Source organism: Ylistrum balloti, unplaced genomic scaffold, assembly GCF_031769215.1.
Source record: "Ylistrum balloti isolate Yb309-2 unplaced genomic scaffold, AGI_CSIRO_Ybal_v1 Utg371064, whole genome shotgun sequence".
Taxonomy (NCBI): Eukaryota; Metazoa; Mollusca; class Bivalvia; order Pectinida; family Pectinidae; genus Ylistrum; species Ylistrum balloti.
The window spans coordinates 70,937-136,170 of record NW_026782588.1 but is presented as its reverse complement, the minus strand read 5'-3'; the positions used below and the strand labels follow the sequence as shown (position 1 = coordinate 136,170).

The window sequence follows — 65,234 nt, the reverse complement described above, 5'->3', positions numbered from 1 at the left end:
TCCTTAAACAGATTTCAACCAAATTTAGTCTAAAACATCATGGAGAGCAGAGAATCATTTGTTAAATTCAGAAAGTTGATTTCGAATGTTAATAGGAATAATGTTGATCTGCTTGAAAGATCGTAGGGGTCAAATGTGTAAAAATGCTTGAGCAACTTCCTTTTCATAAGGGAAAGACCCGGGATGGTGATATTAGGCCTGTAGCCTGCTAAGATATAGGGTTAACAACTTCGTAAATATGAATGACATTGACCCACTTTCAAGGTCACAGGTATTAAATGTGTTAAAACGGTCTAATGACTTCTTCTTAATAACTAAAAGGACCAATGTGCTGATATTGGACAACTTTAAGGGTCACAGGGGTTAAATGTGTCCAAGCAACTTCTCTTCAGTAACCAACAGGCCATGGGTCTTGATATTGGGCCTGTAGCTTGCTTTTTTCTGACAAGCAATGCTCCGGAATAATGGCTATTGTGTAGTGTATATATAAAGAATATAATTTCAAATTTGCAGAAATGTCTAGATATACCAACCAGTATCATCTATGTAAGATGTGGAGTAGTTGAACAATTAACTTTAGGCCTATTTGGCTTCTTTCATATAAGTCTTTACAGTCTGATGACCGTTGAGGCCCAAGGGCCTCCTGTTTTGTTCATAGTCTTTTTTAACCCGCCATTCAAATCGCTCTGCATCCATGGTCCATGGTCAGTCTGTAAACAATATATATTATCGGTATTTCTTGAGAAAAACTGGATGGATCATTCTCAAATTGCGCATGTAGGTTCCTATTGATCTCTTAGTTGTGCCTATTTGATGGCGACAGGTGGCCATCTTCCATTTTTTCAATGAAGTTTGTTATCGCTATTTCTTGAAAGTATTGGATGGATCTCTCTTGGATTTCAAATATATGTTCCCTTGGTCTCCAGTAGTGCTAATTTTGGGGCTGATCAGAAAAATAAAATAGTTGACAGGTGGCCATCTTTGATTTTTACTTTGAAAGATTGTTATCGCTTTTTCTTGAGAAGTACTGGATTGATCTCTCTCAAATTGCATATGTAGGTTCCGCTTGGTCTCTACTTGTGTCCATCTTATTTTAGGGCTGCTCAAAAAAGAAGTGGCCGATAAGCGGCCATCTCGCTTTTTTATGAAGTTATCGCAATGACTTCAGATGTAGTATATGGATATTTCTTTAATTTTTTATATATATTCCCCATGTGCCCATTTGATTTTGGGTCTGATGAGGAAAAACAAAATGGCCTAAAGACGACCATCTTGGATTTTGACTTTGAGAGTTTGTTATCACTATTTCTAAAGAGGTACTCACCGGGTATCTCTCAAATCGCACACATATGTACCCTTTGTCCCTATGTCTCATCTCCTCGTGTCCATGTGATTTTGGGACTGGTCAGAAGAAACAAAATGGTTTCCAGGCGGCCATTTAGGATTTTGCAGGTTTAGAGTATCATCGCAATTTCTGTAAAGGAATGTTCAAATGTCTTATCATTGAGAGCAATTGCAGAAGAAGGGAAAAGATTTAACAAAGTGCAAATAAAGATCAAACAATGTTGGCCGCCAAGATCCCTCTGGGATCTCTTGTTTTTTTATTTTGTTTTTATTTAGTGTGATAATTCTCACAGTTGTTATATTGTTCATGGTTCTGATTGTTCATGTTCGTTGTTTCTTTGATCGTTTTCATTGTTTTTGTTTGGTTTAACGCTGTTGTGATTGTTTATATTTTTTTCTTTTGTTTTTGTCGATGTTACAACACTCAAGTTTAGATGTGCAGCTAGTCTCTGTATTCTATTCTAATTTACATAATACATTCAGGAAATGATATGGACAGGAACCGAAATATAGCATATTGCCCAATAGGACAATCCTTGACTTACCACACAATCAGTTATCCCCCTTATTTTCAAGAACATATATTACGTGTTCGTAACATGATAGTCATCACTAAAGAAATACATAACTAAGATTTTATATTTAACCAATGATCGTGACCAAGATATCACGTGACTCCACAATTATTTAACGGTTAAGAGATAGAAAATTTGACCTTAACCTTGTTCTCTGACCTTCGACCTGACGACCTTGGCATGTAATCTGGTGTCTTGGCATTAAATTTTGGTCAAATAAGTTACATGCCAAGGAAATGTATTTTTTTAGTAACGACAGCTATCAAATGCATTGTGGTGATTTAGTTACATGAACAATGCGTAAACAGCATTGGTGAAATAGATCTTGGTTTTTTCACACTTTTGATGTCTGAAGGTTGCTGTTATCAGAGAATGTAGGGTACGTGTATAGATAAAGAATTCATATGCTCAGTACATACAATACGTTTCTATTAATAAATTCAGAGCATTTCGGAAGTGTAGTTATGGGACAAACCACCCTATAGGTGTTGTTTCTCCTACCTGGTCAGGTGTCTTCACTGTTGAGCTGATTCAATTTGATTTTAATTGTCTTGTTACGGGCTTGTTATGTAAGAATCAGTTTAAAATTGAAGAAAAATTACTTGATGAAAGTTTGTGTGAATATCAAATAAAGTAAAATGAAAATAAAATAAAAGAAAAATGGAAAGAAGGAATAATTAATCCTATTATCAAGCCTAACTCTACAGACCCTAGGAACCCTTAAACATGTCATGGAATAACTCTTTTGTCGATACCATGTAAAGTGTATTGTGATAAAATTAATACTAGGCTTACAAAGTGGCTAGAACGGGAGAACAAACTCGCCGACGCTCAAAATGGATTTCGTAAATCAAGAGGGTGTCAAGAACATATTTACACTTTATACAACATCATCAACAACAGGAAAACAAAGGGCCAATCTACATACGCTAGTTTCATTGACCTACAGAAAGCGTTCGATACTGTCGACAGGGATTGTCTTTGGTTTAAGTTGCAAGCGTCCGGCATAAAGGGGAAACTCTACAGAGCAATCTTTTCACTGTATGAAGACGTAAAATGTCGTGTACGGATAAACGGAACTCTCACTGACAGCTTCGATGTACGGAGGGGCCTAAAACAGGGATGTTTGTTATCGCCGGCAGCCTTTTCATTGTATATCAATGACCTAGTGGAAGAACTTAATAATTCAGAATGTGGCGTCACTATCGACACAATAAATGTAAGTGCTCTCTTCTACGCGGATGACATTGCCCTCATCTCTTCAACAGAAAGTAACCTTCAGAAATTGCTAAATATTGTGTCAAAATGGTGCTTCAAATGGAGAATCGCAATAAACACAGCAAAGTCAAAAGTAGTTCATTTTCGCTCCAAATCCAATACGCGAACAGCTTCCGTATTTACTTGCGGCTCTAACGAGTTGGAGATATGTAGTACCTACAAATGCCTAGGTCTATGGTTCGATGAACATTTGGATTTAAAACTGGCAGTAAAGGAACTTGCGAAAGCGGCCAGCAGAGCTTTAGGGATGTTGACGTCAAAGTTTATCGCCGCGGGTGGTATGAGTTATTCAGTTTATACAAAACTCTATAAAAGTTTGGTAGAACCTGTTTTATTTTATTGTTCAGCCATTTGGGGTCAGACCGAACATCGCGTCATCAACAACGTTCAGAACAGAGCGATCAGACTCCTTGGGAGTGTAAAAAATACGTCAAACTACGGCAAAAGAGGAGACATGGGGTGGATGTTATGCCTGGCCAAACAGCATATTGAGGTATTCCGACTGTGTCTTAAGTTAAAATCATTGTCGGCGGATAGATAGTTATTTACAGTATGTAAATGGTCTGAAAGGTATGGTAGATCCTGTTACTTTAAAGCGAAGAAACTTGCGAAGAAATATAATGTGTATGACGTCATTAATAATGCTACCCGTACAAGTACTGCAATACATACAATTAAGAAAGCTGTATTCATTCATGATGAACAGTCGTGGTTTACCCAATTTTTGGAACGATATTGGTAAAGAAAACGGCAACAAACTTCGGACTTATAGAACTTTCAAAATGGATCTGAAAACTGAAAATGATGTTACACGTATTATGCATAGAGGCCACCGTAGCGTTCTGGCTAAGCTGCGCTGTGGCAGTTTGCCTTTGAATATAGAGACTGGACGTTATAATAAGCCGCCTACGCCTCTATATGAGAGAACTTGTCCTTTTTAATGCTATTGAGTCAGAAATTCATTTTATTTGCAACTGTAAAGTATATTGTGATTTAAGGGAAAATTTAATTTTCGATAGGGCTAATGTTTTATGTGATAATTTTAAAGCCATGAGTGCAGAAAATTAATTTATCGTTTTAATGAATTGTGATGTTTTACAAATTAATCTTGGAAAATATGTATTCTTAGCGATGAGGAGAAGGCGGTCACTTTTAAATAATGGATAACCGTTCTAAGTATAACTGTATATTTTATGTATATAATCGTGTCTCATAAGCCAATTAATGGCTGGGCATCTTTACTATGATGGAATATATTTTAAAGAAACTGTATATATTGTGTAAAAATGTGTGAAACGGAAATAAAATAATAATAAAAAAAAGTAAAAAGTGTCGATGGATTGGAGAAATCAGTGAGCAGAAGATGGTTAGGAGTCCCACCAGGATTTACTTCAGTTAGACTGTACGGGAAGTCATCCCAACTTCAACTACCATTTTCATCGGTCGTTGAGGAATTGGCGAAGTGTCGACTCGTCATGACGTTGAGAGATTCGATAGATTCTGAAGTCAGTGGAGCAGGCATTCCGACAAGAACACGAAGGAAATGGTCAGCATCAACATCAGTAGACCAATCTGAAGGCATGCTTTATATACAGCACGTGGTTGGGAACAACTGGACCGAAAGACAAGGGTTGGGCATAGTGTACTTTCAGCAATGGAAGAATGCATTGCAACAACAGAGAGATAAAGAATGAGTCTGAATGAAGTATTTAGTCGGGTAGAAGAAGACCATGGAATAGCAAAGATAGTTGAACTAGGGAAGCAAAGTGTGTAAATGAAGTGGGAGCTACCAGAATGGAAACTGATGTGGTCAGAGCTATTGAGAAATGACCAATACAGGATAGCCTTTCTGCTGAGAGCAGTCTACGACACACTGCCGTCTCCCGCGAACCTTCATCAATGTAGACTAACTGGGGACAACGCTCCGGCCGACATAGTCCTCAAATCAACACAATCAAGAATACTAATATAAGTGGAGCTGACAGGGCCATGGAAGGAGAACTATGAGGTGGCGCATGAGAGAAAGAGTCTCAGGTATGCAGATTTAATAGCAGACTGCAGGGAAAAGGGATGGAGTGTAGTGCTGTTTCCGGTCTAGGTCGGCTGTGGAGGAGAGATGAAATTGACAGTCTTGCGAAAACTAAGTAAAGCAGCAGAAAGAACATCTTGCTGGATATGGCACCTTCAGAATGACATATACCGGGAGCCGGAATCATCGAGTAGTGGTTGACCACCACTACTGATCCACCAACTGGTGGATGTCGTGGTTCAGGATTGAAACATCCGTGGATAGTTTGAAACTACCTGTTGATGAAGGCAATCCAGCATCAAAGGGTGAAATTAACAAGGCATGTGCAGAGGATGCCTTGAATACAAGCAGAATAAAACTGTCTGTATGATAGCATTACAAATATGAGAGTATATTCCAGGGGATGTCCGAGAATACAAGTGAAACAGGTGGGAGAACAACACAAGTAAACAGGAGGGAGAAAAACACAAGTAAACAGGTGGGAGAACAACACAGGTAAACAGGTGGGAGAACAACACAGGTAAACAGGTCGGAGTACAACACAAGAAAAGAGGAAGAAGAACAACACAGGTAAACCGGCGGGAGAACAGCACAGGTAAATCGGCGGGAGAACAACACAAGAAAAACAGGTAGGAAAACAACACAAGTAAACTTGGAGGACGTCAGCAGCTGTCCAGAACCCCCATGATCAAGTTTTCCCAAGAACAAAAGGCAAAGGAGGTGGTGTGGTTATGTTTTGTAAACCTGAATTAATCTCAAACATTCACCTTGTTGAAAACATTCACGACTGTATATTCTGGTTAAAACTAAATGTTACATTAGAGCCCATGTTCCTACGCTTCTGTTACTTTCCCCCAGAAAATAGTGTGCTTTATCATAATCGTGAAATTGATCTTTTCCAGGATCTAAACAGGTCCCGAAAGGGAAATATGTTTGAATATGATAATGATGTAGAAATTCTTGAGCGTAGGAACATGGATAAAAATGTCAATACTTACGGAATGAAACTTTTAACTTCATGTAAATCAACCGGCATGCGCATTGTTAACGGGCGTCATTTTGGTGACAAAAAGGAAATTTTACTTTTTATAGTAATAACGGTACAAGTCTTATTGAGTATTTACTTGTAGATTCTGAATATTTTTCATGTGTGCAAACGTTTTTATCTGGTGTGTTTAATACGTTGTCTGATCATTCACCATTATCTTTTACTCTTGAATGATAATTGTGTTGATATGCCGTGCACAGGGAAACCGTGTTCAAATGTAAGATGGAATCTGGAAAATACTGATGAAATATTTAATATCTGAATACTGTATTAGAAAACCTTGCTTGTAACGTACCTTTTGATACTAAAGAAGATGTTTAAAATGCATCACCAATTTTGTTACCAAATTGCAATGCGAAAAAGGTGACAGATAATTTTAATTATAATACATCTAAGAATAAAACCAAAATAGACGACAAACCATGGTTCTCTGAACAGTGTAAACGTAGATATGTTGATTTTAGTAAATATCAGTCTGTTGAAAATTACACTATTCTCACCAGAAAACATCTTTGTATAAGAAACTAGAATCGAGATTTAAAAGGCAATACAACCATCGAGAAGATGACATGATAGAATATCTAAGAAAGTCTAATCCAAAAACATTTCATAAATATTTTTTAAAGGGTCGAAGCAGTGTACCGAAGTCAAATCTAAACTTGAAAGATTTTGTAGAACATTTCAAAAACTTGGGAGATTGTAATATTAATAATATTTACAATCCAAAAATGTTATTGGAAAACGTTGATTCTGCTGTATTCGAAGAACTAGATAAGCCATTCACAGTAGACGAAGTAAGCTGAAACGAGGTATAAGTTGTAGCGAAGATTGTATTTTTATTGAACTTTTTTTTGACTTTGAGGAAATTTTGCTTCATTGCATTACAATACTCTTTGGAAAATGTATTTGATTCTGGATTTTCCCCAGAAATGTGGTCACGTGGTTGTATAGTACCAACCTACAAAAATGGCGACGTTAACGACACTGGTAACTATAGAGGCATAGCTTTGGTTAGCTGCATGGGCAAATTGTTTACATCTGTCCTTAATAGAAGACTTCTTAAGTGGGACAAAGACAATAACATTATTTCTGACGCTCTTGTTCAACTGTAGATGCAATATTTGCACTCCAGTTATTGATCAATAAAACTTTAAAAAATAAACGAAGATTATATTGCTGTTTTGTAGGCTATAAGAAAAGCCTTTGACCTCATCGATAAAAGTAGTCTATGGTGTAAGCTAATAAAACAAGGAATTCAAGGGAAGTTATTAAATATCATAAAATCATTGTACGATAATGTCAAATCTTGTGTCAAATATAAAGGTCATATTTCAGATTATCATCCTAACAGAATCGGCCTCTTTCAAGGGGAAATTTTATCGCCAATTTGGTATAGTCTTTTTGTAAACGATTGTAAAATCAATTTTAATAACCAAAGTTGTCCATCTATTGAGTTAGGTATGATATCTATATTTTTATTGATGTATGCTGATGATTCGGTTTTCATAGCTGAATCACCAAGCGGGTTGCAATCAATGCTAGATGCACTGCTTATTTATAATGATAAATGGAAACTTAAACTTAATGTACTTAAAACAAAAATAGTAATTTTTCGAAATGGTGGGCGCATTAAAGATAATGAAAAATGGTTTTACAACGATGTTGAAATTGAAGTTGTGAACAAATTTAACTAACTGGATATGCTTTTCAATTTTAATGGTAAATTTAACAATACGCAGCAACATGCAGCGGAAAAGGGGAGAAAATCGTATTTTAGACTGATAAACAAAATGAAAAATCATAACTTCAATGTTGAAACGTTATGCTCAGTTTTTGATACTTATGTTAGTAGTGTATTAATATATGCAAGTGAAGTTTGGGGATTCCATAAAGCTACTGATGTTGAAAAAGTACATTCACATTTTTGTAAAAAGAGTTTAGGTGTTGCGAAATGTGTATAGTTTATTTAGGTAGATTACCAATGCATATTATCAGAAAATTGAAAATAATGAAATGCTGGACTCAAATCAAAGATACAGATAATTGAGTGCTGAAAGCATCCTATGAGCAAAGATTATTAGATAACGATGAGTGGATTGTAAATATTAAGTTAGAACTAGATAAATTAGGATAAGGTTACCTATGGAACAGCAGTCTTGACAGAAAACTAGTATACAAGTTAATTGAGAGTAAATTTCAAGAAATTCATATTCAAGAATTGTTGAGCAATATTCGAAATTCTGCGAAAGGTTATTTATATTAACATTTGATATTAATAGACAATTTTGGGCTGCATTATTATTTAAGGAAACTTATTGACTATCGATTCAAGAAATGTATATCAAAAATAAGATTGTCATCATATCAGCTCAATATTGAAAGGTGTAGATACAGGAATGTAGCCAGAGAAAATAGGGGCTGCACATTATGTAATAATAGAGATATTGAAAACAAATTTCATTTGATTTTAAAATGTCCCTTTTATGTTATCTCCGATCTAATTATTTGAAATCATATAATTTTCGCAGACCTAGTGTGTTCAAATTAATTCAGCTTCTGAGTATAAACAATATAAAGGAGTTAAATAACCTCGAAAAATTTATTCATTATGCATTTAAACGGCGATCTGAAATATTATAAGCAAAGCCTTATAAGATGGATTTGATTTGTAAAATGTTAACTTTTTCATACACAACATTTTTTACTTTCATTGATTGACTTAGTTGATAATTCTGAAAGATAAGGGTTTGCGCGGATTCGCACGTAAGCGAGTGAGTACTGGAGTGTTTTCTCTTAAGCATGTGTGCTTACAATATATGTGAACGTTCATGTAAGTGTGTGTGTGTATGAATGTGCTTTATGGTTTGGTTACATTCCAGATATGTATTTATGTGAAGTCGTACATGTTTATTATACATTATTAAGCATACTCGTCAAGGGAGATCACTCTCCATATATGTCAATTATAACATGTTTATGTATGTATGTATAATATTCATGTAAACCTATGGGCTGTAAGGCCCCTGGAATAAACTTGAACTAAGAAGTAAACTGGTAGGAGAACAGCAGTGTAAAACAGGACCGGTGTCATATCATATTTGTATCCCCCATCAGAAAAGGATCCGGATCACTTTTCCCTCATCAGAAATGGACACGGGGATCGCTTTTCCCCCATAAGAAAAGGATCCCCCTATAGTATTTTGATCTCCATTGTGAATTTTATTTTAAACTTTATAATTTTATAAATAAAACGAGATATGATTGATAACTGTGTCTGGGTCTTGGTCACTGATACCTGGGTTACCTGTACAAGTGTGATTACATAACACCTGTGAAGCCAAGGCTGAAGAGGTCAAGCTCCACTTATTAGTACATAACTTGGGAGACACTAAATAATATACATGTACATAATTATGAAACAAACAAAAGGTTTTATTTGTTGAATAATTGCATGTAGATAGAAAAAATTATGAGTTGATGGATGGAAATATTTAGAACTAAACAAAAAGAACCCAAATTGATGATTTAATTGTGTAATAAACATGACCAATTCTGAAGTTTTTCGAAACTTGAACAGAAAAAGGTAAAGAAATAACATAAGAGTTTTTTTTTTCATGTGTCGGATTCAAATATACCAAATAGTTGTTGGTAGTAGTTGTTTGTTCATTCTAATATACATGTTTCTTAATATTTTTATTATATGAATATCTTTTAATTGTATACATATTTAGTTATTTCAAATTACTATAAATTAAATACTGATAAAAGGCCTATGTTTGAGCAAATATGTTATTTTCTCATAAAAACAAGGGCGTTTTTTTACATAAAATTAAATCCCTAATGATCCAACACATTTACATGTATAGCATGCATTGCTTGTTTTGAATTAGATAACTGTTAAGCAATTTATCTGCAAGTTTTAATATTCATGCAAATATGAATCTATTAATTTTCAAGTGGAAAATGTATATTAAACATAGCTTTTATGTAAAATGAGGACCTCAATCAATCTGTAATGATATTTATCCACAGGTAACTTTAATTGATCACTCGGCATACCTGCCATGTGCACATGGGTGCTCACTCAGGTTTGACCCCTCTTCCCTTAATCCTCTTATGTAATTGACTTGTTGGCCAGGTGTAATTAACAACTTCACAGCTAACATAACACCTATCATCATATTTTCACTATCACCTTAGATATATGCATATAGGCATTGTTAATAAAACTTCTCTTAAGGGGGATCAAAATAATATAGGGGAATCATTTTCTGATGGCCAGAAAAATGATCCGGATCCTTTTCTGATGGGGGATCCAATTATGATATGAAACCGGCTATTATAATTGTCATTACATAACTGTATTCATGTTTCCTCTACAAGTGGCAGAACGCAGAACACACCGATATGGTGATCTTTCACTAACACACGTGTTTTATTGACAGTGATAGCATGGTTGACATAGTTTGTTTAGATCCACCTTACGCACCCTGAACAGTCTCAATTGCTTAGTGATAAGGAAGATTTCATTTCTTTAGATTTTTTTCGCTATTTGCATTTTCGTAAAAAAATTCTCAAAAAAATTTTAGAAATATGCGAGGATAAACTCGCACATCTATGACCATGTGTTAAACAGTCTTTAGCCGAATATATAATAATATAGATATAATATTCAATACCACAACATATACATAACATGACATCGTGATACATCGATAAATAATGAACATCATTTGATTAGTAGGACGTAAAAGTATTGAGTGTGACGTAATTTAAATAAAACCTATATTTGGCAACATTTAGCGCCACGACAATCATTTTACGGATGGATACACACTATCGTGGCCGGACAACAAAATGGAGTCTTCTTTTCATATCCGGCTGTTTCTTCTCGGGGTTCTTTTTCATGATGTTTCGATAGCAGGTTAGTGAAAATTCTTTATAATTATTTAATTAGAGATATCACTTTATGTCCGTGACTTCATCAATACGGAGATAATGCTTGTCAAACGATTGTGAACGATAAACCCCATCAGGGTGTGTCGGTAATGTACTCGGGCCACAACTACGATCAAGGAAGGTTTAACTTAAATACACAGTGAAGTTCTGACTCCGCAACGTGTTGTGGTGTTTCAGTATTATATCATTATGATGATGAGTAACTGTTCAGTTACTGAATTTCAACACTACCAGTTCCATGTAGTTTGACCAGTAACTGTTATCTTATTGTGTTAGAACAGGAACTGCTCTGTTATGTAGCTTGATCAGTATATGTTGTGTTATGTAGTTTCATCAGTAAATATTCTGAAACGTATCTTGAACAATAACTGTTCTGTAACGTATCTTGAACAATAACTGTTTTGTAACGTATCTTGAACAATAAGTGTTCTGTCATGTAGCCTAAACAGTAACTGTTCGGTAATGAAGTTTGTTCATAAACTGTTGTGTTATTACAGTGTATGTTTTATTAATTGATACTTGATCAGTGATTTTTTTTTCTTACTTCGTTTGATCAGTGAGAGGTTTGTTTCTATTATAATTAAGTTTCATCAGTGAGTGTTCTGGCATTACTTTTTAGTGTTTTTTCTTTTGTTTGTAATATTTGATCAGTGAGTATTGTCTAATTCTTTTATCAGTGAGTTTTGTGCTGACTTTTGATTAGTGTGTGTTTTATCATTACATTTGATTAGTGAGTGTTGAGATTTTGAAAGTGATAGGTACCTGTTTTGTATGATCAGTGAGTGTTAAGTTAATGAGAATTATATTTTGTATGATATCTGTTTTGTTATTTTGTGTGTTTTAACATTACATTTACTCAGAGTGTTGGTTGTTGAGAGTATAAGTGTCTGTTTTCTTATTTTGTTTGATGTTTTTTGTTTTTGTTTTTTTGTTTTGTTGGTTTGTTTAGTTTGGTGAGTAAATGCTTTAATATGTTGCATTTTAAAGATACACTACGTTTCTATTAATTTAGAGAGTTTCCGAAGTATAGTTATACTATAGTTACCTTAAAAAAGTGCAGTTGGCCATACCTAACCAGATGAAATTCTTCACTGTTAAACAGATTGAGTTTCATTTTAATTGCATTGTTACAGGCCTGTTACATGACACGGGGATCTCATATTAACAAACGTGTTTTATGCTAGTAATAGCATGGTTGACCTAGGGTGTATGTTTCTAGATCTACATTCCTTAACGCGGCGCATCCGCTGAACAGTGTGGTGTAGGTAACATAACATCATGATACATAGGTAAATTATTAAAAAACATTTGATAAGTAGGAAGTAAACGTATTGAGTGACTTCTTATAAATAAAACCCATATTTGGTAACATTTATCGACACGACAATCATTTTACGGATGGATACACACTATCGTGGCCGGACAACAAAATGGAGTCTTCTTTTCATATCCGGCTGCTTCTTCTCGGGGTTCTTTTTCATGATGTTTCGATAGCAGGTTAGTGAAAATTCTTTATAATTATTTATTGAGAGATATCACTTTATGTCCGTGACTTCATCAATACGGAGATAATGCTTGTCAAACGATTGTGAACGATAAACCCCATCAGGGTGTGTCGGTAATGTACTCGGGCCACAACTACGATCAAGGAAGGTTTAACTTAAATACACGGTGAAGTTCTGACTCCGCAACGTGTTGTGGTGTTTCAGTATTATATCATTATGATGATGAGTAACTGTTCAGTTACTGAATTTCAACACTACCAGTTCCATGTAGTTTGACCAGTAACTGTTATCTTATTGTGTTAGAACAGGAACTGCTCTGTGATGTAGCTTGATCAGTATATGTTGTGTTATGTAGTTTCATCAGTAAATATTCTGAAACGTATCTTGAACAATAACTGTTCTGTAACGTATCTTGAACAATAACTGTTCTGTCATGTAGCCTAAACAGTAACTGTTCGGTAATGAAGTTTGTTCATAAACTGTTGTGTTATTACAGTGTATGTTTTATTAATTGATACTTGATCAGTGATTTTTTTTCTTACTTCGTTTGATCAGTGAGAGGTTTGTTTCTATTATAATTAAGTTTCATCAGTGAGTGTTCTGGCATTACTTTTTAGTGTTTTTTCTTTTGTTTGTAATATTTGATCAGTGAGTATTGTCTAATTCTTTTATCAGTGAGTTTTGTGCTGACTTTTGATTAGTGTGTGTTTTATCATTACATTTGATTAGTGAGTGTTGAGATTTTGAAAGTGATAGGTACCTGTTTTGTATGATCAGTGAGTGTTAAGTTAATGAGAATTATAGGTATCTGTTTTGTTATTTTGTATGATCAGTGAGTGTTGAGTTAATGAGAATGATAAGTGTCTGTTTTGATATTTTGTATGGTCAGTGAGTGTTGAGTTAATGAGAATGATAAGTGTCTGTTTTGTTATTTTGTATTATTAGGGTGTGTTTTAACATTACATTTACTCAGTGAGTGTTGAGTTAATGAGAATGATAGGTTTCTGTTTTGTTATTTTGTATTATTAGGGTGTGTTTTAACATTACATTTGCTCAGTGAGTGTTGTGTTAATGAGAATGATAAGTGTCTGTTTTGATATTTTGTATGGTCAGTGAGTGTTGAGTTAATGAGAATGATAAGTGTCTGTTTTGTTATTTTGTATTATTAGGGTGTGTTTTAACATTACATTTACTCAGTGAGTGTTGAGTTAATGAGAATGATAGGTTTCTGTTTTGTTATTTTGTATTATTAGGGTGTGTTTTAACATTACATTTACTCAGTGAGTGTTGAGTTAATGAGAATGATAGGTTTCTGTTTTGTTATTTTGTATTATTAGGGTGTGTTTTAACATTACATTTGCTCAGTGAGTGTTGAGTTAATGAGAATGATAGTTTTGTTTTTATGTGTTTTGGAAACTAACAATATGATCAGTGAGTGTTGAGTTAATGAGAATGATAAATGTCTGTTTTGATATTTTGTATTATTAGGGTGTGTTTTAACATTACATTTGCTCAGTGAGTGTTGAGTTAAAGAGAATGATAGCTTTCTGTTTTGTTATTTTGTATTATTAGGGTGTGTTTTAACATTACATTTGCTCAGTGAGTGTTGAGTTAATGAGAATGATAGGTTTCTGTTTTGTTATTTTGTATGATCAGTGAGTGTTGAGTTAATGAGAATGATAAATGTCTGTTTTGATATTTTGTATGGTCAGTGAGTGTTGAGTTAATGAGAATGATAAGTATCTGTTTTGTTATTTTGTATTATTAGGGTGTGTTTTAACATTACATTTGCTCAGTGAGTGTTGAGTTAATGAGAATGATAGGTTTCTGTTTTGTTATTTTGTATTATTAGGGTGTGTTTTAACATTACATTTACTCAGTGAGTGTTGAGTTGTTGAGAGTAATAAGTGTCTGTTTTCTTATTTTGTTTGATGAGTTAGGGTTGAGGTATTAGGGTTTTTTGTTTTTGTTTTTTTGTTTTGTTGGTTTGTTTAGTTTGGTGAGTAAATGCTTTAATATGTTGCATTTTAAAGATACACTACGTTTCTATTAATTTAGAGAGTTTCCGAAGTATAGTTAGACTATAGTTACCTTAAAAAAGTGCAGTTGCCCATACCTAACCAGATGAAATTCTTCACTGTTAAACAGATTGAGTTTCATTTTAATTGCATTGTTACAGGCCTGTTACATGACACGTGAATCTCACATTAACAAATGTGTTTTATGTTCGTAATAGATCTACATTACTTTCCGCGGTGCATCCCGTAAAGAATTTGGTGTAGGTAATCCAAACTTCTTAGTGACCATAACGTTTTTCTTTCATTTAATATTGTGATTGTTTGCATTATCGTAAAAAATGTCTCAATCAGGTCTTATTTAAAAATTATTCGAGGATAGACTCTGGCACATCTTTGACAGATGGCATAACCCTGGTATATTTAATCATAAAAAAACATAGCTTTAGTATATTTAATCGTCAAATGGTATAGCTCTGGTAGTTTTTTTTATCTAATATCTCATCTAGGTTGAGTAATTTCATTCATCAGATAAATTTAACCTAGCTTCAGTAAATTTACTCGTGAGATATTTTAGTCCAGCTCTGGTATACTTATGATTATATTCGGCCCGTCAACACATAAATGTCATTAGAACCATCAATGGATGAAAGACACAGCCATCCAAATGGAAATAACATCAAACGAACTAACAGGTAAAAGACAAATGTTGAAAATCTTAAATTATTATATTATCACAAATATTCAAATGGTAAGTCATATTGTATCAGATAGACCACCATCTTTCTGATAACCAAGGCTTTTATCAATCTCAACGGTTTCAAAAAGTGTCTGGTAACGTGACGATAAAAAAGTTATAGAGTAGGCTGAAGGTCAATGCAGAATTAGAATGCTTAACGGTGAATGGCTTATCACATCCCTTACCAATGATTGTCTTCGCCTTTTAATATATATGAATGTGTAAAGTAAGTATGGCCCATCCGAAGACGAACAAGGACAACTTCGTCTCGGTGGTTGTCTCTATAGCATGGAGACCATTAATTGATGATCGGTTTTACGGAACGCAATTTATAATCGGTATATTGATGCAATTCCTCCTGCCACTGAACTGCTAAAAATTGTTTGATGAATAGTTTTAAATCAATAAAATGAAGTACAGGTGTTAGCGATAAAGCTTCCTTTGCAGCACGATCATTGCATGGTATATCCATGTACCAAAGAACCCAGCAAAACAATATGAAAGTTAAAGGCAAGTTCATAATATAGTATTAATGTGTGACGAATCAAACTATTGCTGATGTTTCTATTGCTTAGCCTTTGTAGTATAGAAAGAGTCTGAATAGATAACAGCTTTCAGTACTTGGTTTGAATATGTTCAAAACGCTGTAGATAGCTCGCGCTTCCGCCGAGAATATTGAGGCGTTGTTTGGTATCCGGCATCCAAAATAAAATAGTAAATGACTATCGTGATAACAAGTGATGAAGTTAATGACTATCGTGATGACAAGTGATGAAGTAAATGACTATCGTGATGACAAGTGATGAAGTAAATGACTATCGTGATGACAAGTGATGAAGTAAATGACTATCGTGATGACAAGTGATGAAGTAAATGACTATCGTGATGACAAGTGATGAAGTTAATGACTATCGTGATGACAGATGATGAAGTTAATGACTAACTTGATTACAAGTGATGACGTTAATGACTATCGTGATGACAAGTGATGAAGTAAATGACTATCGTGATGACAAGTGATGAAGTAAATGACTATCGTGATGACAAGTGATGAAGTAAATGACTATCGGGATGACAAGTGATGAAGTAAATGACTATCGTGATTACAAGTGATGAAGTTAATGACTTTCATGATAACAAGTAAATGTCTATATATTCGTATTTTCCTTGATGAAGATGGACAAACAGTTCAACTATTGGGAGGTTTTTCTGAAAGTTCCGGTCGCGTGCAGGTGTTATATTCCGGACAGTGGGGGACTGTTTGTGACGACTACTGGGATAACAAGGACGCCAAAGTGGTCTGTCGCATGCTTGGATACAGGTAAAATAGATGTAGAATAACGGTGAAATGAAGATAAATATAGGAAAATACAAGTAAAATGTAGATAAAATATTGATAAAAATATGTACATGCAATATATAGCTAAATTAGCTAATTTCGACTCAAACGAAGTGTATAAATAAGGATGACGATATCAGTTTCCTGGTGTTGATTATGGTTGTACGAGGTACACAAGCAGCGTAATTTTATGTTTTTTTAATGGCAGTGAATAAACAAATGAATTTAATTCTACTTTGTCCTTTTATTGTTAATTCATTCAAACAACAAAACATGTAATAACAATTCCAATCAAATACATTTGTACTCATGTCGTTCCGTCCCGCGCTACAAGAAACGATGTATAAAGCTACAAGTTTAAATCATTATGAACTCATAAGAATAAATGAACATATGAAAAACGCTTTTTTAAATGTTTAAGAAAACATTGTACAAGCGCTAGTCTTAACAAATCACGCACTGATATAGACTCTATTTATGAAAAAATACTTTCAGCACTCCATTGTCCAAACAATATTGGGGATCAGATTTCGTTAAAAAGTCCGTACTGGTTTGACGGTGTCATTTTTATCGTTCCTGAATATGCACGCAACCAAGCTAAGGTTTCATGTTTTGTGTAAACGAGCTACATTTTTAACGTACATGTAAGTCACTTCTACAGAATGGTGATACCAATAAGAAGTCAAATTTTAATCGAATAATTAGACTGGTAATTAATCGCCAGATACCAAGCGTTATGTGTACGATAGCCACCGATACGCCGTAATTAGCCATGACTGACTGATTTCGTCAGAAGACGTGTCGATGTTTTAGCAAAAATTAACTTCGAGACAACGAGTGAGTTTTCTCTGGCTTTACAATTAAAGGGACTGAAAAATCGCTTCGACTCAACCGAAATTTCGACTCAATGAAATTCGAGTCATCCGAACTAAAATTACAAAGATATAGAAGGGAAAAAAATCGGAACTTGAAAATTATTTCGACTCAAACGGAATTTCGACTCGATTTCGAGACAACGAGTTTCAACTGTACATAGTGAAAAAGTAGCTCAAATAGAGGTATTAGAATATTAATCGCCGAATGTTACCTGTAATGACTCAAGAGAAACCATATGGTCTATAGGACACCATTTTTTTGTTCTTTAGAACACAGACTTTAACAAGTGAACTCGATATAGCGTAACAAGATCTACCACAAGCCATTGATTTTTTTACCAGATTTCCTATTTTTATTATGTATTGTATCTACGCTTAAGTATCCGAAGGAATAACTATAGACATGTAGACAAAAAAGCAGTTTTAGACCAATGGCAATAGAATTCTTGGTTAGTTTTGGAATGTTCTGGAAGAGTAGACATGTTATAGACATATCGATTTTATAAATCGAGGTCCGATCCAGATAACCTCATATCTGGATAAATGAAAACGAGAAACAAGAGAATATCAACGAGTCCAATCATAGTTCCAAATCATAATTTGGAGAGACATGGACAAATATGAACAAAAAATAATTTGTTAATGTAGGAACAGAAGGGGAATCGTTATCCGCTTCTTCACGACGCCCACCATGTAAATAATTGCTTATCTGATTAAGTAATGGGATAGACTTAAGACCTTGTAACACAAGCAGTAGTGAATCAAAATGTAATGTTTCCATGAATACACGGTCATCTTCAGACAAATAACCAGTGTTAGACGTACTAGCTCTGAGGTACGTAAGTACGTTGGCTACGCTTCGCACACCAAGAGTAAAACAAAGCGTAGCAGAATCTACTATAATCCACATTACCATGTCTATTTTCACTTGACTAAGATCGCTGTCCCGTTCCGTATTGAAATTCATTCTTCACGAATCCAACCGAATATATGCTAAATGATATTCCGTAGATAGGAATGTTACCTCAGGAAAGATTTGTATGTATTCTTATTCGAATGCAATCTACGTCGAATAGGTATGTTGGTTATTAGCGAACATCACCAGCTGAAATTTTATGCAATACATATTGACATTGATGATTTGTTATAAAACATTATTTTTAATATTCTTTTTATAGCCATGGATCTGCGTATAAATATTCTGTATTCGGAGAGGGGTCAGGTCTGATCTGGATGTCGGATGTTGGGTGTACCGGGTCTGAATCCAGCATATTTGATTGTCCTTTTCCTGGCTGGGGTAAATCGACATGTACACATAAAGACGATGCTGGTGTAGTTTGCTTTAATGACACAGGTATATTGAATGGAAATGTTTGGCAACATAACAGTAATTTAGAAAAGTGTCTGACCCTCTGATAGGTTTCTGTTAGGTATGAAATAATAAAAACAAAATCTTCTTTATATTCATGTTTAGTTCTTGAAATCTATTTTTCTGTAATTTCAACATAGAACAGGGTATGTTCTATACATTTTGGAAGGGTTGGTGCTTATTTTATGACGCATATCTTATGAAGGTCAAGGGTCATGGATTTTATTTCCTGTGGTATAGATACTTATGGCTAATTTTTAAATTAAACATAGACACAATGATGATCATCAAAACGTCTTTTATTACTATATCCATATTGCACCTATGTAATGTATGACTTTTGACAGAGAACACATGACCATTTTTTGTCCCGTGCAGATCACACAGAGGTAGCCGTACGCCTAGTAGAGAGGGAAGGATATTACAACAGTTCAGGGCGTGTTGAAGTGTATTATGACGGACACTGGGGCTACATTGGCCCTCGAAACTGGGACAACAAGGATGCACAAGTTGTGTGTAGGACGCTTGGATACAGGTCAGATATCTAACAACAACATATCAGAAAGTTAGAAGTCACAAGAAAGGACCTTGCATGTACGGCTGTGGTTTTCTAAATAGGTTTTACAGTAGATACAGTCATAATTTAGTTTTTTATTTGGTTTTGATTGGTATAAGCCGTAGATGTTTTAATGATTAAAATAAGTGTAATTTAGATTATTAGGAGCAGTTTTTGTACTGGCGTTTAAACCACAGCGATTTAGTTCGTAGTGTGAAATCTGTGCGTACTATGGTGTAACTACTGTCGTGGTCGATACATATTTATGAGAAATTTATCTTGGATTACTTTCTAGTTTTTATATAGCCTGTCATCAATCACGTTTACTATGCACGTGAGCATGTCATGTTTATAAACACTTTGGGTTGTTTCGCTCCTTCATAAACTAAATTTTTTTTTAGCTACAAATGAAATATTTCCCTTAAATAAAATTTTCACCTAGATAACATAAAACCATTTTGTCATTGTATGGGAATCATTAAGTTTCGATATGTCTTACAAGAGTCTCCATGTGATAAAATACTCAAGGTCAATAAAAGGTTTAATTGGTTAATGTGGAAAAATAAAGTAGATGATAGTACAGTTAAAACTGTTAATGATATTAATTCATCGATTCTGTTTTAGCTTTGGCCACTCTGCATCGACATTTACATTATACCACGAAACTAACAACCGAAAGCAACCGACTTGGATGGATTATGTGCAATGTAACGGATCAGAGAGCAGTATAGCTGACTGCCCATTTGGGGGATGGGGAGAATTTTCTTCGTACTATAGTTCTAACTATCAATCAACTGTCTTTGTGGCTTGCACAACACAAAAAGGTATAAACATAGGGCATAACCTGATTTATAGTTTATTGTATTCCATATCAACGATTGACGAACATTTAGAATTAAAAAGATATAAGAAAATGACACTATGTGAGCATAATTGAAAATCAAATAAAATTAAGGCAAAATATGAACAAAAGAAAGATTTACACATAGACCCATAAAAATGTACAAGAACGCTAAGACCGGAAGAGTATGCGTTAGTAATGTCACGTTCTCAAATGGGATCAAGGTATACAACAACGGAAGCAACAGGCAAACTAATGAGCATCAAACACGTACAGCTTCATATCGCACAAGGAAATAGAATATTTCTCAATGATAGCACTATAAAACGTCCCCATTTTTATCAACTTGGATCTATTGTAGCGCTGTGTAACGAGTTTGTCCGCCCTTTGTCTTCGAGCACGAAAATGGGATAATGCGAACAGACCCTTTAATATCGAATACACTTCGACATACAAACACACCATAGGCTTGGATGCAGGATTGTTGCTATCCAGATATGGAATATTCACAATAGGGAAATTGAAATTATCACGATTATCATACAACTTGGTGGAAAGCTATTCATACTGGTTTAGTATTAATGTTACTTATCTGACTTTGTACTTATCGACGAAAGGACTGTTGTCCTGTTGGTATTTTCTTTGTGTTTGTTTTCGCTACATACAATCTACGTTGTTGGGATAGTCATTTCAAATCTTACGTCCTATTTGCTCGGTCTCACAATAAAAAGTACACCATATGAAACAAAAGTTTCTGCATTTGTTCAGTTTTATCGTTACGTTTTATTACTATAATATTATTATACTTTGAAATTTGCAGCTGTTCAATCATCATTTCTCTAGTGTTATCTTGAATAACAGTTTATGAAATATGACAGCTGAAATGTAGGATCATACACTGTCCTATTTTTATGAGCATTAAGACCAGATCATAACCTTACAACTGTATAAACCCTTAACCATTTATTCGGGTGGACATTCATCATGAATCAAAAGTAAGATATTGATAAGTAGCGACGCGGGAAGAAAACGTTGTTATATAATTTGGAAGAAAAGGGTCAAAGAACATCAGTTAAGTCGCTACATACAATCTATGTTATCGGGATAGCAATTACAAATCTTGAGCCCTACCTGCTCGGGTTCACAGTAAAAAATACACGGTATGAAACTATCAAGTTTGAAATGTGCAGCACTTCAAACATGTCCTCTTTCTTAATTAAACAAAAAGACTTGGACGGAGTTGAATGCTATTGAATAACAGTTTAGAGTTTCCAGCCTATTACATATCGTTATATATTGAAATCAAATATTGTCTCTGAAGAGTTACTCCAGTACCGACAAGGATATAACAGTTGATAATTTCGTGGTCATTTATACTGATGTCATTAGGTACTATGTTGTGGATTGTTTTAATGTGACTGTAAATGAGTATGAAAGCTGATCACGTATGGCGTGACCAAATGTTTGTTATATCTATACATATATACACTCATCTATTTTACAATTTCAAATGGAAATAAGAAAACATGTATTTAGTGGGCAACCTTTAGTGTTAACAGTATGTTTTATTAGAAATATAATAATTCATTGATTAATCGTATTTCCAGCAGCTGTTCAGGAATAATGTAGGGTAATGAATGTTTCGAATACGCAACCTGAATAAAGTTTTGGACAAGCATTGCTGTCATTCATTCTTTTAGAAATCATTCGTTTCTGGTTGACAGATGTGGCCGAGTTCGATCTGAGGCTGATGGAAGGATTTTCTAACACTTCTGGCCGCGTAGAGGTATTCTATGATGGACAGTGGGGAACAGTATGTAGCAGTGGCTGGGGCTATGGAGACGCACAAGTGGCCTGTCGGATGCTAGGATACAGGTTCGAATAGGATATATCGGTAGTTTACGAAGTAACAACCCATGTAGTACTGTGTGGTTAAAATAAAACTGTGGTTTAAAATGAGCTTTAAGTGTACTCTTGAAATGGGAAGTCATTAAAATGTTTCAGGGAATGAAAATTAGATTCACTATCGTGATGAGTGGAACAATATTACAGTCTGGTAGAATAACGTCATTCTGGATGAGGGTATGGCGCATAGCAGTATTGTATTGTTTTGTATCATCCTTTCTTTGTTACAGTAATACTGTAAACTACGGCACTGCAGGCTTTCCTCGTGGTACGGGAGTGGTGTGGATGAAATCACTTGGATGTTCTGGGTCGGAATCAACGTTATACGATTGTGACTTTGATGGATGGGGATCCACCTGTTCGCACTCTTCTGATGTTGGTGTATTTTGTTTTAACGATACAGGTAATCGACGTTAGATGTATTCTGTATGACATAACGATGGTGGCACTTCCACTTTCATCAGATATTTGTGGACATTGTCTGATGAATATCACACGATAATTATATAAAACACAAATGACTAAACTAGTTGTGCGATACAAAACAATACATATATGTCCAATGAACACAAAACGTCAGCATGTTTTCTGGACTGTAAATGAGTTAAACGTTGTTTTCTACTTCTTCTTTGCAATATTAAAATCTTTGCAAAAGTTAGCATAACCCAATCCTCGAAAGCTCCTCGAGGATTTACGCGACTACCTTGTATCTTCGTTTGTTTTCCTTAAAAAATAAATAAAATGACAGTTTTGCCTTACATTCAAAGGTCCTACAATTTGCAGAAACTTCCTATATTTCGACTTTAACGTAATTCCTCTGCTGTTGCAAACACAAAGGGAGAGTCTTTGGTCATGATGCAGTCTGTAGAGCCTTGGAGTCAAGCGGGACAACATTTTGGTTTCCTTGTTAAAACAATTACCAGTAATTAAGTGACTAGAATCAATCTTGGTCAACATCCGATTGTCCCCTAAACGGACGATTGTAACTTAAATTACAGTATGTTATTTGAGCGGTATGTGTTTACCCAAAGAGCTCTTAGGAGGAGTTGCGTCTCGACATGGGCCCGAATTTGTTGTGACATAACCGAGATGTTTGTTGTTATAAAAATAGTTTAACCCTTGCTTACGATATTGGGACGAAAGCTTAAGATCAATGGTTCTATCAACCCAAACTGTTATGTTGTCGATGAAGCAGAATACGCCTACTCTTCCGGAACTCCTTCTCACATTCCTCTTGTACTGTTTCAGGAGTTACCATGGATTTATTTCCTTTTGTTCATATTTTGCCCTACCCTTAATGAATTGGGGTTTAGATTATAATTATGCTGTTTTTGTTGACTTTATGAGCGCCTGCCAAACATGATACCAAAGGTGTTATGACTGAACTTGAGCCACTGTCCTTAAACATTGAATGCAACTAACTTAACGAAAAGGTTTTGCAATACAAAATGACCCAGCTTTATTTGAATTAATCAAATGCTTGAACAAGGATCTCACAACATGAAGCGTTACGTTTTCTTTTTTCGTTACAGCATAAAAAATTAATATAGCATTGTAATACAGGAATATAATTAATTGTCTTAAAGCTAATAAGAAATTATTATCGATGGTGATTGGGCCATTTGCAACTTGCCATAATTATTCTCGGCTCATTAAGGATACAACTGGAACCTTGATGTCGTAAACCAATCTAAGAGACATTGTCTTTTTCTGTTTTATATGTCGAAGACACTGGTCATTGCGTATTGAACGATTTTCTTGACAACTGAAATATATCATTCTACGAACATAGAAACGTGTATTTTCATTAACATGTCTGTAACCTCGGCTGCTTCATTTCTATACCTGTATTGTCATTGAGAAAAATGCAACACCAGGCAGAAAGTAGCACTGAATGTCTTGCACAATTTGGATGTAAATTAATGTTTGATCCTCCTCTATATTCTTCTGTTACATCAGACAATTCTGAAGTGGCGGTACGTTTGGTGGAGGTAGAAGGATACCACAACAGATCTGGCAGAGTAGAAGTTTACCATGCTGGTCTCTGGGGTTATATCGGGTATTACAACTGGAACGATAAAGATGCTGATGTTGTATGCAGGATGCTTGGATACAAGTATGTCAGACTTTCACAAAGCTGAAAATCTTACAACCTTATCCGGTATAAGACATTTTCCTTTTTTAGTCCTTCTGTAATATGAATTGTATTACTTTAAAGCAAAATTAACTTGATATTGCTTTTTTCGTTCTATTAGGACCGGGAAAGGAGACGGGATTTACAATTATTTAGATCGTAACAACGTACAACATCCAACATGGATGAACAACGTCCGGTGTAATGGCAATGAAACTACTATCGCCGACTGTCTATTTGAAGGATGGGGATCATCGTATGTCAGTAGTTCATTCCGATCTGCTTTTGTGTCCTGCTTGAGTGATAGTGGTAAATATGTGAATATAATTGGTCTTCGTTAAAACTCAGATTTTATAACTGTCATATTTTACTTGAGTAGTTTTATTTTATTTCAACAATAGTAAAATTTAGCATAATTCACTCATCCTTTAGTATGTTGGTATGTTCTTTTCATGAGCTTATCCTTCTTTGAAATACGATCAATGAGACTATTTCTGGTATTCAGTCATTGAAAATTTCAGAAACTTTTATCGAAAATAATACTGTACAAAGGCATGAAAAATAGGAAAATGCATCATAATGTCGAGTTTGCTGAATGGGAAACACAGTTCGTAAATTTTTAGTCCCCGAGGTTCGTCGCTACCCGATATGTAATCATTGATCATTTCTCTAGTGTTATCTTGAATAAAAGTTTATAAAATATGACAGCTGAAATGTAGGATCATACACTGTCCTATTTTTGTGAGCATTAAGATCAGATCATAACCTTACAACTGTATAAACCCTTAACCATTCATTCGGGTGGACATTCATCATGAATCAAAAGTAAGATATTGCTAAGTAGCGACGCGGGAAGAAAACGTTGTTATATAATTTGGAAGAAAAGGGTCAAAGAACATCAGTTAAGTCGCTACATACAATCTATGTTATCGGGATAGCAATTACAAATCTTGAGCCCTACCTGCTCGGGTTCACAGTAAAAAATACACGATATGAAACTATCAAGTTTGAAATGTGCAGCACTTCAAACATGTCCTCTTTCTTAATTAAACAAAAAGACTTGGACGGAGTTGAATGCTATTGAATAACAGTTTAGAGTTTCCAGCCTATTACATATCGTTATATATTGAAATCAAATATTGTCTCTGAAGAGTTACTCCAGTACCGACAAGGATATAACAGTTGATAATTTCGTGGTCATTTATACTGATGACATTAGGTACTATGTTGTGGATTGTTTTAATGTGACTGTAAATGAGTATGAATGCTGATCACGTATGGCGTGACCAAATGTTTGTTATATCTATACATATATACACTCATCTATTTTACAATTTCAAATGGAAATAAGAAAACATGTATTTAGTGGGCAACCTTTAGTGTTAACAGTATGTTTTATTAGAAATATAATAATTCATTGATTAATCGTATTTCCAGCAGCTGTTCAGGAATAATGTAGGGTAATGAATGTTTCGAATACGCAACCTGAATAAAGTTTTGGACAAGCATTGCTGTCATTCATTCTTTTAGAAATCATTCGTTTCTGGTTAACAGATGTGGCCGAGTTCGATCTGAGGCTGATGGAAGGATTTTCTAACACTTCTGGCCGCGTGGAGGTATTCTATGATGGACAGTGGGGAACAGTATGTAGCAGTGGCTGGGGCTATGGAGACGCACAAGTGGCCTGTCGGATGCTAGGATACAGGTTCGAATAGGATATAATCGGTAGTTTACGAAGTAACAACCCATGTAGTACAGTGTGGTTAAAATAAAACTGTGGTTTAAAATGAGCTTTAAGTGTACTGTTGAAATGGGAAGTCATTAAAATGTTTCAGGGAATGAAAATTAGATTCACTATCGTGATGAGTGGAACAATATTACAGTCTGGTAGAATAACGTCATTCTGGATGAGGGTATGGCGCATAGCAGTATTGTATTGTTTTGTATCATCCTTTCTTTGTTACAGTAATACTGTAAACTACGGCACTGCAGGCTTTCCTCGTGGTACGGGAGTGGTGTGGATGAAATCACTTGGATGTTCTGGGTCGGAATCAACGTTATACGATTGTGACTTTGATGGATGGGGATCCACCTGTTCGCACTCTTCTGATGTTGGTGTATTTTGTTTTAACGATACAGGTAATCGACGTTAGATGTATTCTGTATGACATAACGATGGTGGCACTTCCACTTTCATCAGATTTTTGTGGACATTGTCTGATGAATATCACACGATAATTATATAAAACACAAATGACTAAACTAGTTGTGCGATACAAAACAATACATATATGTCCAATGAACACAAAACGTCAGCATGTTTTCTGGACTGTAAATGAGTTAAACGTTGTTTTCTACTTCTTCTTTGCAATATTAAAATCTTTGCAAAAGTTAGCATAACCCAATCCTCGAAAGCTCCTCGAGGATTTACGCGACTACCTTGTATCTTCGTTTGTTTTCCTTAAAAAATAAATAAAATGACAGTTTTGCCTTACATTCAAAGGTCCTACAATTTGCAGAAATTTCCTATATTTCGACTTTAACGTAATTCCTCTGCTGTTGCAAACACAAAGGGAGAGTCTTTGGTCATGATGCAGTCTGTAGAGTCTTGGAGTCAAGCGGGACAACATTTTGGTTTCCTTGTTAAAACAATTACCAGTAATTAAGTGACTAGAATCAATCTTGGTCAACATCCGATTGTCCCCTAAACGGACGATTGTAACTTAAATTACAGTATGTTATTTGAGCGGTATGTGTTTGCCCAAAGAGCTCTTATGAGGCTGAAGCTTAGGAATCGAAGCAGTTGCGTCTCGACATGGGCCCGAATTTGTTGTGACATAACCGAGATGTTTGTTGTTATAAAAATAGTTTAACCCTTGCTTACGATATTGGGACGAAAGCTTAAGATCAATGGTTCTATCAACCCAAACTGTTATGTTGTCGATGAAGCAGAAGACGCCTACTCTTCCGGAACTCCTTCTCACATTCCTCTTGTACTGTTTCAGGAGTTACCATGGATTTATTTCCTTTTGTTCATATTTTGCCCTACCCTTAATGAATTGGGGTTTAGATTATAATTATGCTGTTTTTGTTGACTTTATGAGCGCCTGCCAAACATGATACCAAAGGTGTTATGACTGAACTTGAGCCACTGTCCTTAAACTTTGAATGCAACTAACTTAACGAAAAGGTTTTGCAATACAAAATGACCCAGCTTTATTTGAATTAATCAAATGCTTGAACAAGGATCTCACAACATGAAGCGTTACGTTTTCTTTTTTCGTTACAGCATAAAAAATTAATATAATATTGTAATACAGGAATATAATTAATTGTCTTAAAGCTAATAAGAAATTATTATCGATGGTGATTGGGCCATTTGCAACTTGCCATAATTATTCTCGGCTCATTAAGGATACAACTGGAACCTTGATGTCGTAAACCAATCTAAGAGACATTGTCTTTTTCTGTTTTATATGTCGAAGACACTGGTCATTGCGTATTGAACGATTTTCTTGACAACTGAAATATATCATTCTACGAACATAGAAACGTGTATTTTCATTAACATGTCTGTAACCTCGGCTGCTTCATTTCTATACCTGTATTGTCATTGAGAAAAATGCAACACCAGGCAGAAAGCAGCACCGAATATCTTGCACAATTTGGATGTAAATTAATGTTTGATCCTCCTCTATATTCTTCTGTTACATCAGACAATTCTGAAGTGGCGGTACGTTTGGTGGAGGTAGAAGGATACCACAACAGATCTGGCAGAGTAGAAGTTTACCATGCTGGTCTCTGGGGTTATATCGGGTATTACAACTGGAACGATAAAGATGCTGATGTTGTATGCAGGATGCTTGGATACAAGTATGTCAGACTTTCACAAAGCTGAAAATCTTACAACCTTATCCGGTATAAGACATTTTCCTTTTTTAGTCCTTCTGTAATATGAATTGTATTACTTTAAAGCAAAATGAACTTGATATTGCTTTTTTCGTTCTATTAGGACCGGGAAAGGAGACTGGATTTACAATTATTTAGATCGTAACAACGTACAACATCCAACATGGATGAACAACGTCCGGTGTAATGGCAATGAAACTACTATCGCCGACTGTCTATTTGAAGGATGGGGACCATCGTATGTCAGTAGTTCATTCCGATCTGCTTTTGTGTCCTGCTTGAGTGATAGTGGTAAATATGTGAATATAATTGGTCTTCGTTAAAACTCAGATTTTATAACTGTCATATTTTACTTGAGTAGTTTTATTTTATTTCAACAATAGTAAAATTTAGCATAATTCACTCATCCTTTAGTATGTTGGTATGTTCTTTTCATGAGCTTATCCTTCTTTGAAATACGATCAATGAGACTATTTCTGGTATTCAGTCATTGAAAATTTCAGAAACTTTTATCGAAAATAATACTGTACAAAGGCATGAAAAATAAGAAAATGCATCATAATGTCGAGTTTGCTGAATGGGAAACACAGTTCGTAAATTTTTAGTCCCCGAGGTTCGTCGCTACCCGATATGTAATCATTGATCATTTCTCTAGTGTTATCTTGAATAAAAGTTTATAAAATATGACAGCTGAAATGTAGGATCATACACTGTCCTATTTTTGTGAGCATTAAGATCAGATCATAACCTTACAACTGTATAAACCCTTAACCATTCATTCGGGTGGACATTCATCATGAATCAAAAGTAAGATATTGCTAAGTAGCGACGCGGGAAGAAAACGTTGTTATATAATTTGGAAGAAAAGGGTCAAAGAACATCAGTTAAGTCGCTACATACAATCTATGTTATCGGGATAGCAATTACAAATCTTGAGCCCTACCTGCTCGGGTTCACAGTAAAAAATACACGATATGAAACTATCAAGTTTGAAATGTGCAGCACTTTAAACATGTCCTCTTTCTTAATTAAACAAAAAGACTTGGACCGAGTTGAATGCTATTGAATAACAGTTTAGAGTTTCCAGCCTATTACATATCGTTATATATTGAAATCAAATATTGTCTCTGAAGAGTTACTCCAGTACCGACAAGGATATAACAGTTGATAATTTCGTGGTCATTTATACTGATGACATTAGGTACTATGTTGTGGATTGTTTTAATGTGACTGTAAATGAGTATGAATGCTGATCACGTATGGCGTGACCAAATGTTTGTTATATCTATACATATATACACTCATCTATTTTACAATTTCAAATGGAAATAAGAAAACATGTATTTAGTGGGCAACCTTTAGTGTTAACAGTATGTTTTATTAGAAATATAATAATTCATTGATTAATCGTATTTCCAGCAGCTGTTCAGGAATAATGTAGGGTAATGAATGTTTCGAATACGCAACCTGAATAAAGTTTTGGACAAGCATTGCTGTCATTCATTCTTTTAGAAATCATTCGTTTCTGGTTAACAGATGTGGCCGAGTTCGATCTGAGGCTGATGGAAGGATTTTCTAACACTTCTGGCCGCGTGGAGGTATTCTATGATGGACAGTGGGGAACAGTATGTAGCAGTGGCTGGGGCTATGGAGACGCACAAGTGGCCTGTCGGATGCTAGGATACAGGTTCGAATAGGATATAATCGGTAGTTTACGAAGTAACAACCCATGTAGTACAGTGTGGTTAAAATAAAACTGTGGTTTAAAATGAGCTTTAAGTGTACTGTTGAAATGGGAAGTCATTAAAATGTTTCAGGGAATGAAAATTAGATTCACTATCGTGATGAGTGGAACAATATTACAGTCTGGTAGAATAACGTCATTCTGGATGAGGGTATGGCGCATAGCAGTATTGTATTGTTTTGTATCATCCTTTCTTTGTTACAGTAATACTGTAAACTACGGCACTGCAGGCTTTCCTCGTGGTACGGGAGTGGTGTGGATGAAATCACTTGGATGTTCTGGGTCGGAATCAACGTTATACGATTGTGACTTTGATGGATGGGGATCCACCTGTTCGCACTCTTCTGATGTTGGTGTATTTTGCTTTAACGATACAGGTAGTCGACGTTAGATGTATTCTGTATGACATAACGATGGTGGCACTTCCACTTTCATCAGATATTTGTGGACATTGTCTGATGAATATCACACGATAATTATATAAAACACAAATGACTAAACTAGTTGTGCGATACAAAACAATACATATATGTCCAATGAACACAAAACGTCAGCATGTTTTCTGGACTGTAAATGAGTTAAACGTTGTTTTCTACTTCTTCTTTGCAATATTAAAATCTTTGCAAAAGTTAGCATAACCCAATCCTCGAAAGCTCCTCGAGGATTTACGCGACTACCTTGTATCTTCGTTTGTTTTCCTTAAAAAATAAATAAAATGACAGTTTTGCCTTACATTCAAAGGTCCTACAATTTGCAGAAATTTCCTATATTTCGACTTTAACGTAATTCCTCTGCTGTTGCAAACACAAAGGGAGAGTCTTTGGTCATGATGCAGTCTGTAGAGTCTTGGAGTCAAGCGGGACAACATTTTGGTTTCCTTGTTAAAACAATTACCAGTAATTAAGTGACTAGAATCAATCTTGGTCAACATCCGATTGTCCCCTAAACGGACGATTGTAACTTAAATTACAGTATGTTATTTGAGCGGTATGTGTTTGCCCAAAGAGCTCTTAGGAGGAGTTGCGTCTCGACATGGGCCCGAATTTGTTGTGACATAACCGAGATGTTTGTTGTTATAAAAATAGTTTAACCCTTGCTTACGATATTGGGACGAAAGCTTAAGATCAATGGTTCTATCAACCCAAACTGTTATGTTGTCGATGAAGCAGAATACGCCTACTCTTCCGGAACTCCTTCTCACATTCCTCTTGTACTGTTTCAGGAGTTACCATGGATTTATTTCCTTTTGTTCATATTTTGCCCTACCCTTAATGAATTGGGGTTTAGATTATAATTATGCTGTTTTTGTTGACTTTATGAGCGCCTGCCAAACATGATACCAAAGGTGTTATGACTGAACTTGAGCCACTGTCCTTAAACTTTGAATGCAACTAACTTAACGAAAAGGTTTTGCAATACAAAATGACCCAGCTTTATTTGAATTAATCAAATGCTTGAACAAGGATCTCACAACATGAAGCGTTACGTTTTCTTTTTTCGTTACAGCATAAAAAATTAATATAATATTGTAATACAGGAATATAATTAATTGTCTTAAAGCTAATAAGAAATTATTATCGATGGTGATTGGGCCATTTGCAACTTGCCATAATTATTCTCGGCTCATTAAGGATACAACTGGAACCTTGATGTCGTAAACCAATCTAAGAGACATTGTCTTTTTCTGTTTTATATGTCGAAGACACTGGTCATTGCGTATTGAACGATTTTCTTGACAACTGAAATATATCATTCTACGAACATAGAAACGTGTATTTTCATTAACATGTCTGTAACCTCGGCTGCTTCATTTCTATACCTGTATTGTCATTGAGAAAAATGCAACACCAGGCAGAAAGTAGCACTGAATGTCTTGCACAATTTGGATGTAAATTAATGTTTGATCCTCCTCTATATTCTTCTGTTACATCAGACAATTCTGAAGTGGCGGTACGTTTGGTGGAGGTAGAAGGATACCACAACAGATCTGGCAGAGTAGAAGTTTACCATGCTGGTCTCTGGGGTTATATCGGGTATTACAACTGGAACGATAAAGATGCTGATGTTGTATGCAGGATGCTTGGATACAAGTATGTCAGACTTTCACAAAGCTGAAAATCTTACAACCTTATCCGGTATAAGACATTTTCCTTTTTTAGTCCTTCTGTAATATGAATTGTATTACTTTAAAGCAAAATGAACTTGATATTGCTTTTTTCGTTCTATTAGGACCGGGAAAGGAGACTGGATTTACAATTATTTAGATCGTAACAACGTACAACATCCAACATGGATGAACAACGTCCGGTGTAATGGCAATGAAACTACTATCGCCGACTGTCTATTTGAAGGATGGGGATCATCGTATGTCAGTAGTTCATTCGGATCTGCTTTTGTGTCCTGCTTGAGTGATAGTGGTAAATATGTGAATATAATTGGTCTTCGTTAAAACTCAGATTTTATAACTGTCATATTTTACTTGAGTAGTTTTATTTTATTTCAACAATAGTAAAATTTAGCATAATTCACTCATCCTTTAGTATGTTGGTATGTTCTTTTCATGAGCTTATCCTTCTTTGAAATACGATCAATGAGACTATTTCTGGTATTCAGTCATTGAAAATTTCAGAAACTTTTATCGAAAATAATACTGTACAAAGGCATGAAAAATAGGAAAATGCATCATAATGTCGAGTTTGCTGAATGGGAAACACAGTTCGTAAATTTTTAGTCCCCGAGGTTCGTCGCTACCCGATATGTAATCATTGATCATTTCTCTAGTGTTATCTTGAATAAAAGTTTATAAAATATGACAGCTGAAATGTAGGATCATACACTGTCCTATTTTTGTGAGCATTAAGATCAGATCATAACCTTACAACTGTATAAACCCTTAACCATTCATTCGGGTGGACATTCATCATGAATCAAAAGTAAGATATTGCTAAGTAGCGACGCGGGAAGAAAACGTTGTTATATAATTTGGAAGAAAAGGGTCAAAGAACATCAGTTAAGTCGCTACATACAATCTATGTTATCGGGATAGCAATTACAAATCTTGAGCCCTACCTGCTCGGGTTCACAGTAAAAAATACACGATATGAAACTATCAAGTTTGAAATGTGCAGCACTTCAAACATGTCCTCTTTCTTAATTAAACAAAAAGACTTGGACGGAGTTGAATGCTATTGAATAACAGTTTAGAGTTTCCAGCCTATTACATATCGTTATATATTGAAATCAAATATTGTCTCTGAAGAGTTACTCCAGTACCGACAAGGATATAACAGTTGATAATTTCGTGGTCATTTATACTGATGACATTAGGTACTATGTTGTGGATTGTTTTAATGTGACTGTAAATGAGTATGAATGCTGATCACGTATGGCGTGACCAAATGTTTGTTATATCTATACATATATACACTCATCTATTTTACAATTTCAAATGGAAATAAGAAAACATGTATTTAGTGGGCAACCTTTAGTGTTAACAGTATGTTTTATTAGAAATATAATAATTCATTGATTAATCGTATTTCCAGCAGCTGTTCAGGAATAATGTAGGGTAATGAATGTTTCGAATACGCAACCTGAATAAAGTTTTGGACAAGCATTGCTGTCATTCATTCTTTTAGAAATCATTCGTTTCTGGTTAACAGATGTGGCCGAGTTCGATCTGAGGCTGATGGAAGGATTTTCTAACACTTCTGGCCGCGTGGAGGTATTCTATGATGGACAGTGGGGAACAGTATGTAGCAGTGGCTGGGGCTATGGAGACGCACAAGTGGCCTGTCGGATGCTAGGATACAGGTTCGAATAGGATATATCGGTAGTTTACGAAGTAACAACCCATGTAGTACAGTGTGGTTAAAATAAAACTGTGGTTTAAAATGAGCTTTAAGTGTACTCTTGAAATGGGAAGTCATTAAAATGTTTCAGGGAATGAAAATTAGATTCACTATCGTGATGAGTGGAACAATATTACAGTCTGGTAGAATAACGTCATTCTGGATGAGGGTATGGCGCATAGCAGTATTGTATTGTTTTGTATCATCCTTTCTTTGTTACAGTAATACTGTAAACTACGGCACTGCAGGCTTTCCTCGTGGTACGGGAGTGGTGTGGATGAAATCACTTGGATGTTCTGGGTCGGAATCAACGTTATACGATTGTGACTTTGATGGATGGGGATCCACCTGTTCGCACTCTTCTGATGTTGGTGTATTTTGTTTTAACGATACAGGTAATCGACGTTAGATGTATTCTGTATGACATAACGATGGTGGCACTTCCACTTTCATCAGATTTTTGTGGACATTGTCTGATGAATATCACACGATAATTATATAAAACACAAATGACTAAACTAGTTGTGCGATACAAAACAATACATATATGTCCAATGAACACAAAACGTCAGCATGTTTTCTGGACTGTAAATGAGTTAAACGTTGTTTTCTACTTCTTCTTTGCAATATTAAAATCTTTGCAAAAGTTAGCATAACCCAATCCTCGAAAGCTCCTCGAGGATTTACGCGACTACCTTGTATCTTCGTTTGTTTTCCTTAAAAAATAAATAAAATGACAGTTTTGCCTTACATTCAAAGGTCCTACAATTTGCAGAAATTTCCTATATTTCGACTTTAACGTAATTCCTCTGCTGTTGCAAACACAAAGGGAGAGTCTTTGGTCATGATGCAGTCTGTAGAGTCTTGGAGTCAAGCGGGACAACATTTTGGTTTCCTTGTTAAAACAATTACCAGTAATTAAGTGACTAGAATCAATCTTGGTCAACATCCGATTGTCCCCTAAACGGACGATTGTAACTTAAATTACAGTATGTTATTTGAGCGGTATGTGTTTGCCCAAAGAGCTCTTAGGAGGAGTTGCGTCTCGACATGGGCCCGAATTTGTTGTGACATAACCGAGATGTTTGTTGTTATAAAAATAGTTTAACCCTTGCTTACGATATTGGGACGAAAGCTTAAGATCAATGGTTCTATCAACCCAAACTGTTATGTTGTCGATGAAGCAGAAGACGCCTACTCTTCCGGAACTCCTTCTCACATTCCTCTTGTACTGTTTCAGGAGTTACCATGGATTTATTTCCTTTTGTTCATATTTTGCCCTACCCTTAATGAATTGGGGTTTAGATTATAATTATGCTGTTTTTGTTGACTTTATGAGCGCCTGCCAAACATGATACCAAAGGTGTTATGACTGAACTTGAGCCACTGTCCTTAAACTTTGAATGCAACTAACTTAACGAAAAGGTTTTGCAATACAAAATGACCCAGCTTTATTTGAATTAATCAAATGCTTGAACAAGGATCTCACAACATGAAGCGTTACGTTTTCTTTTTTCGTTACAGCATAAAAAATTAATATAATATTGTAATACAGGAATATAATTAATTGTCTTAAAGCTAATAAGAAATTATTATCGATGGTGATTGGGCCATTTGCAACTTGCCATAATTATTCTCGGCTCATTAAGGATACAACTGGAACCTTGATGTCGTAAACCAATCTAAGAGACATTGTCTTTTTCTGTTTTATATGTCGAAGACACTGGTCATTGCGTATTGAACGATTTTCTTGACAACTGAAATATATCATTCTACGAACATAGAAACGTGTATTTTCATTAACATGTCTGTAACCTCGGCTGCTTCATTTCTATACCTGTATTGTCATTGAGAAAAATGCAACACCAGGCAGAAAGTAGCACTGAATGTCTTGCACAATTTGGATGTAAATTAATGTTTGATCCTCCTCTATATTCTTCTGTTACATCAGACAATTCTGAAGTGGCGGTACGTTTGGTGGAGGTAGAAGGATACCACAACAGATCTGGCAGAGTAGAAGTTTACCATGCTGGTCTCTGGGGTTATATCGGGTATTACAACTGGAACGATAAAGATGCTGATGTTGTATGCAGGATGCTTGGATACAAGTATGTCAGACTTTCACAAAGCTGAAAATCTTACAACCTTATCCGGTATAAGACATTTTCCTTTTTTAGTCCTTCTGTAATATGAATTGTATTACTTTAAAGCAAAATGAACTTGATATTGCTTTTTTCGTTCTATTAGGACCGGGAAAGGAGACTGGATTTACAATTATTTAGATCGTAACAACGTACAACATCCAACATGGATGAACAACGTCCGGTGTAATGGCAATGAAACTACTATCGCCGACTGTCTATTTGAAGGATGGGGATCATCGTATGTCAGTAGTTCATTCCGATCTGCTTTTGTGTCCTGCTTGAGTGATAGTGGTAAATATGTGAATATAATTGGTCTTCGTTAAAACTCAGATTTTATAACTGTCATATTTTACTTGAGTAGTTTTATTTTATTTCAACAATAGTAAAATTTAGCATAATTCACTCATCCTTTAGTATGTTGGTATGTTCTTTTCATGAGCTTATCCTTCTTTGAAATACGATCAATGAGACTATTTCTGGTATTCAGTCATTGAAAATTTCAGAAACTTTTATCGAAAATAATACTGTACAAAGGCATGAAAAATAGGAAAATGCATCATAATGTCGAGTTTGCTGAATGGGAAACACAGTTCGTAAATTTTTAGTCCCCGAGGTTCGTCGCTACCCGATATGTAATCATTGATCATTTCTCTAGTGTTATCTTGAATAAAAGTTTATAAAATATGACAGCTGAAATGTAGGATCATACACTGTCCTATTTTTGTGAGCATTAAGATCAGATCATAACCTTACAACTGTATAAACCCTTAACCATTCATTCGGGTGGACATTCATCATGAATCAAAAGTAAGATATTGATAAGTAGCGACGCGGGAAGAAAACGTTGTTATATAATTTGGAAGAAAAGGGTCAAAGAACATCAGTTAAGTCGCTACATACAATCTATGTTATCGGGATAGCAATTACAAATCTTGAGCCCTACCTGCTCGGGTTCACAGTAAAGAATACACGATATGAAACTATCAAGTTTGAAATGTGCAGCACTTCAAACATGTCCTCTTTCTTAATTAAACAAAAAGACTTGGACGGAGTTGAATGCTATTGAATAACAGTTTAGAGTTTCCAGCCTATTACATATCGTTATATATTGAAATCAAATATTGTCTCTGAAGAGTTACTCCAGTACCGACAAGGATATAACAGTTGATAATTTCGTGGTCATTTATACTGATGACATTAGGTACTATGTTGTGGATTGTTTTAATGTGACTGTAAATGAGTATGAATGCTGATCACGTATGGCGTGACCAAATGTTTGTTATATCTATACATATATACACTCATCTATTTTACAATTTCAAATGGAAATAAGAAAACATGTATTTAGTGGGCAACCTTTAGTGTTAACAGTATGTTTTATTAGAAATATAATAATTCATTGATTAATCGTATTTCCAGCAGCTGTTCAGGAATAATGTAGGGTAATGAATGTTTCGAATACGCAACCTGAATAAAGTTTTGGACAAGCATTGCTGTCATTCATTCTTTTAGAAATCATTCGTTTCTGGTTAACAGATGTGGCCGAGTTCGATCTGAGGCTGATGGAAGGATTTTCTAACACTTCTGGCCGCGTGGAGGTATTCTATGATGGACAGTGGGGAACAGTATGTAGCAGTGGCTGGGGCTATGGAGACGCACAAGTGGCCTGTCGGATGCTAGGATACAGGTTCGAATAGGATATATCGGTAGTTTACGAAGTAACAACCCATGTAGTACAGTGTGGTTAAAATAAAACTGTGGTTTAAAATGAGCTTTAAGTGTACTGTTGAAATGGGAAGTCATTAAAATGTTTCAGGGAATGAAAATTAGATTCACTATCGTGATGAGTGGAACAATATTACAGTCTGGTAGAATAACGTCATTCTGGATGAGGGTATGGCGCATAGCAGTATTGTATTGTTTTGTATCATCCTTTCTTTGTTACAGTAATACTGTAAACTACGGCACTGCAGGCTTTCCTCGTGGTACGGGAGTGGTGTGGATGAAATCACTTGGATGTTCTGGGTCGGAATCAACGTTATACGATTGTGACTTTGATGGATGGGGATCCACCTGTTCGCACTCTTCTGATGTTGGTGTATTTTGTTTTAACGATACAGGTAATCGACGTTAGATGTATTCTGTATGACATAACGATGGTGGCACTTCCACTTTCATCAGATATTTGTGGACATTGTCTGATGAATATCACACGATAATTATATAAAACACAAATGACTAAACTAGTTGTGCGATACAAAACAATACATATATGTCCAATGAACACAAAACGTCAGCATGTTTTCTGGACTGTAAATGAGTTAAACATTGTTTTCTACTTCTTCTTTGCAATATTAAAATCTTTGCAAAAGTTAGCATAACCCAATCCTCGAAAGCTCCTCGAGGATTTACGCGACTACCTTGTATCTTCGTTTGTTTTCCTTAAAAACTAAATAAAATGACAGTTTTTCCTTACACTCAAAGTTCATACAATTTGCAGAAATTTCCTATATTTCGACTTTAACGTAATTCCTCTGCTGTTGCAAACACAAAGGGAGAGTCTTTGGTCATGATGCAGTCTGTAGAGTCTTGGAGTCAAGCGGGACAACATTTTGGTTTCCTTGTTAAAACAATTACCAGTAATTAAGTGACTAGAATCAATCTTGGTCAACATCCGATTGTCCCCTAAACGGACGATTGTAACTTAAATTACAGTATGTTATTTGAGCGGTATGTGTTTGCCCAAAGAAGAGCTCTTAGGAGGAGTTGCGTCTCGACATGGGCCCGAATTTGTTGTGACATAACCGAGATGTTTGTTGTTATAAAAATAGTTTAACCCTTGCTTACGATATTGGGACGAAAGCTTAAGATCAATGGTTCTATCAACCCAAACTGTTATGTTGTCGATGAAGCAGAAGACGCCTACTCTTCCGGAACTCCTTCTCACATTCCTCTTGTACTGTTTCAGGAGTTACCATGGATTTATTTCCTTTTGTTCATATTTTGCCCTACCCTTAATGAATTGGGGTTTAGCTAATAATTATGTTGTTTTTTGTTGACATAATCAGCGCCAGCCAAACACGATACCAAGGGTGTTATGACTGAACTTGAGCCACTGTTCTTAAACTTTGAATGCAACTAACTTAACGAAAAGGTTTTGCAATACAAAATGACCCAGATTTATTCTAATTAATCAAATGCTTGACCAAGGATCACAACATAAAGTGTTACGTTTTCTTTTTTCGTCTCAGCATTAAAAATCGATATAACATTGTAATACAGGAATATAATTAATTGTCTGAATGCTAATACCAAATTATTATCGATGGTGATTGGGCCATTTGCAACTTGCCATAATCATTCTCGGCTCATTATGGATACAACTGGAACTTTGTTGTTGTAAACCAATCTAAGAGACATTGTCTGTTTCTGTTGTATATGTCAAAGGCACTGGTCATTGCGTATTGAACGATTTTTTTGACAACTGAAATATATCATTCTACGAACATAGAAACGTGTATTTTCATTCACATGTATGGAACCTCGGCTGCTTCATTTCTATACCTGTATTGTCATTGAGAAAAATGCAACACCAGGCAGAAAGCAGCACCGAATATCTTGCACAATTTGGATGTAAATTAATGTTTGATCCTCCTCTATATTCTTCTGTTACATCAGACAATTCTGAAGTGGCGGTACGTTTGGTGGAGGTAGAAGGATACCACAACAGATCTGGCAGAGTTGAAGTTTACCATGCTGGTCTCTGGGGTTATATCGGGTATCAAAACTGGAACGATAAAGATGCTGATGTTGCATGCAGGATGCTTGGATACAGGTATGTCAGACTTTCACAAAGCTGAAAATCTTACAACCTTATCCGGTATAAGACATTTTCTTTTTTTAGTCCTTCTGTAATATGAATTGTATTACTTTAAAGCAAAATGAACTTGATATTGCTTTTTTCGTTCTATTAGGACCGGGAAAGGAGACTGGATTTATTACGATATAGATTATAACAACGTACAACATCCAACATGGATGCAAAACGTCCGATGTAATGGCAATGAAACTACTATCGCCGACTGTCTATTTGAAGGATGGGGATCATCGTATATCAGTAGTGCATTCCGATCTGCTTTTGTGTCCTGCTTGAGCGATAGTGGTAAATATGTGGACAATAATGACTCTTCGCTAATGCTAAGTTGTCATATTTTACTTTTAATTGACAACATTAGTAATTTTGCTGAAGGAATCGTAAAATTTATCATCATATACTATATCTAATTATTACGGCATTTTCTTGTCATCATCTCCACCTTCGTGGTAACGTTATCAATATGACGACAATGAGACGACAATCGGTGATTGTCTATGTGAAGGATGGGTATGAACATGTATCAGTGAAAGAGTTAGATCTGATAGTGATAAATGTATGTTTAAACTTGTCACATTTGTCCTTATACGAAAAGTTCAATGATATAGCATCAGAATTGAAGTAGCAAAATAGACTCATTTTCGTGATTTAATTTGTTATTTTGATAAAGTGGCGACAACAGAAATATTACGGCTAATTATAACAATATTTCTGTAGTAAAATCAATACATCCTTTACTGCTTGTTTGATTTTTTACCCAGAGTAAATCTGAAGATTTTTCAAGATGTTTGGTATTTTATTGATCTGCATTACAATAAAATAATCTTTGCCACTTTACGTTAGGAATCCATATAAACGATGATTTTGACTGATATTCCACAGATGTAAACTTTATAAAGCGTTTTTACATGTCCGATTCAAATTTAATCGTTAACTTGACTGGAAAGTAAGAGGAACCACTGCGTCATGATTAAAAAACGGCGATATGATTTGCTGTGATTAAATTAATCATTGTTTCGAACTAAATGTTTAGTTTTTTGGTTGATGATATCATATTTCGATATTTTAACCATTTTTCATTTTAAGATTTGGAATTAATCCCGAATTTTGTTGTTTCAACAATTTTCATTTTAAAACAAACATCCATGACCTAATCTCTTAATTAAATAAAATTCGGAATCATCTGTCAAATCGGATTGTCAATATATTCATTCGTTGTTTTGTTGCGCATACATGTATTGGCAGAATCACGTTGTACAGAAATATGATCAACAACCGAGCAGCTCTAGTTCTTTTTTCACATTTAGAAAAAAACAATTTATTTATTTATTTATTGTCATTCTACTTAAAGTCAAACAGGAAGATAACAATTTTAAAAGAAACCGTAATAAAACGGGGACAAAGATAGGGAAAGGAAGAGATAGGAAATTACCAAAAAATATTACCAAATGTACGAAAGAATTCCGTACACTTCAAATATCATAATGACTTCCATATCCCTTGTATTTTGAGGGTATCTCTGAAACATTGGAAGATCTCTCCCTCAAACAAAGAGCGTGTAGTGCAACAATTATTAACATTTTGATGCATGTGGTTAAACACCAGAGAAAAATTCTGTAAGATTACGAAGAGCAAATGAATACCATTGCACTGTACTCCAGATTAAAAACGAAACTTTCCTAATAATATTAATATTGATTCGTCTTTACAGACATCGAAGAACATGCCGTTCGGTTGGTGGGAGGATTTTCCAACAGCTCTGGTCGTGTGGAGGTGTTCTTTGCAGGAGAGTGGGGAGCTGTATGTGACCGGTCCTGGGACAATAATGATGCACAGGTTGTCTGTCGGATGCTTGGGTTCAGGTGAACATTGTACTTCATAAAAATGATAGTGAAATAAATCTTCATGACCTTCTGAAGCAATGCAAAATGGATAATATTAGACTGATTTGTATCAACAGAATTATCCTTGCTCTCCAGACTTTATGACAACAATTCGGTACACATAATCACCGGAGCTCTCAGTCACTTGACAAATGTAGGTCACGTAAGCAGCCAAGAACACTGTGAACATTAAGAATACTCCCATTAAAACGACTTTATTGGATACGAATTTAAAAGAATTGGCAAAAATTATGTAATTAAGCAGGCCCTGAAGTTGGCATACTGCACATTTTTACTATGTCGAATGTGTACACTAAGTTTCGTGATCCTAGTTTAAATGCAAAGGAAAATAACACTGTAACAGAGGGGTCATGGACTTTGACATCACAACACTGTTTTTTGTATGACTGATGTATATATCACGTTTTATTATCTTAGTTTATTTAAATGCCGGCAAAGTAAAACACCAGACAAGGTTTTAACGAAGGCAAATGATTATGTAATTAAAGGGTTGTGGACACTAACAACAGTATGATGTACCTTGTCTTTGGGTAATCAATGTATACAGCAAGTTTCATTATCCTTGTTTAACTGCAAACAATTTAATATTGTGCTCTAGACACAAAATTTTAACAAAGGGCAGTAACTCTTTCGGTCGAGGACTGCACATTGCATTAGTATGACCAATGTATACACGAAGTTTCATTACCCTTTCTTAAATGTGGGCAATGTTATGCCCCGGACACGAAAGGACGAATTGAAAGACAAACGGACATGGCGGCGACAATATTTCCCCCGAACATTTTCGGTTGATAGTATGTATATAGGAATATTACGGTGGTAATATGTTTGAAACTGCGAAATGTTATACTATCATCTCAAAACACAAAAACAACGTTTAAATAGTGTAAGTATTTCATTGTTAATAAATCATAACAATAGTCTTATTCTTTCGTCAATATTCGTTTTCCATACGATATATTGAGTTCTGATAGCCAAATTCCTTACTGATCTCGTCCGGCGTTTGTTCAAGAAATTCCCTTTTTCCATAGGTATGGGTCAGGTTATCGATATGCTGTGTTTGGCAAGGGAAGTGGAATTACATGGATGAGTGACGTCGGCTGTTCTGGCTCGGAGACCCAACTGTTGCAATGTCCGTATGATGGATTTGGGTCTACATGTTCCCACTCCTACGATGTTGGTGTTGTCTGCTTTAATGACTCGGGTATTACTTCATTTTGCTGGATTTCTTTTCATCTGAACACATGAGCCGTTTTCTTCTGTGATATTAGTAATAATGGTTACCTAACTTTCTTGGTTGCTCATAATATCATAAAACTCTGTTGGACAGTGTATTACAATCAATAGGTGTTCAGTGTGATTGTGTGCTGTATTTACTTTTTTCGTTTTTGCTGATCTATTGAAGGAAAATAGTGTATTTTACTGTGAAAGTATGCAGCGTTTTCCATTTTCTACACCCATTTTATATTCATAGCATCTGCCTACTAAACTTAACATATACACACGTGTTGAAGTAACAGAAAGCAAACAAATCTAACCTACATTAACTCTGGTATTATATTACATAGATATTTCAGACATAAAATTTCGCTTGGTGGAAGTGGAGGGATATAACAAGAGTTCTGGACGAATTGAGGTTTTCTACGGGGGTTACTGGGGCTTCGTAGGATCATATCAATGGCAAGTGAACGATGCCCATGTTGCTTGCAGGATGTTCGGATACAGGTTTGTTGTGAAGCATCAAGGATCAACCATTCTTTCAATTGATTCAATTTCCGTGAGATTATTGATAAGGACAAGAATAACATAAAAGTATGACACTAGAAACTGAATTTTCAGTGATCGCAATTGTCAACATTGCGTTTTTCTCTACGTCAGAATGTAGCAGAATTTAATATTATTATTATTTCAATCTTGGTCAGTCATATTCTATAACATTGACCAACATCTTTCAGATAACCTAGAATTTTATATATCTCAAGAGTTTCAAAACGGGATTTTAGACTTGTAAAGTTACAATAAAAAATTCTCGAGTGGACAGTAAGTCAATTGAGTCCAAGAAAAATTATCAACGGTGAATGGCTTATCACATTCTATGTACTGATGATTATCTTCGCCTTTCAACATATATAAATGTGAAAGGTAAGTATGACCCATCCGAAGACGGGCAAAGACAACTTAAACATATTTTATTGCACTACTGAGAATTTTTTTATCGTAACGTTCTAAAGACCCTTTTTGAAACTGTTGAGATTAATAAAGTTAATTAATTAAATTAAAATCAAATTTATTAGGTTTTCTGAAAGATGCTGGTCTATATTAAAGAATATGACTTAACATTTTAATCTTTTGTAATAGTATAACCATTGAAGATTTTAAGCGTTTGTCATTTACGTTTTAGTTTGTTTGATGTTATTTCTTTGTTGGGTCGATGTGTATTTCACCGGTTGATAACCCTAACGACGACATTTTATGTGTTGACGGGCCGTTATTTAGTAACAATCATAATTCTATACTGACGAAAACTCAAATTCATTCGAGAAAGTGAACATAATGTTATTTTAGTTGACCAAGCATGACAGGAAAGCAAGTTAAAAAATTATTATAACTGTCAAACTCAGGTAATTAAGATATCAATGGATAAAGGGTTCTGTATAAAAACAAAAATCGTGGTTCAAATACGAATTATTTTGTAGCTAGAAAACCGTACCTGGTGTATTTTCAAGCACCTGGATGTTTTTCATTTCCAAGGAGAATATTGAACGAGATCCATGTATTTGTTCTCTGAATTACTGTTATGATGCATAATTTGTTAAATTTGTTGAATATCAACAATGAAGTCGATTCGCAACATTGCGTTCTTACCTCTTGATAAAAATAAGTTCGAAGGCTAGAACGGCATTCGGAGTCCTTTTGTTACATGTACCTCAGATATGTCATGAGACAACTTTAGAAATTGTTTTGATTAGGAAAAATTATGGGTTTTCGCGTAATCTTCATCATACTTACTTCAGCACTGGTTCAGCGCATAATTACCTGTACCGATTCGAGGGAACTGAACGTCCTAAGCCCACCTGGATGGATTCTGTAGAATGTGTCGGAGTAGAAACAAGTTTGGCCCAATGTGTCTTTGCTGGCTGGGGAGTGTACTCGGGAGCTGCATCCTCTTATCAGAACAGCGCGTTCGTGAAATGCACAGGACTACTTGGTGAGTGATGTTGTTGCACATATTGACAGAGAGAAAATTAATGTATAAAGACCTTGTGGTATACCGAGTAATCGCGCACTCAATTTGAAATCAATGCTTTAGTTTAGGTTTTTAAAACAGATACAGGGAATGTAAGAATTGTTATGCCAATCACTTCCATGCTGTTTAATATTTCACCTTACTACACTAGAAACAACCACGATACCTATAACCACAACAGCCCCGGTTACTACAACGACCCTTGGTCCCAGTTCCACAACCTATAACACACAGAGTGAAATTCGGTTGGTCAATGGGTTTTCCATCACCTCTGGTCGCGTGGAAGTGTTTCACGGTGATCAGTGGGGAACTGTTTGCGATGACGTATGGGATAGTGACGATGCTAAAGTTGTCTGTAGGATGCTTGGTTACAGGTAATTCAAAATCATCTGTCTTTATTCGTAACACTAGGAAAACATTTTCTTCTCCATCGACGACATCAGCAATGTCAGTCTTTGTCTATCCAAGTCAATATTGCTGTTTTTTCCGATGGGAATTCATCGTTCATAGAATAAAATAGATAGATTTACAGAGGATATTATAATGGCAATCAGGTGTATATGATACTTCTGTATAATAAATACGGCAAGATCTAAGATGGTTGTAAATTAATGTTTGTGTGTGGTTAGGGTTATCTGTGTACTTAGTAATTTCTACATCTGGTTTAATATTAGCTTTTTAAGCATCATCATCAATTTATTTATCGCTGGGTTAATTGCTATCTGGATACTTCCTGTTTCAGTCACGGTTCTCCATATACACATGCAGCGTTTGGACAAGGTACCGACCCAGTGTTAATTCAAAATGTTGAGTGTTCCGGTACTGAATCAAAGCTGGATGAATGTCGTTTGAATACCACGGGTTCCTCCTGTGACCACACTGAAGATGTTGGTGTTGTTTGTTTTGATTCTACAGGTGAATAATATCATATTACAATATTTTGATTAGGTTTTGATATTCATTGTAAGTTTCGCTGCTTTCTATGACGATTTTTAAAGAAAGGTAAAATAACTTTTTATTACATCTGTAGGAGTGTAATTTGTATGTCTATCATGTTTTGCTTTATTGATGAAATATCCATGTTAACTACTTCTATGATAGCCACAATACAGTTTCTATTATTATGTACACGTTTTTTCCTATAGCTAATTGATCTTTGAACTACCACATTTTCTATCGCCGTAACGTTTCAATGATTTCCACTTTTTATATATAAAGGAGTAGATGCACTTTGGCTCAAAATTGGCCTCAAAAAATCTTTTTTTTAATTGTTAGAAAATTCTTTAATCATGTACCCATTTTTGTTATTTAACAACTTATCAGTTGAAATGCAGATAAAGATAGGTTCATAACGCGTGTGATGACGTCACAAATTTCGCGGGAAAACGTCACGTTTACAAAAAGTCACGATTTTTTTCGATATTTTATGACTTTGAACGAAAAATTAACTACCTCCCCAAGGGTGTACCAATTTTATATTTATCATTGAGAACAATTTCCACATTATGTTTGCGATGCTCAAATATTTTTTTGGTACATGCCTGGGGAGGTATTTAAAATAACAAATATCTTCTGAATTTGTAACCACATTTCACGATTTTGGTGAGATTTTGACGTTGCCCAGCGTAACGTTAGCGTCGAGACCGACTACAAGATTGCGGAAGTAAATGGATGCTGAAATAAAAGACAAAAACATGAAAAATGACTTGACTTATGTTTGTTAATAAAATTAGATAATAATAATGAAAAAAAATGTATTTTGAAAAATGACAAAAATATCCATGGTAACAACTCCTAGATTTTGCAATCTCCTAGGCCCGAGTCTCATGCGCTACATTGTACGTTAGTCTAAACTCGCATAGAAGATCTTGCAAGTTTCAGCCTACATTTGAAGTATGTATACGTAGAAGAGCTGTCAACACATCTGCACATCTTGTAGAAGTTGTCTACTTCTTTAACAGGTATGTAACAATATTATGTAGAAGATATCCATGTTGTGTATTCGCGACATTGTCGTGATTTGTTTACGTTTGTGCATATGAGCAGACGTCAGATCTGACTTCGAAAAAATAGTCATTGTAGATATTCCTAGTGTTTTGATAAGTATGCAGTAAGTAAAAATACAATAACAAGTATAAAAAATAAAATAAAACCTTTTCTTTTTTTGTTAGTAAACGGTATTTTCCATAATAACGTTGTCTGAGTCTGCGTCTAAAAATAGAATTTTGCAACCAAACAAAATGCAGGGATTTATCGTCAGAAAAAACATAATGGCAAAACTGTATTTGCTACAGTGTTGTTTTCAAAACATACACTAACATATAAAAATGAGAAAGTGTTCCTATATACGAGATATAAACTAAAGTGTCAATTCACACACCCATAATAAAATCAGTGTACATCCGAAGTGTGTTGGTTTTGATTTATATTACTAACAAAATCGTCCGCTGTAGTGTAATGGTGAAGGTGCGATGCTCTGAAGGTGTAGTTTTGCCGGGGCGAGTTCAAATCGCGGGCACACAACATATTATTTTTTATTCTTATTTTTTTTCTATAACTTTCACCTCAATTATTCTCGATTTTATTAGTTATATTCATCAATAATGTACTGATAGAATTAATAATTATAAATATTAGAATATTTTCAGGACGTTATATCATGTTGCTACATGTATTTTTCCATATAAATATCCTTGCATTCTAATACAAACAATTATATTTGCATCGATAGTCTTGGTGTTACAAATATTTCTTTTGGAGATATTGTAACTCTTACATCGCGTCATTTTGCTGAATTGTTATCGACCAGGGGTAGTTTTTTTTCTATATATATTTTTTGCGTCGGACTTACTTTTGCTAGCATCAAATAATCAGCATATACGTGCAGAAACTAAAGTGTTAATCTTATGGGCTAGGGTATAATTTCTCTCATTTATGCTATTATAAAATTAATACGATGAAAAATCTTACCATGCATATTTTCTTTTGAAGAATCCCAGTAACATAACGATCCTGAGGACCTGAATTCAAATATTTTTATGGATACATTTGATTCAGAAATTAAACGTAAGTCTTCTGCTTTGTAAGTTTCGTCAGCACAATGAATCGAACATTATTATATTGTGGCTATTTGATATTTTTGACCTAGCTTCATTTTTGGCTGCAGTTAGTTTATTGGCTTGTATATTTCGGGAGAACTCTTGTTATAATGGCACATCCCTGAATAACTAAATGAAGTATATACATGTACATGCTTACATGTATATATAAACGTGATTATATGCTCCAGATATACTGTATAGCCAGTATCAATGCTACATGTACTGTTACCAAAAACAAATTACGGGAAACATACGAAACACTGGCTTGATATATATTTTTTTAAAACAGATTGACACTGGCATAATATACATTAGTTACTCTTTAAAATAAAGTTTTGTAAAAATCAGATTTTTCACCGAACTTAAGAATTAATAGATTATTTATTTTCATTATTTTCATTCTTTAAGGTTTACTAGTGACGTAATAGGAGACAGAGAGTAGCGAGAAAATGCCTGGAGATTCTTGAAGTTACATGTAAGTGTTTTAGGAAGTTCCTGAATTAATCTTATTTCTATGCTTCAAATTGTTAAGTAACAGAAATCTGAAATACTTGGAGGAGAATTATCTCATTATCATGTTTATTTCCGTTTCTACTACAATATTTTATTTTAAAAAAGGTGACTGATATATGTATTGTAATAAAAACAGGTTTTTTTCTATTATACATGTGTTTAATGTAATTGTCACTGTCTGTCTCCCACCAATTGTTTGTCCAGTCTTTCCTTGTTGGCTATTTATGAAGAACAATGATAAACATTTTCGATTACTTCATATGAGTCCAGCTACCAGCTTCTAAAATAGCTATTATTTTATTATTTCATACAGTATATACTGTATAATAAAGCAATTATTGACTTCTAGTAAAGTAATACAAATATTTAACACCCAGTCAAAGCAATGCTCATATCTGACTCGGGTCCCTGTTAACACATCAATTTACATGTTTGATAAATCATTGTAATAACATTATGAAGATCAGTATTGCATGATACACTGTATAAACAACAAGTGATGGATACAATGTTTCATATTTATTCAACATACAATAAGTAAATGCCCAGACGCCCTTTAGTTTCTGATGTTTGGGACATATTTTAATATAGTTAGTATCTATTTGTTTAGGATGCCTGGAAAGGGAGAATTTCGGTGTGTTGTTTGTTCTAAGAGAACAAAACCTGGGGACAGGCGCTTCACTAAAGGCAAGGAAAACTCTTCACTAAGAAAATATTTGTTGAAAACATATATGATACAAACAAAAGAAGAAGATGTCATTTGTGGAAAGTGTCGTATGTCATGTCATCGCTCAATACTACAGCGTCGTACACACATCGCTCAACACCACTCTTCAGTTGAAGCCCCTTGTAATAAATCAACAAAGAACATCCTTTCATCGCCGCGGAATATTACACTTTCAATCCCATCCACTGGAAGTAGCCACAAAAAATGTTTTGTATGCAATACTTACCCATAGAAACTGGTGGTAATATCTCGTGACGCGAAATACGACCTCTTCCTGCGAAAAGGGGTTTTAGTTCCGTTCGGAGCAAGATGTTGTAGTCATCATATCGAGGATGGTCTATTGCAAAATGATGCTTGTGAAAACATTGCTATAAAAAGTGACCTATCTTCTCTTAATCGTACTGAAATAGTGGCATTGATTTCTAAGATTAGAGATGTAGCAAATACACAGCAAAGCAAACGCATTGACTTTGACTCACCGCATGCCCTTTCGAATGAAGATTTCATTACACTAACTGGACTATGTACACAGCATTTTAACGATTTGTGTACTCACTGTGCTGGTTCTGTGCGATCTTCAAAGAATAGGAGCATTAAATCTTGTGTCGGCATCTTTCTTACTAAACTAAAAAGTGGCATGTCAAATAAAGTCCTATCAACAGTTTTTAACATTGGAAAAGATTCTATTCGACGTGCAGTAACATCGGCAAGAGTTGCACTAGCGAAAGACTTTGTTCCATCAAATTTGGGATTTCAGCATGTTAGTCGACAAGATATTATACTGAAACACACAAGACCACTCGCCCAAACATTGTTTGGAGGACTTATGGAACCAGCCATTCTTGTAATTGATGGCACCTACATTTATATACAAAAGAGTGGCCAATTTATGTTCCAAAGGAGGAGTTACAGCATGCATAAGCACCGGCCGTTGGTAAAACCTATGATATTTGTCACCACAACAGGTTACATAGTGTCCGTGTTAGGTCCCTATTTTGCCGATTCCAAAAACAATGATGCCAGCATCCTGAATCAGATTTTAAATTCCAACATTCAAGAAATCAAGGAGTGGATTCAGGAAAATGATGTGTTTGTGTTTGACAGAGGCTTTAGAGATTCCATGGACCTCCTACAACAGCTAGGAATACAAACAGAGATGCCTTCTTTTTCCAAGCAAAGGAAACAGCACACTACCGGAGAAAGCAACGCTTCCAGGCTTGTTACTAAAATAAGGTAAGGTCTCTCTTTGTTCTGAGTAACATTTTACTAACTTTACCAATTGCTTTTACAACATATTTATAACTTATTTGTATTAATATATCATTAAAATGGTTAAAGGTAATTCCCAGTGAGAATTAGATACTTTCGATTTTATAAGTTGAACTGCATAAACCTGTCCATTTAGAAGATGTCGAAATTGAAAACAAAATTTATTTGATATAGTTACCATCATATGCATTTGAATACTTCATTTATTCACATTCAAAATGCATCTATTTACTATTTTTCAGATGGGTCGTTGAGGCTGTGAATGGACGGTTAAAAACCTGGAAATATTTGGATCGTGTGTTGCCAAACTCACAGATTCCATACATAGGCGATATTGTCAGGATTGTGTGTGCAATCTTCAACAAGTTCGGTACACCAATAAGCACGGGGATGCAGAGCAAGATCAACTGCTAGGATCGAAAATGTTGCATTTGTCACGGAAGCAGAATTCTCTTTGGGAGATTATTGAACGAGAAGGCCTTTTCAATCGACCTAGTAAGTGGCAGAAGATGGAGACCACAACTGATATCATATTTCCTGTTCTGACAGAAGAAGACCTGCGGAATTTGACACTGGGAGTGTATCAGCTCAAACTGGCACGGTCCTACACACAGGAACATATGAGCGAAACGGGAGGATATGAAGTATCTATCTGTAAAGTAGATGCTAATCTGATCAATGCCAAGATACAGAGCCGACATTTTTCCTCAAAACTTTACCAATTGTGGGTATCATTTGATGATTGTAATGTGCAAGGATGGTACTGTACATGCCGTGCTGGGGCGAGGGTGGTTGGGACTTGCTCCCATGTTGCATCCATCTTATGGTATATGGGATTTGCACGTCATTTAGACAAGTCCTTTGACTTTAGTAAGGACTGGACACAATATTTACAAGATGCCAGTTATACACCAGACCCAATCAGTATTGATGAGAGTGATGATGAAGGTAACACGGAGGAATAAAACAGCACAGCTTTACCGATGTAGCCATGTAAATTACATATAAATTTCGGAATCTCCAAAAATGTAAATACAAATGCACAATGGTCACTTGATCGACTGAGGAATTGGCTTTAATCTCGAATGACAATGTATTTTGTTAGTGCATAATGTTTATTTGAAATAACTTTTAACTTTTGTAAGAATCATTAACTGTAACATGTTTGATTTCATATCATTTTCAAATTAACCAAGAATATAAAGATAACCGTGTACGGAAGTATTGACAAATTGATGTACTGATTATTGCATGTACCGTTGCTATGGTGAAATATTTAGTTGCTATGGTAAGACATGGTTACTGTGGAATACCACCTATATGCTCTATTGTATCATCATATTTACATTTTTAAGATGTATCATAATCTAAACAGCCCATGAGTATTATCATCAATTTTCTGTGTCCATTATTGTATTTATTACAATCCGTTGCTATGGAGAGAGTTTGGTTGCTATTGTGTTGCTAGGAAATCTTAAACATGTAATATATGATGGTTGATCACAAATATGATATGATTTTTAAATCATACCATTGATATGTAAAAATTGATTAAATATTTTCACCAAATAATAAAAAAAAACAGTGAAATATCACTAAAATGTGCAAATAGACGGTAAAGAGTAGGTTGGTTTCCAGGCCCGTTGCTAGGCAACGAATTGTCAGAATTATTGAAAACTTGTTTTTTTATCAATGTCATATGTCCATGTTTGCATGATATAAAAATTAAGAAAATCTATGCTGGGGCCAAAATTGACCCTTAATGCATCTACTCCTTTGCAGACTACATGTTTTTTTTACATATACATGACCTCTTAAGTTTCCATATTAATGTAGTTTCAATGGTTACCACGTTATATATGTGTGTGATAAATGAAGTAATAACGACCGTACGGACAAGTGAATTGTCAAAAAATTTTCGATGCAATCTGCCCCATTATCAAGACACCAATATTATATCACAGACATAGAACATAAAACAAATAGATAGTTATCAATTTAATTGAGAGCCATTAAAATCAATGTAGGTGTCTCGACAATCCCTTCAACCGATGGCCGATGGATATTTATACATATCATACGAGGCCTCCGTATTTACTGTGTTTTCAAAATTAATATTACGAACAATGTCGGTATCATAAGACCACCAACAATGTCAGTGACCATTAACCTTACTCTAACCATGTACGATGTCAGAATCACAACATCAGGTACAATGTCAGAATCACAACATCAGGTACAATGTCAGAATCACAACATCATGTACAATGTCAAAATCACAACATCAGGTACAATGTCAGAATCACAACATCAGGTACAATATCAGAATCACAACATCAGGTACAATATCATAATCACAACATCAGGTAAAATATCATAATCACAACATCAGGTACAATGTCAGAATCACAACATCAGGTACAATGTCATAATCACAACATCAGGTACAATGTCAGAAGCATAACATCAGGTACAATGTCAGAATCACAACATCAGGTACAATGTCAGAATCACAACATCTGATACAATATCAGAATCACAACATCAGGTACAATATCAGAATCACAACATCAGGTACAATGTCACAATCACAACATCAGGTACAATATCAGAATCACAACAACAAGTGCCATATCAGAATCACAACAGCAGGTACAATATCATAATCACAACATCAGGTACAATGTCAGAATCACAACATCAGGTACAATGTCATAATCACAACATCAGGTACAATGTCAGAAGCATAACATCAGGTACAATGTCAGAATCACAACATCAGGTACAATATCAGAATCACAACATCTGATACAATATCAGAATCGCAACATCAGGTACAATATCAGAATCACAACATCAGGTACAATATCAGAATCACAACATCAGGTACAATGTCACAATCACAACATCAGGTACAATATCAGAATCACAACAACAAGTGCCATATCAGAATCACAACAGCAGGTACAATATCAGAAGCATAACATTAGGTACAATGTCAGAATCTCATAAGGTACTATATCAACATCACAACATCACTTACAATATTGGTGTCACAACATCAAATACTATAAATTGATGACTAACAAAAGGCTTGAGTTATGTCTCTTAGTTAAAAGTGTGGGTTTATTTTTGTGCCTGGTAACCAAGGAAGACAAATTTCTGCCATTTGATATGTGACAATAGATAATGATCGTGTTTGGTGATAGATACCACATCTGTGGAGGTGAGACTTGTGGACATGTCTGCTGATGGACAGGGGCGGGTGGAAGTGTACTTCTCCGGGTACTGGGGGTACGTTGGGGGCTGGTACTGGGACGATAAGGACGCCAGAGTGGCATGTCGGATGCTTGGATACAAGTAAGTTACTTCTGAGGATATCTAGTATGATAAACAAATTAATATCAATAGTTAGGTAGCAGTGCTGCCAGACATGCTGGATATGTCATGGTATCCACTTCTTCAGAAATAAAACGTTTCCTGCGCCATTTTTTTTTTTTAATTAATTTTTCCAACAAATGAAAGTCTTCCTCATAAATAGTCTTTACACTTATGCGATAATTTTGTATCTCACAAAATATAACCTAGACAACTTCTGAAGAGCGTCAAACTTGACATTTTACGTTAAAGTTTCAAGGAATGTTGAAAAAAAAACATGTTATTTTACAGCACAGTGTATTAGAATTTTGTTATTGCTGTATTGACAAACTGGTTTGTCGTCTGGAAACTATTTCAATAATGCTTAATAATGTGTATAGTAAGTTTTAAGATAAGACAATGACTAAACTTTTATATGATACCAACTTATGAAGCTGATATATTGCCAAGCCATTGATTTTACGTCAGAGCGGGCATTGCAAACACGGTGAGTCATGAGTTTGGATTGTACAACCGTCAGCAACCGACCTGGATGGATTTATGCCAGTGCACAGGTACAGAATTGACCATTGTTGACTGTCCGTTTGGTGGCTTTGGGGTATTTCGAGGAAGTAGTAGTCGCGACCAGTACACGGCAGCAGTTACCTGTGTGAATAGTAAGTAGTCGTCAGGATTCTTAAATTTCAACTCTGTTAAAATGTATAGTCGTAAACGAATCTGCATTCTGCAATGGAATACAATGATTTTTTCGGGGTTTGATATCATGGTTTAGATGGAATAACAGTTAATGACACATCTTAATACCAACATCGAGACCAAGAATTTAATGCACCGTTTGAACGTACCTTATGATTTTGCAATGCATTTCTACCCTAATTATAATTGTACAATTTTGATTGTAGGAAATGTATTTTTAATTGTAGGAATTTGTCAATGGTTACGACAACGAAATATTATTGTATATATATTAATTTAATTCAGCTTTAGTTTCTTTGTTTCAGTGCTGAAATCACCAACAACCAAACTGATCTGAACTTAAACTGCAAATGTAGAATACGTTACTTCATAATTTTTGAACTGTTATAAATTGTTCCTCCTATAATGTACTATGATGTCATGTAATTTCATATTCATGTGATGTCATGTAATGTGATATTTTTACGTCATACAATGCGGTGTCTTTCATGTGGTGTTATACAACATGGTGTCTGTTGTGGAATGTCGTGTATTGTACTGTTGTCTGATGTACATTGGTTGTAATCTATTGACGTGTCTTCATATTGAGCGAGCGTGTGCAAGTGTGTACAGAGTATGATTCTACTAGCTATAGTTGTTTTAAAACTTAATTCAACCGGGTTCCAGATAGAAGGTAAGCGAAACATCTATCTTATTTCTTATCTAAAAAACAAACGGAATTAAACAACATCAACCATATAAAGATTCATGGATACCTTTTTCGAACAAAAAGCGAAATGCAGTCAAACTGATTTGAAAGCAGAATATTCCATTTGAAAATCACAAGCAGACCGAAAAGTATCCAAATATCATAAGATAATGACAAACAATGACAACAGAAATACATTACTTTACATTTATTTTTCTTCCGAAACATGATGCTGAATAAACATGTGCAATACATTTCTTTTTTTTCTTTTAGATGCTTACGCAATAACTAAATTACGAACAAGATCGTCATCAAACGCCAGTGCTTAGCCTCAGGAAGGTTTATCAGGTATATATCATGTAAAGCTGTACTCCTGTTGGATGTACCATAATCACAAGAAAAACTTTGTAATGGGCAAAGAAATTCAGACAACAATTCATGACTGGCGAAATATATACTTGCACTTTTTGTATTGGACAACATGGATATGGTAAATAGTGCATGAAATATTACTGGGTTTTTTTATCGTACAACCCCCACTGATGACCGAGAATGTAATATTTCTCCTAAACCAAGCAATATGAATGTTTTATATCTAAATGATAATCATACTTTTTCAGAAGACAGTACATCATAAGTAGCGAGATCTAGGCCTACTGATGTGACACTAACAGGTACTTATACTTCTTTCATTTATTTTAGAATATATTATAAGATACTACATTTTAGAAATGAAAGGAACTATGTTTATAAACATTAAGGAATGCTCTCCAAAAATGTTTGTTAATATATATAAAGTTGGGTTGCGTCCACACCTCTTGCCACTGGAACTTCAACTTGCGGCATGGGGTCACCTAGGGGAGGCGATTTGTCATGTGTCAAAAGTTGGTCACTATTACCTTCATTTTGACCTTTGACTTGCATAAAAGGAAAAGTATTTTTGTCTCAATAATTTCACATCTGGTGGAGGGACTGTAGTTCACTGAGTTGTCTAGTTTCGTTTGCAGCAGTGAAAACCAACTTATCCAGTGAAGAAGTAAAACAGGAAAGCGTATCCAACATCTAACCAAATGCAGGTATTATGTATATATGTTCCACTAAACATTACCTTGCTGGTATCCACTTCAGGAGGCCAACAAAATTAACCGTTTACAAGTAGTTTCATTAATATAAAATAATTAAAATTAAAATTAATAAAATAGTTCATTACTTTCCCTTTGCAAACTCAAGGAAGGCAGGTTTTATGTCGGAGTCAGGTTGTTTGTCTGCTACAATTATTCCAGATTATTAAAGTTCTAAATTCACAAGCTTATGAACATGTGCCTGTGTGACTGCCTTGCTGTTATTGGCCATGTTAAGAGAGGTATGGCTGTATAAAATATGCTTCTAATTTTTACCTTTAACATTGTTTAAAGTTAAAAAAGTTTAAAGTTATTTTGAAGTTTAAACGAATACATGTTTTAATAAACTTATTTTACAGGTGAAGCTCTAAACCTTGTCCAGCTGAGATTGGAGAAATTCTGAGTGGCAAACCATCACAGCGTCTTGTGGAATGAAATTAGTAAGAAAGCTGGAAAGGCCAATAAAGTTTATCAACAAGTGGATCACATAAGAAAACATATATGCATAACAAAGGTCAAAACTCATATACTGGTTATCATCCTCAATATTCTATTGCCCCCTTTAAGAAGAACTTAATCTTGTCTATAGATGCAAAGGCAATAAGGTGATGGAGAAATGATGGCTAGGTTTGGTAAATTAATAGATACATATTGGCAGGGGAAAATTAAACAAAGCTCCATTGGCAATTCACAAATATGAAATCAGATATCTTATACCTTAACTTAAACTTTTGCAGCCAGGAGTCTTCCAGCTGTCATGGCAGTAAAACTAATAAAGCCTAATGAAACAATTGGCATGGATACCAGGGGTGACAGAAGGATTATGCTTGACGGCATAAGTTCATATTTAGGTAACTGTACCACACCTGGTGTAGGCGATACCGCGGGAAATCGCTTGTCAGTGGAGGAGGGGGAATCTCTGATGGCGTAGTGTGTTAGAAACTTTTGATATTTTTGTTGACTTTGCCTTATAACATAACCAAACAAATGTGCACCATATAATATTAGACTTATCTATGTATCAATTCCTGCTAATGTTTCAAGCTGAAGTCCCGTTATTTTTCACGCAAGTTCGGAAACCTTTTGTCACGTTACATAAATCGGAGTGTTGTCGCATTAAAATCGATAATAACAAATATAGGTTAATTGACTTGTTCTTTCTTATTCATTTTATTTCAAGTGACCATGGAAGCAATGTTATACTACAATTTCTTGTTTAATCAACAGAGAAAGGGGAGTATGTCCATAATGAAATGTTACGTAGGGGAGATAGCTCTTCTATTTTTAAGTTAAGAAGGAGTGAATAGCTATCAACGTGAACAAATCATGTTTTGGAATTCGTTTTGTCACACCTGCTTACAGAATAGGATTTTTAAAGCACTGTTCATAATTTAAGACTCTTTAAATCATGTCCGTGCTGATGAATCTTCCCTGACTTGAAAGATTTCTAACACATCACAATTATATTTCCAGGACAGTATTTTGAAGACCTCTATCATATCTCCTCGGGATCTGCTACATACTAGTGTTGGTAGTTTCAGTTTCTGTAATGTCTCAGTATAGGATACGTCTTTTATTTTTATCGTTTCCATGTGCTTTTCGAGATGACCGCACATGACTTGATTCGCACACTCAATGTGTGGACTAACGTAAGATGTATACAGCAACTTAAAGCTCTCCACGTTCATATACCTTTAGTTTTCTCGCATATATGCTTATCAAATGATAATATAATGACACGAATTTAGTTTAGTTTAGTTTACGAGTTCTGGTACTTATGCCTTTTCCTTGAGGATGTTATCAATTTGATCAACATATGAGTGTCCAACGCGTATTTTTTTTGCATTGCTGACGACGTCGTTTTGTGTCCTTCTGAGGTAACAAAACAAATTGTAAAGGTATGAAGATTCAGTCTAAAAGCGCTTACGATTTATTAATCAGAAGCGTTCCAATTTTATCATTTTCCAGACATTGCAAATTTGGACTTTAACATATATATATACAGATTTGAATTATCTGTCATAATACCCGAGTATGATATGTGTTCAATGTACAATTGGTACCCATATATCAATTTTCCTTACACAACACGTCTCTTTGTAACTGATGGGAAAGGGTGTTGTAAGTTGTTTTTTCCTTGTTTTAAAAGAAAATATTCGCTTGACTTCCGGTTTACTCGAAGTACTAATGAGATACTTTCAGGATCTCTACTGCCACATAAAAGTTATAGAGCAAGAGGCGTTAAATGGTACAGTGCACAAGTATTAATGAAGAAGAAAAGTTGTAGAGATAAAAATCTTACTATTAACAATTGTTTTTAATATCATGATTGGTTAACACTGCTCTAAGAACCCTATTCTGTAAGCAGGTGTGACACAACAAATCCCGTACAAGATTTGTTAATTTCAATAGCGATTCACTCCCGTGTAACTTCAAAATTGGAAAAACGAATCCCCGTCCCATTGCCCTGTCATTCTCCCCGCGGTACCGCCTACAAATGCCAGCAACTTTACTACCAATAACTAGTAATGTAAATGATTTTGGATAAGTTGACTTATTGAAATAAAAAAAGGTTGTCATATCATAACTGTTTAAATCATATATAAATATCAACTTGATGTATTGACTTCCTATAATTATTCTTTAGGTTGTGAATCAATTGTTTTACTGGATAGCAGTTGTTGGTGGGTAGTTTGTACTTAATTATAAAGTTGACCAAGTTTCCATTTTATATCTAACAACAGTCTTTAGTGATTGAAGTCGAAAGGCCTTTTGTTAAATTTACCATTATCAACGTTCCTATAAAAACCATTCTGCATTTTCAGCATTACCTCATTGGACTATCTTCCAAGAGAAATCATACTAGATGATCACACCAATCTGACTCATAAGTCTGAAATTCTGTCAGATTGTCACTGAAAATCTTACAAGTATTGGCATTGATGAAAGAAGCTTTGATGATCTCTTCGTGTGTAAATATGGTTGAAGTGAAACTGACCATGGGCTACTCTTCAGGAAAGGGAAAGGACCTCATAAACACACTTAGAAAATGCTCAAACTTTAAAACAGCTTGTATGTAATAAAGAGTCTTTTTTATACCAGAAATGTGGCAACAGCATACAGTTAGAGATTTATTGACGCATCCGCGCAACATCATTAACATTTTAAAGGCATGAGTTGTTAACCTAAAGTCAATATCTGTACCTGTTATGACAGATTGCAACAAAGACCTTGGTAATTTTGCAGAAGTACATAGTGGCAAGGCCTGCTTTTTGGCATTACCTAAGGAATGCAATAGGACCAAGACACTTGTCCAAAACAAGATATGCTTGCCAGTAATTGTGCCTACAACTGTAGGTTATTAAATCTGTAAATTAATGTCTGGGAATGTATATGACGGTCAATATTTGAACTGCAAGATTATCTGTTGTATTTGGTATACTGTCACATATCTGCTGTCTGCAGGTGCTTATACACAAATGTAACAATTTGTGAACCTTTTATGTAGTCTGCAGTTATGTACAGTATATATAAATATGGTCACATACTGATTCCCTCGAACGGATTAAAACAAGGTTTTTTTGTTCCGTCCATGTAGTTTGGACAAAGCAAAGAGTTAATTGTCGTTGTCCTGTTTTCATAGACAGTTTTAATTTGATATTAAATCTTGTGTGAAGAATATGTTGAGTGGTTTTCTCAATTCTAGACATCACTTCACATCTGAGTATTTTTTTTTTTTTCAATTATAGATATCACCTTTCAAATTTACTCAATTTTTGTCCTTATCTGTTAAATTATCATATACTAGTTTACACATGCCATATATTTTCCTTGTTTGGAAAAAAATGCATTTCATTTTGTCTGTGATTTATTTGTAACCAATTGAGCTTGATTTTATTCAAATTTTGATATACATATATATCAAAGCTCGACGCGTTATTATAGCTTTCACTGCTTTGTTCTCAAAGATCTTTTGTTATTGCTGTTTTTGTGTTCTATTGCTGGTTCTTTCTTACTTAACAGAGCAAAAGCCTTAATAGCTGAAACCTAATAAATACAGGAAATTTGCCTAGATTGTGCAAGATTATAAAAACTGTCAATTTAGCTGATATTTAGACCTTTATCAAGGTTTTTTTTTTTTTTTAAATATGTTGCCTTTTTTATTTAAGAATATTAAAAATAATATTGATGCAATATAGACCTTTTCAATATTCATGCTGTTTTTTATTCAATTCTCTCGATTGACCTTTAAGCCACCGCCTTCTGGGATACAACTGTAAAATAAAAACTCTAAAAATAGATGGGCATACGGTTGAGTCAAACATATAGATGACCTAGGGCTTGGCAAGACCAGCCGATTGATCATTGAGGTCCACAATGACCACCCGTCTTACTGAGATAGAGGCCAAAGTGATGTATTGGGGGAAGGGGAGAGGTCACTGGAGATTGTGTAAGAATAAAGCAACCACCAGGATCCTTTCTCTCTGTACTAACGGAACGCAATCCACGGTAGACAGGTTGCCCCTTTTAGTGGACTTTTACCACGTGCAGCCGATATATTCTAACCCCTATCCGCAAGGCAAGTTGAAATCCTCGGTGTATAGGATGTTATGAGTCATTCACCGTTAAGCATTTTATTGGACTGCCTTGACCTTCTGTCTACTCGAGAATTATTTTTATTGTAACGAAAGTCTAAGGACTTATTTTGAACAGATTTATAAAATTATCTTAAAGATTTTGGTATATATTGTAGAATATGACTAACCATTATGTTCATTTGTGATAATATAACCACTTAAGATTTTTAGCGTTTGTCTTTGACCATTTAGCTTGTTTGATATTATTTCCTTTTTTGATCGCTGAGTACTGCATCGGTTGATGTCACTGATGACATTTTTATGTGTTGACGGGCCATTAAGATTGTAATAATAATAATCATACTGAAAATCAGAGATTTGCGACTGTCAGTCACTGCGTTTTTCTTATCTGTCTCAAAGTCAAGTGCGCACAATTAGGAACCAAGGGAACCTTCATATGAAATTTAAGAAAGATCAATCCAGTGCTCATTAACAAATAGCGGCAACAAATACTGTCTACGGACGGTCGTAAGGGTATTCGAATAGCCCGTCATCATTTACCAAAGCTCACCATCTGATGATGGAGTAAAAATAAGATTGTGAGACATTGTGTCCTATGTCCTTGAACAGAGGTAGAGATATTCACGTTCTAACTTAGAAATTTTATTAAAGTGTGTACATATACTGTTTATACTACTCCTATTACATCATAGTGTTGTTCTGTTTGTGCCCAATCTATTTTTAACATTGGTTTATTCAGATATGTATGATTCTGAAAGGTCATGTTTGTCAATATTTGTGAGATTATCGGAACCGTTTCATTTTACCTGAACTGACCTATGGTAACCGACGTATACATTAATGAACAAGTGTGTAGTTTTGTTCATGGGATATCCGATTTTAATGCTGTTATTTGATTCGAAATATATTACATTCATGTTTTTTTAGTTACTTCAATTTTATTACTTTTAGAGCGGTTTCGTAACTAGAGGCCAAGCGGCCTTGACGATCGCCTGAGATCAGCAATTCGAATATAATGGTTAAATGATAGTTATCAAGTGTCATGAAACAGAAATTGTGACACTGAATATTGTAAGCCAGCGTCAATACATGCATACCATCAAAACTGTAATCGTTTACTGACAATACTTATAAATTCATTTCCAGTGTGAAATAACCAGAATGCCATTTTTGTATGAAAATTGCAGTTAAGTCTAAAAAATATTCCTTCCCAGGAAGAAATGTGAGACTCATTTTGGTAATGTAAGCACCTAAATATGCTTCCATTCATGAAGAATTTTGATTCTACCATATCTAGGTGTTGAGAAGAAGATTATTGAAATTTAAGTCAATTTGACCCCTTTTGGCCCCGTCCCTCAGGCGTAGAGGACTGTGTAATTCACAAAGTTGGTTCATCTTAATCCAGGGAGGGATTCTGCTAAAAATCATTTAAATCGGATCAGGTGTTTTCGAGAGAGAGTCGAAAATGTAAAATTGTTTATAGACGCACGACGCCGGATATAGATGATTAGAGTAGGTCTCTATGAGACCTTGTCTCAGGTGACCTAGAACTGGATGGCTGATACAACAGATTAAAAATTAAACAGATAACTCGTGTGATATTGACTAAATAGCGATCACAGACATATTAAAATTGATCGGTGAATATTAATTATTTTCAATACGATAGTTTTTGAAATAACACTCGACCCCTACACTTATTAGTATTGTTCTATCGTATCGTTTAACATCTCAGAAGGCAACGAGTGGTGTACCTCAGGCAACAAAACTACCTGTATACGACTATATATGTGGCTCGTCCGGATCTTTATTTTTCAGATCTACCTTGGAAAAACACAACACTTTCCTGAGTATATATATTTTTGTTAACAAAATGAAAGTAATACAGAAGTTATAAAAATCAAACTCCCTTTCTGACATTACGAGATTTTAGATGCTTCATTTCCGAGACAAAATGTCATCCATTTAATGTTTTCACACATGTATATCATGTATGTACATGTATAATAAGTGTATATACGTGCGACACTTTGTGAACGAAAAACTTTCAATTACGATTGTGTATATGTATTCGAGTGTATTGATAAATCATCATGTGTCTACATATACTTTCCCACATCTGTGTGAACCACACAATGTACACATAGAGAAAATACTGCCTTTATTAACACACGTTCTTAATCAGCAACTTCTTCACAAGAACAGTGCGAACTCCATAAAAATACATTGACATTGCAAAATAAGTGTTGGAGTAAAAATTTCCAAGAAAATACCAACATGCCAACATAATCATAATTCGAAATCAAATTTCCTTAAAACTAGGGTAAAATATGAACAAAAGAAAGGTTTACACGGAAACTACTGAAAAAGTATAAGGGAAATAAGACCAGATGACCCGGAAGAGTATGCGTCTTCTGCTTTATCAACGACACCCGCCATGTAAACCTTGGTCAATCAAAGTAAGTAATGTCACGTTCTCAAATGAGAAATCATTTTTCACTTTAGTCCTTTCCCCGCAAATTTTTAACTCACTGCCACGAAACATTTTATCGGCGTCATTTCCCAATGATAATAATGATAATTTTTTTTTTCTTTTTAATATTTCAGACATAACGACCTAATTGAATTTCGGACTTACCAAAAAAGTTACACTTGGTCAGGCAAGGCAAGTTTCAGCTGAATCCTTCTATTGAAATAAAATCAAAATTGATGTTATTTAGAGAACCTTCATTGCATGATCATGTTACAAGAATGTTAAGATATTTAAATCAGTAAGTCAGTAATGTCTAGAATATTATAGATTCCTATCAGAATTACACAGTCATTGATATCTAGATTATTATGAATTTCAATCAGAACAGCGAAGTCATTTGATATCTGGAATATTACGAATTTCGATCAAAACACCTCAGTCAGTGATATATCTAAAATCTGATGAATTTCGATCAGAACACAGTCAGTGATGTATTTAATATTATGATTTTTTAACCAGAAGAAAAAAAACGTCAGTGATATCTAGAACAGTATGATATTTCCATCAGAAGAACGGAGTCAGTAATGTTGAAAATATAACGAACTTTCGATCAGAACATCGAGGTCGATGATAAAAAGAATATCATGAATTCAAACAGATCAACACAGTCACTGATATATATCATAATATCTAAATAAGATGCCATATGCCAGCGATATGTATACAACGTAAATCTGATCTGTTAGTAATTAAAATTTTGGTAAAGAAGCGAACTCATAAAAACCCTTTTTGGCCATTTGTGCCATGACCCATGGTCCATATTTTTTACCAGTAGAATTCTCCTCTCCTGCTCTACGCTTGATTAAATCAAAATCGACTTCTGTATCATAATTTGGCTCAAGGAAAAAAGGCACAGAATAGCGATCGATGGCAATATCCATAACACGATGTCGCGTTGCTCTGAAACGTCCTCCAACCATGCAAGAGAACAGATCTCCGATGTTCACAACGAGACTCCTAGGTCGAGGTTTGACCGGAACCCATGCACCGTTCTGCGAAATATATTCCAAACCTGGAAATGAGAACGTTGATAGAAGAGTGAGAAAACCAGAGTCTGTGTGTTCCGGTGTCGTAACCAGCCGTCCGTCCTCTGTCCGCGCAGTGCCTGGTGGTTCGCACTCCCATGGCGGATAGTGCTGAAGGCGTAATGTGGAGCAAGGGTTGTAAGAAAACATTTCCGTAAAAGAATTTTCTTCAAGTCCCAAACCCACAGCAGTTAAACGAAGAAGCTCCATTGCCGTCTCGTGCATGGTGTCGTAAAACTCCATAAGAAATTGTCGAAAAGGAAACTTCCCATCTTCTTTGGGCCAAACCGATGTTTCATAAAACCAGTTATCTGGAGATACTGTGGCACTACTCCAGTCAATATCTTTCGCGAACTCAAAGCCTTCTTTCCTACTGGCTTGGTTTTCTATGACAGGAAAAT

The 65,234-nt window shown here is 35.1% G+C and overlaps 2 protein-coding genes and 1 long non-coding RNA gene across 3 annotated transcripts in view; 2 read left to right on the top strand and 1 right to left on the bottom strand.

Moving 5' to 3' along the window:
• The first annotated feature begins 11,131 nt into the window (after positions 1 to 11,131).
• On the top strand, positions 11,132 to 55,038 carry LOC132560444 (scavenger receptor cysteine-rich type 1 protein M160-like). The gene is made up of 37 exons (XM_060225107.1): positions 11,132 to 11,198; positions 16,669 to 16,813; positions 18,885 to 19,060; positions 19,454 to 19,610; positions 20,256 to 20,455; positions 22,197 to 22,347; positions 22,608 to 22,780; positions 24,337 to 24,493; positions 24,633 to 24,820; positions 26,066 to 26,216; positions 26,478 to 26,650; positions 28,228 to 28,384; positions 28,524 to 28,711; positions 29,957 to 30,107; positions 30,369 to 30,541; positions 32,098 to 32,254; positions 32,394 to 32,581; positions 33,827 to 33,977; positions 34,238 to 34,410; positions 35,967 to 36,123; positions 36,263 to 36,450; positions 37,696 to 37,846; positions 38,107 to 38,279; positions 39,838 to 39,994; positions 40,134 to 40,321; positions 41,745 to 41,895; positions 42,969 to 43,141; positions 43,506 to 43,662; positions 44,952 to 45,145; positions 45,336 to 45,558; positions 45,927 to 46,099; positions 49,409 to 49,485; positions 49,758 to 50,758; positions 51,037 to 51,164; positions 51,344 to 51,742; positions 54,004 to 54,154; positions 54,641 to 55,038. The coding sequence occupies exons 1-37, from the start codon at positions 11,132 to 11,134 to the stop codon at positions 54,834 to 54,836; spliced, it is 7,113 nt and encodes a 2,370-aa protein (XP_060081090.1). The 3' UTR covers positions 54,837 to 55,038.
• A 1,530-nt stretch (positions 55,039 to 56,568) lies between these two features.
• LOC132560442 (uncharacterized) lies at positions 56,569 to 57,505 on the top strand. The gene is made up of 3 exons (XR_009554653.1): positions 56,569 to 56,632; positions 57,037 to 57,117; positions 57,415 to 57,505. It is a non-coding gene; the product is annotated as an uncharacterized LOC132560442 (long non-coding RNA).
• Positions 57,506 to 64,497: 6,992 nt separating this feature from the next.
• LOC132560443 (uncharacterized) overlaps positions 64,498 to 65,234 on the bottom strand; it is a 984-nt gene continuing 247 nt past the window's right edge. Inside the window, exon 1 of the mRNA XM_060225106.1 lies at positions 64,498 to 65,234. This exon is cut by the window's right edge and continues 247 nt beyond it. Coding sequence (XP_060081089.1) covers positions 64,498 to 65,234 — 737 coding nt within the window.

What these genes read in the sequence shown, in the direction of transcription:
- LOC132560444 (XM_060225107.1), top strand. Translation starts at nt 11,132, where the DNA reads ATGGAGTCTTCTTTTCATATCCGGCTGTTTCTTCTCGGGGTTCTTTTT. An exon ending in ATTTTGTTTTAACGATACAG is followed by an intron (nt 26,651 to 28,227) that starts GTAATCGACGTT and finishes CTGTTACATCAG; the next exon opens with ACAATTCTGAAGTGGCGGTA. An exon ending in GTCCTGCTTGAGTGATAGTG is followed by an intron (nt 28,712 to 29,956) that starts GTAAATATGTGA and finishes TCTGGTTAACAG; the next exon opens with ATGTGGCCGAGTTCGATCTG.